The following is a 70921-nucleotide window of genomic DNA, read 5'->3' as shown; positions in this document are numbered from 1 at the left end:
TTTCTAGTTATTAGAGAGTTGAACAAGAAGGACACTTATTTTTGGTACTTTTTTTTTTGAAAGTTACTGGTCGTATTACATTGTAGTATCTGTTCATATACTTTCTCACAACCTGCTGAAACACAAAGAACCAATAACGCCTCCACTGAGGCTCGAACTCATAATCTTTCAAATGAAAGTCTAACCCGGGTACCATTAGACCACATAGTCCTGGTACTTAATGTCAATCAAAGATAAAATAAAAAATAAGAAGAGATATGATAGCGTAATTGGGCTAAGTTATATGCTACAAAGTAATGCGTTACTTATGAGCAGATAAACGTAGGAATAATTCATCAGGTATTATTAGTGTTATTTACTATATATGATTAGTGCTCCAAGTACAAGTACGAGTTATAATGAGTTGGGAAGGCTTTAACAAGGTATGAAAGTATACAAAGTTTTCAAAATCAAATCTCCAAATAAACTGGTCTAGGGAAAGAAGTATTTAAACACTTACCGAAGATTGTCTAACAAGATTGGCCTGGCGAACTTGCATGAGCGGAGACTGACCTGGCAAACATGCACGAGTGTGGGCAGCAATGTGACCTTCGAAACAATGACGACAATGGTGAGATTTGTGTAGCCATGAACCAACCTCTAGGGTCAGTTTCTTAGTCTAAAAAATAGACAGGGTCTAGTCAGTTTTTACGTTCTATATATATTTATTAGGTAGGTAATTTGTGTGAAGACATAGGAGGCTTAATGCGCGCGTTCCACTTAACCACGGTAACTCAGTGGCTTAGCAGACATGACCAATTATTATACGCTCACAAAAAATCTGTTCACTTTAAGCATAATCCACACATTATTGTTGTAAAATTTTAACATTAATCTCTTCTTCTAAATATTACTTACTAAATTAGTGAGTTAGACTTTCTCTTCTCTGCTATTTGTTGTGTCCCTCCCCTCTTGAAGTTCGTGTCCTGTCTCCTCCCTTCAATTCATTTGCCATGTTTTCTGATTCTCATTCACCAACCCCTTCATCACTGTTTATATATTCCATTCTATAGTAGTATAGTACCCAATACTTATAATGACTTGGCATTCAATTCATTTTCTACATCAAATTACATAACCTTTTTAGTCTAGCTAGGTGTTAGGTTATCAAACTTTATTTATTAGGTCAGACTTTTCAAATTCAATATATTAACCTAAAGAATATTTCAAGCCGGAGGACTAAATAACACAATCGAGATTAAAATTATACCTTGTAATAATCATACTATCTGATAAGGTATTTAATTAGCTTTCAGTTGAGTTACAAAAGAATAATTAGCTTTCAGTTGAGTGAGTTACAAAAGAACAAAATAGGCATTGAACCATTGTTAAATGATAAAAGTGTTAGAAATTTATATAGTAATTGAGATTAATGTTTCGGACTATCATGAAATCTTAAATAATATTTGGAGTTGTGGAGTTATAAAATTTTAATTTTAAGAATGATAATAAACTAACTATTTTATACAATACTGAACATGTTTAAATTGTGCAGATCAACTCTAGTATAAGTTGGAAAAAATAGCTTGAAATGACATAAAATGACATATTAAGTGGCTATTTTGTGATACAATTATCAGTGGGGTCCACTTCCAATTTGGGTAGGGTCAAAGTGGATTCGGGTTTTTCGTTGTGAGACGAAGAGATTGATATATTGTACGCTCAAAACGGATAATGGGTGAATGAGATATTGATTCTCAAAATAGACCCATTTGAGTTGGAAAATGAAGGGAAAAAGTGAGCTTTTGTCCCACATTGGTTTGGGAAGAGGATTTGCCCCACTATTTATACATGAGCTCTTGTTAAACTTATTGAATTGTATAGCATAGAGGCTCTCTCTCACGCGCAGGGAGGTGCGAATCAAATCCCAAAACTTTAGTTTTCATTTTCTGACAAAGCCACGAAATTTCGTGTTCAAAGTTTCGGCCACGCTAGGCCAAATGTGCAAATGAATTGCAAATTGCAATTGCAATTGCAAATTTCGGCCAGCTTGGCCGAAACTTTGCAAAGGCAGTGGCCGAAATATGCACAGAGTACACGAATCAGAAAGCTCCTATTGGGATTTAGTTCAGCTGTTATGGGATTAATTCTTTGAATTAATTCCAATTTTAATTTTTGAATTAACACTCATGTTAATGGTTGCCGTTACAGGAGTTATAGGGGTGCCCCTAAATGCCATAATAAAGGCTATTCACTCCTCAATCCCTATATAAGAAGGGGTAGAGTGCAGCAGAATTTTTCTAAGGAAAAGGAACAAGAACACACAAGAAAAAATAATTTTTTTTCCAAGCCTCAAATTACTACTGCTTCTACTCCTTTCTTGAAGCTGTGTTTTGCCCGTGCTCTTGTTCGCCGGGTTCGTTCGTTTGGGTGCTCAAACGTCGAACCGTTGTACGTTTTATCCTGGGAGACCTAGGCCACAACGCTCCTAGCACTTTTGGGAGGTGGCAAATAAGGTTTTAAGGAAAGAAAGACACCTTGTCTAACTCGTACATTTCTTTCTTCCTTCTCCTTTTTTCTTGTTTTGGATTATGCTTTTAAGCAAAAATCTGTTCTCCCTCTTTTGATATTTTAGTTGGATTGGACTTATAATCTGAGGATTATTAGTTTCAATTTTGATTGATATATATTGGTATATCTTTTTCGTAGATATACATGTATATATAACCTTTGGATCTGTTTTATATATATTTGTGTGTATATATATATTTCGAATAAATATCCAATAATATTTTATATACTTGTGTGTGTATATATATAAATATTATTTTTGAAATATTAAATCGATTATGGTTCATTATCACCCACAGTATATATACATCATTAACTTGTATAAATGTAACGTCCGATCACTTGAAAGAGAATTCGACTTTAAGTAATAGTGCATATATTCTACTCCCAACCCACTCTAACTCTCTAAGTGGTTTGGAGCGCTTGTTCTTACTCTAACATATAATTAGTCACCTGAAACCATATATTTTATTCTTTTGAATCAATACCCATATATCTAACATTCAAATCACTCATTCACTCATTTCATCACATAAAAAATAATTCTAGTAATATGTCGCATCTGTCTTTAGAAGTCCAAAACATAACACTAAGGGTGCGTTTGGTTAGTGGGTTTTGCCCATAGGAATGGATATGAAAGTGATTGTTGTTGTTTGGTTGATAGATTTTTAGAACACTACTATGGGTTTCAAATACCCCATCAATTGAAAAACTCATACCCAAATACAATAAGGGTTTCATTCCCTTATTCATTTTCAAGCACTACTATTAGTAACCATTCCCATTCCACCCTACTACCAAACATGTTAAATACTTTCACCAAAATCCATTACCATTACCAAGTATTTGATACCCATTCCGGTTCCGATTCCTATGTGCGAACCAAACACACCCTAAGTTTTTTGCATTTTGCTTAGGTGTTATGTTATTTTCATAAGTTAGGGTGTGTTTGGTTGGTGGATTTTGCCCATAGGAATGGGTATTGGTAGGGAATATCCCGACCGACATTATTTTACCCCGGCTGGTATGCCTTTGTCTTTTTCTTCTTGTCTTTGCAGGTAACAGGTCGGGCTTCTTGTGAGGAACCCGGTCGGGATCTGACCGGGAGTTGCCCGACCGATAGTGTCGACCATCGAGCGGTAGCCCTTTAGCATGAGAGCTGGCAAATGACACGTGGTGGTTCCTTGCAACGACAGACAGGGCACCCGGGAGGATGACACGTGGTGGCTACGTGGAGAGCATGCCGAACGGCCGGATTTGTGTCCCCGGCGCAGCGGCTATAAATACCCACAGTAGCTACAGTGTGAGGGACTTTTGGACGATCGATAGGTTGTTACTAGAGAATCCCGACCGCAGTCAGTCGGCACTCAGAGCAACCAAGTAGATTGTACTTAGGGCCTTTACCGTGATCAATAAAGATATTTACTTGCTTTAGTTGGTCTCGGGTTTATTTAACTATTGCTTACGTAGAATTAGCAGTATCATTTTGGCGCCGTCCGTGGGGACCCGTGCAAGAAAGCAACGTCTTGACAAGCACTCGGTTCCTTTCCAACGATGTATCCGTGGGCATACAACAACTTCGCTGACGACCAGGTGGATGCGGCGAGCTCATCCGATCACCACGCCACCCAACAGCAAGGTCAGACGGTGGACTTGAATCTTAATCTCTCACCACCACATCCATCCAACACATACCCGGCTGCCCAGCAGCCGGTGAACTACATTCAACCGGGATACCCAACACCCGGTCAGCCATATCCACAACAGCCGATGATGTATCCCGGCCAATATCCATACCCGGTCCCACCTCCGCCGTACGGGTATTGGCCTGGCCAACCGATGTACTACACTCCCCCGGTTGGATATCCACCATATACGCCTGCGTATACGGCTCCAGCCGCCGCCCCTCCAGTTTACCCGACAGCCCATGGGATCGGGGGGTGCTGATGCGATGGAGGCACCATGGCAGGCCCAGTAAGCGGCCGAGGTTTCCGCCCAAGCGGAGGATCCCAAAGAAGTTGCCCGAGCGGCAGCTTTTAATCGTCTTCGACCGGAGATGCGTCAGCGTTTGGGACCCCAAGACCCGAACCGCCAGAAAGAAGACGTACAGATGCAGGAGGTCAGCCAGGAGGCTTCATCCGGGCATAGCGGGTCGAGATCTCACCGACGACGACGCGCTCGGGACGCAGCTCAAGCCGCCCAGGCCGCCGAGCTCAACGAGACCCGAGGATTGCTCTACAACCTCCAGGCGGAGTTTGCGCAATTCAGAAACGCGCACCCTGTAGCAACCCCGGTCGACCAATCAACCTTGCACCTGACGCCTTTTACAGCAGCAGTGATGGCTCAGCCTTACCCGCTTGATTTAAAGGTCTCTGGAGAGAAAAGTTATGATGGCCGGACGGACCCTGAGGTCCATGTTAATGACTTCTACAGCAATATGATGCTGAAGGGCGTGTCAGACGCCGTAATGTGTAGGGCATTTTATTCCACGCTTACTGGCCGAGCGGCGGAATGGTTCCGGACCTTGCAGCCGGGTTCGATCGACAAGTTTGACACCTTGGCGATCAAGTTTGTGAGGAAGTTCGTCACTTCCAAGGTCGTAAGGAAGCCCTATATGTATCTGGAGAAGGCCAAGCAACTTGAAGGGGAGAGCTTGACCGACTTCCTCGTCAAGTGGAAGGCGGCGGTCGGGGAGGTCGAGCCCATGGATGATGCGACCGCCACCCATATGCTTCACATCTCTCTCCGGGCAGGTTATCTGTACCAGGACTTCATTTTACACCCCCCGGCTACGTATGAGGAGGCCCTTCGAAGGGTCACAGATTATGCCAACGCCGGTGAAGCAAATGCCGTAAAGCGCTCGCAGGAGGTCGGGTCTTCGTCCCGTAAACCGGCCGGCCGGGCGGAACACCGATCGGGTGATGACCATCCCCGATCCCGCACCAGGCCTGGTGAGTTTACGGCCCTGAACCGATCCGCAGCGGAGGCCATGCAGTACGCCCAGTCCTGCAATCTCATCAAACTCCCCCATCCCGATCGAGATGGCCCCGACAAGAGTAAGCATTGCGCTTACCACCGATGTGCCGGGCATGACACTGAAGAGTGTACCCACTTGTGCCAACTGTTGGAGGATTTGCTCAATCTGGGGAAGTTGGACAAGTGTGTGGGGAGGAGAGAAGACCCCAAGAGGAACACCGATCGGAGGGATCACCGGCGTTCCCATCACCGTTCCGATCGCTCTGATCGTGAGGGACGCTCCGATCGGTCAGGTCAGGACCGGAGAGACGATCGAAGAGATGATCGTCGCGATGACCGACGGGACCCTGACCCTCCGTCTAGCAGCCGACCAGTAGGAAAGCCGACCATCCACGTCATTTTCGGTGGATTGGAAGACGCTTCCCGACCGCGGAGTAATTGCCCGGTCGCCATAGTGGATTCCCGGGAGACCGGGAAGAGGCAAAAGATGGAGCTCATAACCTTCACCCTTGAAGATCAACCTAGCAGCGGTGACCATGGCATGGAGGCGCTCGTGGTCACGATTGATGTGAAAGGGACGGATGTCCAGAGGGTTATGGTGGACACTGGCAGCAGTGTAAACGTCCTTTATCTGGACGTATTCGAGAAACTTGGACTTGACAGGAAGGAGCTGACTCCGGTCGGTGTACCACTGTCGGGTTTTACCGGGGCTCTTGTGTACCCCGAGGGAAAAATAACGCTCCCGGTTGAGATCGGCACATCCCTGAAGTCGATCAGGACGGAGCTAGAGTTTGTTGTGGTCAACCTCCATTGCGTCCACAACATTATCTTGGGCCGACCTGCCATCATGAAGATCGGTGGGATAATTTCTATGCCCCACTTGTGCATGAAATTCCCCACCCCCAACGGGGTCGGCGTAGTCCGCGGCGACGTCCAATCCGCCCGGAAGTGTTACACTCGAGCGGTCAATAGACGTGACTCCGGTCAGTCTTCCCGGGTGAATACCATAGCGAAAGAGGAGGCTAAGGATCGGAAGGAGCAGCCTGAGCCTTCCGAAGAGATAGAAGAAGTTCCCCTATCCGAGGACCGACCGGATAGGAAGATTAAGATTGGCGGGGCCCTCACCCCCGAGCTCCGAGCGGAAATCTTGGCCATACTCCGGGAGTATGCCGATATCTTTGCATGGGGGCCTGAAGACATGCCCGGGATCGATCGATCGGTAATTTGTCACAAGCTAGCCGACGATCCCGCAGCAAAGCCGGTCGTGCAAAAAAACCAGCACCTTTCTTCCGATCGCCGCGAGTTTGTTAGAGAAGAAGTCAAGAAGATGGCGGCGATCGAGCACATCCGACCGGTGATCTATCCCGAGTGGGTGGCCAACATTGTCCTTGTTCCTAAGCCCCCAGCTTGGAGGATGTGCATTGACTTTACCGACCTCAATAAGGCCTGTCCGCTCGACCCGTATCCTCTACCGAGTATCCACCAGATGGTCGACTAGACGGCCGAGTGGGTATGCCTTTGTCTTTTTCTTCTTGTCTTTGCAGGTAACAGGTCAGGCTTCTTGTGAGGAACCCGGTCGGGATCTGACCAGGAGTTGTCCGACAAATAGTGTCGACCACCGAGCGGTAGCCCTTTAGCGTGAGAGCTGGCAAAGGACACGTGGCGGTTCCTTGCGACGACAGACAGGGCACCCGGGAGGATGACACGTGGTGGCTACGTGGAGAGCATGCCGAACGGCCGGATTTGTGTCCCCGGCGCAGCGGCTATAAATACCCACAGTAGCTACAATGTGAGGGACTTTTGGACGATCGATAGGTTGTTACTAGAGAATCCCGACCGCAGTCAGTCGGCACTCAGAGCAACCAAGTAGATTGTACTTAGGGCCTTTACCGTGATCAATAAAGATATTTACTTGCTTTAGTTGGTCTCGGGTTTATTTAACTATTGCTTACGTAGAATTAGCGGTATCAGGTATGAAAGTGATTGTTGTTGTTTGGTTGATAGGTTTTTAGGACACTACTATGGGTTTCGAATACCCCATCAATTGAAAAATCCATACCCAAATACAATAAGGGTTTCATTCCCTTATTCATTCTCAAGCACTACTATTAGTAACCATTCACATTCCACCCTACTACCAAACATGTTAAATACTTTCACCAAAATCCATTACCATTACCAAGTATTTGATACCCATTTCAATTCCGATTCCTATGTGCGAACCAAACACACCCTTTAGTTGTTACAATCTCGTTTTAAACTATGAGTTAAAGACTTTAGGTATATACTTAAAAAAGTTAAAAATTTAAACGAATATCACTTGGTAACAATTAAGAACTATTATTATTATTATTATTATTATTATTATTATTATTATTATTATTATTATTATTATTATTATTATTATTATTATTATTTGAGCACACGTGCGATCTTAAATGTATTTTAGGAGCCAAAAAAAATAAAGAATAGGTGCTCAACGCGTAATGAAGCTTGTTTTACGTGGACAACTTTCGGCGGTGCCAAGTGGTTCACTACAATGTTCATTTCGTGTACATTTGAATAATAAAAAATAAAAAATAAAAAATAAAAAATAAAAAAGTGTACAAGAATACTTGGACACAAAATTCATTTTTAAATAAAGGATAAGGAAGTATGGAACTAAATAAGTTTACTAACGTTACAGAAGGTGCTAGGCGTTAGTCGTGTGTCCGGAGATATTTAATGTCTAGAGCGTTTAGGTGCTTTCTAGGCAGTTGAATAATTCTAGTAGTATATCGTTTTAACTTTTTTTTTTACTTAGGGTTATGAATTGTTAAATAATTATAATCTCACAAATTAGTCAACTATATATGTTAGATGGTTAGTTGAGTACATGGCTGGAAGAATATAGAAGAGGAGCAATCGAGCGGGCAAAAAATACCACTTGACCGAATTGGGCGCTAGGCGGAGTTAGATGCCCAACTCGATGCCTAAGGCTGAAATTGCCTCGGCCTAAGAGCGGCTGCCTAGGTTAATTTTTACAACACTGAAGTTTAGTAAAGAGATTTTTTTTTTCGTTGAAACCTGATAGTGGATGGTCTGTTACTCTGTTACATATCGAGTTATGATCGAGTCGAATACAAGTAAAATAAATTTTACTCTCGACATAAAAAGAGAGCTTTATTTATATTGGTGATCTTAGAAATATCATGATGACATATTATTAATGGGCTAACATGGTATCTTTCATTGTTTTAAATTTTTTAGCTTTATTTATATTGGTGATCTTAGAAATATCATGATGACATATTATTAATGGGCTAACATGGTGTCTTTCATTATTTTAATTTTTTTAGTACTATTAACCCGGTTACATCAATTGTTATGCCATGAAATCGTGTTTACTTTGTAAGGTGGACACGGTTTTATGTCCGTAATTACTGAACTTCATATTCGTTTTCGTTCATATATACTTTCTCAACTTGACTTTTTAATTTTTTTTTTTTAGTACTATTGACCCTGTTCATTTTGCAAGGTGGACACACAGTTCTATGTTCATAGATATTCGTCGTCAATATCGCCTTCACTAAGACTCGAATCTATAACTTTCCATTTGAGAGAGTCATTTCATGTCGTTCCACCACAAGGTCTTTGGCCATATTTTAATTAGAAGTATGTAATATATCGGTATTATTCGATTACGAAGTTTTAGACAATACAGTGATATTTATCCGATATCAATTATCAAGTGCGTCTTCTAGAAATCTACGTAATGGAGTAGGTTTTACTTAATTCTTCATGCGGGTGTTTATTTTGGACTATTCGATCTTCTGCTTACTTGCTCAATTTTTGTTTCTAAATGCTTAATTTTCAACGTAGAAATTGTCTAATTGAGCTCAGCTCCAATCCAGAGTGGCGTCATTATATTGTGTCAATTTTAATTTAATTAATCCCAACCATAGCTATCAATACAAGCGTGTGCGCATTGTTATGGATTTGTGGCATTCAAATTTTGTCTTCATTCTTGGATGGTTAAGCCGCCCAAGGACACCCCATGCCAATCACAACTTTATCAATTTTTTATTTTTATTTTTTTGAATGCTACTGACTCTATTACATTGTAGTATCTGTTCAAACATATTTTCTCAACCTAATGAAGCACACAAAGTCAACAATGCATCTACTAAGGCTCGATCTCATAACCTCCCACATAGGAGAGGTCACTACATACCATCTGAGCACAAGGTGGTTGGCACTTTATCAATTTAATATCACTTGAACTTCTCTTTTTTAATTCCGAAAAAATCCACAGCCGCTATATGAAAATACCCTCAAACTCGTTTTGCGATCTTAGTTGACAATGTATCACAAGGATGTAAACTATTCTAGGTTGTGACTATAGCTGATCAGCTCAAACCAAGAAAACCAAAAACAACTTCAAGAAATCTAACTTGAAACCTTATAGTTACAAAGTCAACCGTCAGGTCAACTTTGCTGAAGGACATGAGATTGAAAAGTTAATTTATCTTGAAACAATTGCTAATTATATGAGTTAATCCCTTTATATAATGCATATTTAGATTAGTTTTTCAAAAGTATTGTAATAAAATTACCACGGTCTTTTGTGATGTTAGGGTAAAGATTTTTGTAGGATAAAATTTAAAAGCTTTTATTATACAAAGGATCAAAAAGACAAAATTCAAGAGAACATCTTCACTTTCATCTTTTCGGAGTTAAAAGGCCAATGTCTATGTAATGCCCCTGGCAGTTTGGTGAAGAAACAGAAGAACAATTAGGGAGATAAGAGAAATTTATGAAAGAAATTGAGATATTTGTTCGATAAAATCAAGCATGAAAAATTGAAAATACATGAGTATTCAACTAAAATTAAATAACCGTATAGTAATCAGACTTCAAGATCAAAACGACATTGCTTGACACAACGTCATCTGAAAACGTCTTTTTATCCTACAACATCGTTATCTCTTTAATTCTTCTCGGTTTGTTTCTCCTTTGTAGCCTTCTTTTCTTCTTCATTCCTTTGATCACTTCCAGCTTCTAGAATCATTATCTACGTTGATTGGTTAGCTATTATAACAACCATTTTATACCTAAACTATGACCTTTAAAAGATTTGAACCTATTTATCTTTATTATTGATATCATTGAAGTTTATTAGCTCACGTTTTACATAATTCTTATTTGGTTATTTTATTCTGATCTCCCTCTTGTATTAAAACGAATTATTATTATTTAGTACTTCGTATTCATCTTGATCTTTTACCGAGAAAAAGAAAATACAAACAAAAGCCGCCCAAGATTTTGAATACAAGTCTCCACTCTCCTGGCCAATTTTTAATTTTTTTTTTTTTATTTTTGACTTCGTATGCATGTTAAGTAAACGTATTCTTAAACAAATTGTCAGTCCCATCCCAAAAATAATTGTGAACTGATCATTTATAGATTTTAATTTACAAGAAAATCAGCAACAATGAGTTACACCTACTTTATAATCATACCCGACAAAAAATCACAAAGAAATAAACAAACTTATAACTAACTCAAACCAAGAAGATCAATAGATAACTCTAAATTAAATTTAGAATAAATATCCAAAATGGTCCCTCGACTATAGCTAAATTCACAAATTGGTCCTTGACTTTCAATTTCAACCAATTAAGTCCTTAACTTTGCAATTTTGACCGTTTGTTGACCTTGATCGACGATCTCCAGAAGAACCTTCAGCTCTCGTCTGAGCACGTGGAGGCCTCCAAGATGACGTTGCACCGGTTAAGAAACACGTCGTCTTCTTCGCTCTGGTACGAACTCAACTACATTGAATCCAAAGGGAGGATGAAGAAAGACGACCGGATTTGGTAGATCGCTTTCGGTAGTGAATTTGAATGTAATAGTACGGTTTGGAAATACAACCAGAACCTTAAAAAACCGACGATGGACCATGAAATTACATATATATCCTCAAAAATCACAGTCAACAAACGGTCAAATAAACAAAGGACCAAATTGTGTTAAAATTACAAAGTTAAGGACTTAATTGATTGAAATTGAAAGTCGAGGACCAAATTGTGAATTTAGCTATAGTCGAGAGACCATTTTGAGTATTTACTTTTAAATTAATACCTTCTAATTATCAAACTAAATGTCCAACCAACTTAATTAGAATTTCGCCCAAAATAGAACCCTAATATTGTCTTATTGCGAACCTAATCATTTAAACTAATAACTCATTGACGTAGTTAACTTGTACTTGATTATGATTTGACAAATGGAGCCCTAATATTGCTTCCATTTAAAAAAAAAAAAAAAACATTTCTAACAATGACCAACTCAACGAACTGAATTATGGCCATTACCACATACTGTATAGTGTATACCAACATATCACAAATTCACAACCATAGCCTATTCTGCTAGTATATTTTAAGCTGCTTTGTCAGAATATCAGATTACAGATACACCTACTCTCTCACTTAAACTAAGACATACAACAGAGTAATGGTTAGAGATAATACACAACGGTGAGTACTCTCGAGCCTCAGCCAAAGCGTTTCTTGAATAAGTGGTGTCTCTTGGATGGATCTTTCGGCTTGCTCTTCTGCACATGCCCTCCGGGCCCTTTTTTCCCAGCACTGCATTAAATCGGGAAACACATTGTCACAAGTCAACAAATCATAACAGAGAACTTTAGCAACAAGTTCTTCTCCCTGCTTAAAAAATAAATTCAGCACTTGTATTTGAACTCTCAGGAACCAATACCATAATGGTGAAACGTACTTGTATTCCATATAAAGCATTCCCTTTGCTCCTGACATTGCACTCATAGAACCCATAGAACGTCGAGCTTTCTGAAGGGCTATATCATCTGCATCTTCTTCCAGTTGCTCCAACCCAACTGCATCATCGCCTGCACTTAGTACCTATTGAAAGCAATTAAGGTGAGACTATCTTGTCACAATGCCCAAAAAGAAAATTAAAACAGATACATTAAAAGGTAAAAGAAATACCTTTCCTAGAAGTGCAAGCTGGTCATCAAGATGATGGTAACTCAACTCAGGTCCTGAATCAGGAGGTGGCAAGTTTGTGATCACCTGCAACAAGGGAAAAAGTGTTACACTAGATAAATAATTGAAAATTTCCTTCTACTCGTGTAATGCTCTGGTAGACACCATTACAAACTGGAAAGGCAGATCATAATCTGATAATCACATGCATCTTCATGATAAATAGTAACAACTAATAATGTAATATGCCAAGCCTTGAACACAACTGTGAGTCAAAATGGTTACCTTGAAGCTATACCCTTGATCAATCAGGAACTGTTGTCTTTTAGTTGAATAATACATTTCCTGAATTATAATGGGAAACTTGGGTTATAACATTAATTCTAATTCTGAACAAATTTTTTTTTTTTTAAATTTCAAAACAATGAACATATCAAAATAAAGCACCTGTGTATCTGTCGATACAAGAGAGTAAAAGAATGCATTATACTCCTCTTTACCTCCAGCCATCCTATCTTGAAGACGCCCCTGTCAAATGAGCAAGTGTCTCGAACATTAGAGATCAATTCAGATTAGGAAAGATAAGCCCTACCCTCCACAGGTTCACCCACAACCATAATTTGTTTCCATACAAATTGCTATATGCCTATATGTAAGGCCAATAAAATTAAAGGAATTAATGCCTAATTACTTTGCATAAAGCATTTAGCAAATGAGATAATCCTCTTAAAAAGTGCTTACTAGTAGAGGCTTATGAAATGCTTATCTGCAAACATTGCAGCCAATCACTAAACAAAGACACCACCATTTAGAAGGTATTTGGCAGATAACCTTTAAAGCTAAACAAAATGAGATGCATTTAAAGCAGGGGAATAAATTATGATCACTAAATACATGAAAAATTATACAAAACAATGTATGGTTGTTTAGTAATTGTTAGAATTGAGAATGGGCTGGATTTGACGAAAAAACAGGCAGGAGCTGTGCCCATGAACAAATTGGGCCATAATGCATTTTGTTCAAGCCAATACTAAAGATTGAATCCACTCAATTAGCTAGTTGAACTCATACCATTATAAACCCATCTCTCTCTAATCTTTCAACGTGGGACACTTGAAAAGTAACAATTTTTGTGGAACTACCACAAATAGGACTACATTTGCACATAAGATTGATTGAGTGAAACTAAAAGCCTATTTAGTCACAAACACTGTTTTCTTTTCAAAATTTGTTATGGTTGATTAACCATCTTCATAAAGTTGAGCTCAATTGATAATCCATCTTATATGCAAAGTTGCATAGTTTAAATGTATTGTTGTTAAAACACAACAAAATAACATTGGTTAAATGTACTGAATATATATTACATAGAACATAAATGCAAACCATGCAAAGATTTTATCACAATGACACTGATAATAATAGAAGTGCAACATAGAAGAACCAAACCTTGGCCCTAAGAATACGCCCAAGACGTTGAGCTTCCTGTCGTCTTGACCCGGCATGTGATGAAATTTGTATTATAACATTTGCTTCAGGAATATCAATAGAATTATCACCAACCTACAAATCCCAGAAGCAATTATATTACATGGTAAAGAAACACAGTGAAGACAAGAAAAGGGCTGAATCTACAACAAAATTGATACAAAGAAGATTATCCGGTCTCCATAATCAACAATTGGAAAGATCCATAATTTATCAAAATTATCTAATGAGTAATGATAAAAATGCAATATATACTAGTAAATGTACCTTAGAGAGGAAAATGGTGTTCACTGCCTTGCTAGTTTTAAATGCCTCAAGAATTTTTGTTCTTTCAACATGGCTGCATATTTAAAGAAAATTGCCGTTAAAGTGACGTCAAATCATATGGTATTAAGTCTTTGAAATGATAAATATCCATTACCTGGTAGCACCATAGATCATAGGTTTCCTTAGCTTCATCGCATATTCTGTGAGCGCAAACAGATTGTCAGCAAAAACAATTATCTTATCCCCACGCTGATGTTCATGGAAACGGATAAGAAACTCGCAAGCCCTGAATTTGTTTGGATTCATCACATAAAGTGCCTGTACCATAAATTAGAAAGATGAATGAAGAATGGATGATGAAAAGCTAAATATCCATGGGCATTCCAATAGGATTAAAAGTTTCTCTTTTATTAAATAATAAATAATACCCTCCATCTTATATATCCAGGTCATGCATGCTTGAATAAAGCCACAAATAATATTCTGCTATGCCAAGGATGGTCTTTTCCATATGACACACACAAAATACACTGAGATGTATAACTTGTCATTGGAATTCAAGCTTCACCTTAACCTGAAAATTCTTAACTGCTTGTTATAGAATTAAGTTTTCCCCCAAACTAGGTAGTAAAATAGGCATAAACCTAAAAAGGTTGTTTTCTATTTACGTACTTCTGTTGGTTCTTTTTTGTTTGTTTTTTTTTATTAAAAAAAAAATGTGCATGCATGATTTTTTATGTAAGGGTTAGGTTTAGTCTGACCATAATGTTGTCAGTTTGGACTAACGGAATCACCCAACTTCTTTTATGAATCACAGAAAAGTAGAAAACATAAAAAATTTTGAATTACCAAGCCCAAGTTCCATTAGGAACTGGAACCTTGCACAAATTCCTTCCCAAAATGAGTTTGGTCTACACTAACCCTCTCAAAATTAAATTATGCAAATAATGAGCTCCCTTAGGTTTTGTCTGACTGGCCATGATGCTCTGTTAGTTTGGGCTCACCCAACTTCTCTTATGAATTACAGAAAACATAAAAATTTTGAAATACCAAGCCCAAGTTCCATTAGGAACTTGAACCATGCACAATTTCTTACCAAAAATACGATTTTGGTGTACACTAAACCTCTCAAAATTAATTTCCACAGATAATGAGCTCCCCCACCCCCCGGGGAAATATAAATCCTCAATTCAGAAAAGGTAAATATTAACTCACTGAAATGGAGCAGGTATGGGAAGATCACAAACCTGTTTCTTCTTAGAATTCTCTTTCTTCAAATACTCGGCAAAGAATTCCTTTGTCATAGGACACCACACCTCAGCACACTGCACATTTGCAATAAACCCCCCTTTCACCAAGTCCAACCAGTTCGCTTCATACAACTTGGGGCCAATAAGAAAATTCAAATCAGTGATTCTTTCGTCCTCTCTCACAAGTGTTGCTGGAGGTCAGCAAATCATAAGACTATCTCAATTTCCAATACAATCAGTATAGGTAATATTTGACTATGAAAATAAATCTCCATCCTCCATACCAGTGAGCCCAAGTTTGCAGTGTGACTTAGTAAGGCTAATAACCTTTCGAAACATGTGAGCTGGAACCACATGCACCTAAATGATATCATAAACAAGAGAGTGACATGTTAAATTGCAAGAAATAAATTTCAAACTTGTTACAGTTAAAAAGAGGAATTCCCAAAACGTACTACAAACACACCACAAACAAAATTTCAACACAGAGCACACATGAGCATCATAGTTAATACACTAAGTACAATCAACAGGAAATATCTAAAAAAATCCTATGTAAGTGTTCATTCACCAGAAACATAATTTGAACAAGACATAGATCTCATGATTGCCACGTCACAGCAAATATAAGTTTAGAGGCTATACAGATAGGATTTACCTCATCCATAAGGAGTAATCCCCATTCTCTGTTCCTTATTTCTTCAATGATCTTTTCAGATTCTTCAGAACGTTTTCCATTAAAAGCAACCATGTTATAAGTGGTCACGACAACACCAGCATTACCATGGAACCTTTCTTTGCTGTCAGATGTGAAACGACATATTTGCTCTTCTCGAATAGTTGACCATAACTTGAATTGGAAAGCCCATTGATCCACAGACACAGCATTTGTTGCTAAACAAAGACAGCTTTTTTTTATTCTACAAGCTGCAGAAACACCAACTAAGGACTTCCCTGCACCACAGGGCAGCACAATGATACCTGATCTTGCTCTACCTGAAATGTAAATATTCAACTGATCAGAGAACACTCTTGCCAATTCTCATTTCATCTACAGTTGAGGCAAAGAAGAGGAAGTTGTGCACAAGAAATTCATTTTCATTAGAAAGAACAGAAAGATAGATGTGGGGACAGATGAAGCACATCCTGCATGACAAACTACATGCACAATACCTAAGATCCAACTCTTTCAATTAATTACTAATTCCAATCATCTAGACTGTTATACTCTATATACAATTTGGTAAACCCTGTCAAATTTAGGATGGAAATCTTCAGCAGTCCACCTGCTTTATGATCTACAACTATTCAAATTAAAACCCCCTTTAGATGTAGCCTCATAAGCTCCACTTTGGATGTCACCTCCCTCTATTATGGCAATTCAGTATATCCTCAATGTATAAAAAGTAACCATCCAACATTATTATCACTGATTTTATATGTTCCTGCTGGTTTTATTCCACTCCAATATTTCCATGAACCTGCTTGGTTGCATAGGCTATTATGAAACAAATATCTATGCAAAATCCCCAGCATTCTAGGTTTCAGCTTGGGGTCTGTAAAGATGCAGGAAGAATTCTGTTTAAGGATGCTACATGTAGAAACTTCTCAAGAAAACACATCCATTGATTATCAACCCCAATGTAATCCCACTCATAAACTCTATGGTATGTCATGAATCTTAGGTCATTCACAGACTCAGAAAGAATACATTGGTATTAATGTGTATAGCCATTAACCACCTGTGGTAATAGATATCCTGCAAGAGATTTCCCTCCATTATAGGGACACAAAGTAGTTCTCAGAATCAAAAAGAGCTAGAGATGAATAATTTTGCATAAAAGGTTCCATTTAGGGGTTAGATCCTTACCATTTCCAAACATCTTACTAAGACTCTTTTCTTGATAAGGTCGAGGTTGAGCATGAGGCTTCAACTCCATATCAAGATCAGGATTAACCTGGAATTATCAATGACATTTAATAAAAGACACTGATAATATGTACCTTTACCTTTACCAGATTCCTTTGGAAAAATCAAAGAGCAACTTACTGTATCATTTCTGAAGTCATATTCCTCCAACATTGGATAATTCAGGGCATTTGGCAAGCATCGTTGCTTCACATTTTCAACCTACCATTATAGAGGTTAGTGGATAGATGGTTTTCTCTATAAGGGCATAGAGAAGGAAACATTTTATGCATATAGTAGTACTTTCCCTGTGCTAGTAGTGAATATATATTCCAAGCATATAGTTGCATTCGTAGGTCATCAATAAGTATTTAGCATAGATACGGAAAAAAAAATAATTATTACAAATTTTTCTTAAATTCTTTACACATAATTATTAAGATCCTTGCAGTTAGTGGTATCTAATGCAACATTGAACTGACTTTCATCATGTAACAAATGTACAAAAACAGGATACATATTGGCATATTGCAACAAGAATCACAATAAACAGTTTTGAGATTACAAATTGAATTCTGTGCCACCCCCAAGCCAGGGGAGAGGGATCAATGAGTATAACCATAGTATCACATCAAGTTACCTGAGAAGGATCAATTTCAAATGAATGAGTTTCTTTTTCTTCTGCTGCAGCTGCCAGCTCTGCTTCATTTAACAATTCATCATGCCTACCTTCGATTTCACCCGCAGACTTGCTGACAGTAAATCCATCATTTCCATGAACCCCCTACAAGCATAAAACTTCATATTTTAGTTAATCATGAGATAACATTAAACGTAAAGGACATTCAATATAACAGATCAGCACATGAAAATGATATATCACACACATATGTCAATTTTGTGAAGAAAACTTCATATGTATGTGTAGTTTTATAACAGTGATCCCCCAACTATCCAATTACATTCTCAATAAAAGCAAAGGAAGTGCCATGACAGGTCATATAACAAGTAGAGAGAGCAAGAGATGCTAAAGCAGCCAATTCAATGAAATTATGCACTGACCTCAGATGAAATTCTTGCTCGACCTATAACTTCATCTTCAAGCAACTTTTTCAACACCTGCAGACAAAATCATACTCGTTAGAAACATAATCAATCAAACAAGAAAAAGAAAAAAACAAAACAAAACAATGAGCTAATAAGGAAGCAAAGCAATCTTACCTCAGGAAAAGGAGATTCAATGAAATACCTATTCTTCTTTAGAACAAGCTTCACTTTGCCATAGTTGGCAGTAGAAGCATATATGAAATCAATCATTTCTTTTGGCAGCTTGGTCTTTGACAATTTACTCAAAACAGATATTATAGTTTCAGTCTCTAAACCAACTGACACTGCCGCATACAATGAGTGAGGTGTCAAATTGTATTCATGCATTGACTCCGGCCTATATCAAAACATAGTTATAGACTTAGCAGTTAGCAAACACCATAAAAGGTCATAGGAATACAGCTATAAGTGCCCAACCAATGTTAGACACATTATTTTGTTATGAACGGTACCTGCACACGGGCTCAGCAATGGCTATGAGAAAATCATATGCCTGTTTGTATAATGGAGAGAATGTTTCGAGAAAAATCCGACCATCCGCACAGGCCCATAATGGGCGATTTGCATGATCAGGTTTGAGTTCAAGTTTTGTAAAATCCCTTTTCTTCCCTTCTGTCACGCCAATAATTCAAAACCAATTCCAAAATCACTTTCACTGTATCACTTCTATAGAAATTAAATATCAAATAAAAGTCCATACAAAAAGTACAAGCAACTGCTGATATAAACACTGATAAATACCATCCTGAGAGTCATCATTGATTTCATCGACGTAATATGGTTCATCTTCTTCGACAGACCTGTGTTCCTCCTTAATTCAAAACGGAGAAAAAGAAACTCCATTTTCAGTTTCAATTAACGCAATTACACAGCTGAATAACTAAACAAAACGGAAATATCAATGAACCTTTGAGGAAAACTTTATCTTTTTGCTTGGCCGGCCTTTATCGCCTGAAAACAACGATTTTCACCAAATAAATTTGCATACTGAGCATACTTACACAATTGTATTGAAAGACAATAATCAATTGCTTTTTGCTACTTTTAAGTTATTTTAATTGTCTAAGGACAGATTATTTCTTCGAGAGTATTTACCGTGGCCCATCTTCCTCTATGGTTGAGCTCTATGCACCAGCGGTTGTCAGTTGTTAGAGTTAATTTTAGAACATCAATAGCGGTCTGATAGGAATGTTCGTAGTACTGGAGAAACGGAAATGGCAAACCTGACAGTGGATATAGATTTATGCGACTGAAATCACCGGCTTTAATGGAGATATTGAGCAAAATGTCCAACTACGGGTGGACAAGAGGTCTCTCTGGTGAACGACGATGATCTATTGAGTATGCATCCAAACGCGCCCTAGTCGCGACTCTAGAGTTATATGCGTGGGTTTATGGCGGTGGTGCCGTTTGATAACTTATTGGTCGCAACGTGGCATAGTAGTAACTATTCGTTTTCATATAATGTTTTGTTTGTTTGTTTTTTTTTTTTTTTTGGAAATATTGCTAGTATTTGTCTCATGCGATGCACGGAAAATATGTTATAAAAATATACTCTATATAAGGTTTATTAGTATATAAAATTTTTGTTATTTAATAATTATTATGTGTGAGTTCCTATGATAAAATCTTAGCTACAAATCTTAAATTATATTAAAAATTTAGTACAAAGTATTTAATATTACAAATTTTAAGAACTTAGTAAACTACAATAGTAATTGAATTACAATTTTAGAGTCACCACGGATCAAGAAATTTTTTTTTTTTTGGAGAAAAAGGATTAATGCATTAAATCACGTAAAAGATGTGTTACAAGAAAAGGAGGTGGGACATCAAACCACTCTCCACAACCTGCAGTTGAACTCGCCCCTCTAGCTAATGTGTGAGCGACACAGTTCGCAGATCGTTTAACAAAAAAGAATCTAACATCATCAATCACTGATGCTAATTCTTTTACATCATCAATAAGCAGTCCAAACGTAGAAACAAAAGAAGTTGCTTGTAGGGAAAAATAAACAACTTGTGAATCCAGTTCCACATCCACTCCACCCATACCTGTGTCTTTCAGCCAACTCAGTGCCTCTCTTAAGCATATGGTCTCAGCCTCATTAACTGTAAACGTTCCCCCCAGATTCACACTCTTCGCGGCTAGAAAAGTACCTGCATGATCTCGCAACACCCACCCCAACCTCATAGAATTGGAGTCCGGCAGCACACTAGCATCAGTGTTGAGCTTGAACCGCCCTGCATCGGGTCGTACCCACCTTTCCCCTCCTTTTTTATTGGTCCTGCTTGGTCATGTGAATTTACGGCCATCCACCCACTCTAGAAACTGAGTGCCCGGTGCATCACCAACTCCACATTAAAAGCAACACTGTTCCAAACACTCTCATTACGGCTTTGCCACAAACTCCAACACACCATAACAAACTTTGGTACTAAAAGCCCATGCAAACAAGACAACATAGCAAAAAACCAATCTATGACATTACCATGTGGTACCCCCACGGCTGGCACACCTGCAAGAGTCCTGACACGAGCTGCAGCAGCACATTCCACAAACAAATGATAAGCACTCTCGGGCTGGTGAGCTGTCGTAGGCTCCCAAATTAAAACCTTACAAACGTAGTAGCGGGAGTAAGGATCGATCCCACGAGGAGTAACTAGTTTAAAATATGTGCTCAAATTAAAGGAAGGGGGGTTTGGAATATATCGAGAACAAAGATAAATTGAACGAATAAAGCAATGAAAATAATATATCGAAAACACTTATAATAAGAAACCTTGGTTAGTAAAGATCCACCACCGGAATTCAACACTGATCATTGATTAATAAAGTAATTAATATGCAATTGAATATTTGTTGTGAAATTATTTCATTTCCGTTTTTCCTTAGTTATAGGTAACTAAAGCACACGCGATTTAATTACCCCTAACTACTAAATAACCTAAGACAAGCGCTATAGATTTAATTTAATAGCAGCAATAGGAACTAGGAAAACCGACAAACTAAATAACACAAGCACAAGCGGTTGCATTTAACTTAGGAAAATATTCTACCCGAGTCCAATTATCACTAAGCCGTCAATAATTAACCCATTTGCTACTGAATATTAGAATAATTTGTAGCACAACATTATCTAATATAGCAAATAATTATATCAAGTAAATAACTAGTAGGCCTCCCTAGCAATTAAATGATACAACTATTCAAATAGCTTAGAAGAATATTTAATACCCAAATGCATAAAAATGATATAATAAAAATAAATAAATAATCTTACAGTATAATCAATTCCGGGGCTTCAATTCACTAAACCAAGCTAAAGAAATTAGCAATGAATGGACATTGATAACAGCTTTACAGAATAATCGAGAGGGGAAGAATGAACGTTTTACAATAAAACACGTATACTATTTATACACTTTCTAAATTAACCTAAATCAATTTTAACCATCCGCTCCCTACTTTTCCTCCGCACGTCCGAAGCTTTCCATGAGAATCGCTCCACCATTTCCTCTGACCAACGAATTGAAACAACGTTATATGATATATTATTATTATTTTTTGTTTGTCTAATTGCAATCATGGGACCCACAAACTTAATATATATTAAGTTTCATAATATATATATATATATATATATATATATATATATATATATATATATATATATAAAAGATTATAGTACGTAATAAATATATATATTAGTATTCTATATATTATATATTATATATTATATTAAACATTATATATAAAAAGAACTAATTATTACTTATTAGATAATATTAAATAACTAATGCAAAATTATTATAAAGATGTACCTAAAATATGAGGGTAAAATATGCCTATCACGGGCACACTCCTGCACATATGACACATCAAAGCGCAGTGAATATTCTTTGTTCCTAGGGCATCATTAGTAGGCAAAAAAGAATAAGCCAATTGCCAGCAAAAGTGCTTAACCTTCGGTGGCACCTGCAAATTCCATATCTGAGTCCACGGCCGCACATCATCCATCATACCCTTCAATCGTTTATAACACGATTTAACAGAATACTCGCCCCTCGTTTCCCAAAACCAGTACCACGAATCTCTTGGCCTCCGCTTTGTAATTGGAATGTTCAGAATCAAGCTAGCATCCCGGGCATTAAAAATGGCCCGTATTCGATCCACATCCCATCCTGCATTTTGAGCATCAAACAAAGAAGATACCGGTGAGTTAAAAATCCCTTCATCTACTGGCGTTGTGACAAAAGGCTCATCCTCAGATTGCAACCATGCATGCTTACCAATCACCGTGTCATGGCCATTTCCAATACTCCGCCTACACCCGTCTCGTACCACTCGCTGGACCTCAAGAAAACCCCGCCAAATAAAGGATGGGTTACTCCCCTCCACTGCTTCATCATAGGTGGAATTTGGAAAATACCGGGCTTTATAAACCCGTGCCACCATTGAGTTCGGCCTCATTATCAACCTCCATGCTTGTTTTCCCAGAAGTGCCAAATTAGTTTCATGCAAGGAACGGAAGCCCATCCCCCTACTGCTTTTGGAGCTGTTAAACCTTGCCATGATCTCCACTTACCATTCCCCACAGTTCCTGTCCACCAGTATTCATTCATCATAGTCTCTATATCCCTACAAGTCCCTCGTGGCAACAGGAAAACCATCATTGCATAACTTGGCATCGCCTGAATGACATTCTTAAGAAGCACCTCCCTTCCAGCCCTTGACAAGAACCGTGCATTCCAAGACCTCACCTTGGCTAGGATCTTGTCCTTCAGAAAACCCTGAATCTGTTTTTTCCTCCGTCCTACTATTGATGGGAACCCTAGGTACTTCCTTGCTGTATCCCCCTCAACCACCCCCAATATCTGAGTGACCATAGTCCACTGGGCAGGCTTTGTATTACTTGAAAAACACACCATGGACTTATCATAATTTATCATCTGTCCTGATGCTCTCGAATATATGTCCAACACATATTTCATACAAATAGTCTCGCTTTCATTTACCTGAAGAAACAAGAAACAATCATCTGCAAATAGCAGATGAGAGATCGGTGGTGCTCCCCGGGCAACACAGACGCCATGTAACTTGCCCATACCTATATAGCTATCTATCATAACACTCAACCCTTCCACCACCAGCAAGAACAGAAAAGGTGATAAAGGATCACCTTGACGTAACCCCCTACCTGGCAAGATAGGCCCCAATTGTCGCTGCTCATACAAAATATGATACCTTACAGTTCTGACAGACTCCATCAAAATATCCACCCACCTCCTCCCAAATCCCATCTTAAGCATCACAACCTCGAGAAAACCCCACTCCACCCGGTCATACACGCCTTGCTCATATCCACCTTTAGTGCCACCACCCCTTCCTTCCCCTGAGTTTTCCGTCGCAGATAGTGGTGCGCCTCGTATGCCAACATTATGTTATCTGTTATAAGGCGCCCCGGCACAAAAACACTCTGCGCATGCGAAATAATCCCCTCCATAAACTGATCAAAATTTTTAGACTTTTGAGATTTCTCACTCTAGATGTAGCAACATACAATTGACCTTTAAAGACCAAACAATTATTTATAAATATAAATGACTATTAATCATAATCACCATTTTAAAAAATAATTGTAACAATAATTGCTCACCAAACCATATGGTTATATTATAGTTAAGATTTCAATTATTTTTTTAGAGTTAAAAATGATTTTCAAGTGTTAACATTTACTTTCTTTATCTGGTTTGTCCTTCACTTTTGTGTTCTTTTCCCTTTGATATTTTATAAATAGTTTTCAGGAGTAGTTTTCCCTTTGGTATCTGGTCTGGCATCATTTTTAATGTTATATTATTATTTTTGTTGCAAAATTCACTATTTCCATGTAATTATATGGGTAATGTATCAGATTTTGTTGTATTGCACTAAACATTTTTCTTCACTTGTTTCCTGTTATATATCATATGTTTTTCACTCATATAAAAAGTGCTTGCTAAACTTGCTAAATCTTAACTATAATACCAACATGTAATTAATACCAACATTTAATCATTAATATCAACATTTAATTCACAAGATCATATGAAACTTGCTAAATCTTAACTATAATACCAACATATAATCATTAATATCAATATTTAATTCACAAGACCATATGTCCATATGAAACTTGCTAAATCTTAACTATAATACCAACATATAATTAATACCAATATTTAACTATTAATATCAACATTTGTTTTCAAAAAAAAAATTATTAATATCAACATTTAATTTTCACAAGACCATATTGTTTTATTATAATTAAGATAAGCAATGCATGCTAAATGAGACTAAACTAGATTCTCAGCAAGAAAGTTTTAGAACTATTAAGAATGTCTCTAGAAGTGCACATACCCTTTCGAAGATTATAAGACAATTGATGCTCTTTTGACAGTGCAAGATATGAATTTTGATACAAGAAACTATTTTCTTGACTTTTTTTTTTTTTTTTTTTTGAAAATCTATTTTCTTGACTTGATTTGTTAGATATCAAAGATTACTTGAATCAGTTTATTAATGTAAATATTTTTTTTTTGTTAAGTGTTTCGTAAATTGAACGGTCCATTTATTAGTTAAAAATTTCATTTTTTTTAGATCGGGGCATGAAGAATGTTGGCAAATTATTGTGTACACTATGATCTAAAATGATGTTGTTGAATCTTATGATAGAATAATGTACTTTATGTATTAAAATAATGAAACTTATGAGATAAGATAATACATAATATATTTTATGAGTTAGAATAATGTATATATTATGAATTATAAAAATGTATGTTGTAACATATTGTGTGAAGAAAAAAAAAACATAAAATATCGTTATTTTTAGATCGTGGTTCACACAAACAATCTGAATGATTATGAGATGTCAACGGGATGGGATGGGGGCGAGGGACATACCCCCATCAGTGTCCCCGACTTTCTTCCCATTCCTCGTTCTCGTCCCCATCCCAGTCAGGGAAGCGAAAAAACCCCATCCTCATCCCCACAGAGATTATTCGGGGACAGGGAATCCCGATCCCGTTTATAAGTTATAAAAACATTAAAAATTAAACATTAAAAAATATTTAAATAAATAACGTATATATATTCATCTCCAACTTAAAATAGTATTTAATATTTTATAATTAAATATGTTATATAAATATGCATTTCATAAGCATGACATACAATGACAATAATGTTTCTAAAATTATATATATATTATATATAAAGTAATATATATGTGTGTTGTGTGGTTATATATTCGCGCAAGAAATTCAAAATTACCCTCATTCCCATCTACGTAGGGGCGAAAAATCGAGTTTCCCTTGTATACAGGTATACAATTGACATACTATGCCACCCCTCTAATTTTCTTATGTAATGTTCTGATGGAAGTTCTTGTATAATTATGAAGATTTACAAAACCAGAGAAGCAAAGAGAAGAAAAGGTTCCAAAGTCCAACGTTCGTTAACGATATCTCAAAGATGGAGGCCAACGAAAAACGCGCGACTTCTTCATGCAGCGTTGCTGCAGCAGCGGTGGACGGCGGCCTGGTTATCTTAGCCAACGAAGCAATTCATTCATTTCTCGCTGCATCTACCCAGGACACTATCCTATCTCAAGACCTGAGAGACCTCGCCGCCTCACTCTCTCAGCGAGCCTGCGTGCCCTACAGAGCTCTGCGATCCATCTGGATTGGATCCAACCCGTCGGAACGACCTGAACTCGCCTCCATTCTGTGTGGATCCGGATTTGCGTTCTCAAGCCCCCAGCCGCGAAAGAAGAGCGAGGAATTGATGGCTCGACTACGGAAGCTGGCGGAGGCATCCGAGAGGAAAGCTTATGAGGAATTGGTGAAGGACATAACCCCCAAGAAGAAAGTCCAAGAGCCTTTCTCTTCTTACAAGGATCAATTAGGCTTCGGTGAGCTCCCACGTCCTCCTTCCCCAACCCCCCAAATATGTGTATATATCTATCTATCTATTTAATCTATATTCAAGTATAGCATCTGATACAATATGGAATTTTAGCTCTCGTCTATATAGTATTTTAATGGAAAATTGTGTATGCTTAACCATAATGCAAATTTTGATCATAAAGATGTGAAATTTCTCAATGCGGTTGGTAATTTTTCTGACTTGGGATAATGCTGTAAGATACATCTTCGTGGCTCTAGAACTTAACTACTGTAATCTTAATTGGAGACGGTGACATGTTGAAAAGTGCTAAAATGATTGTGGTGAGAATCCTTGTTGAGGTTCATTCAACTTTAAATAGGTAATGTTAAGCCATTCATCTATTGGACTATTGGTTGAGTGTGAAAAAAGACTAGAAGTAGGAAAATGCAGTCTTGGATTGATTTAGTCTGGAAGTTGGATAATAGAGAAAAAAAGTGATCTATTTGTGTTTTACAGTGCATCTATTTTATTCGTATGTTTGAAATTCATTTTGGGATGGTTCTAGGACTGAAGAAAGTAGTTCAGTCAACAATGTCATGAAAGAACTCAACATTTTCATTTTCCCACTTGCCATTTATATTTTAGATGGTGAGCAAACATCATGCAAAAGTATTTGAATTTTGGGAGTTCATTCTGGGTTCATATTTATTACCTCATGGAGGATATGATGATTATGATCAGATAAATGAGGGGAATTTGGCTCTAATCAATTCTATGGCATAACTCTTCTACACAAGTGTCCTGGGAGAAACACCATGCCACTCTAATTTTTGAACTCATGTATGTTCATAATCTGTCTCTAGATGACGGATGACCACCTTTGGTGACTGTCTACTGTTGGTACTTTCACAAGTTCTATTTCATTCATATAAGCTTTTGCTGTTGTAGACTTGTAGTATAGATCATAAGGTCATTACCCCTAACCATTGGATTTTCAAACTCCTTTTACCAAGATTCATTACTTTCTGTATATTTACTTCAGCAACACACCAAATTATAAATAAAGCAGCAAAAGGAGCATTAGGGTTCCCTGCAGTTTTTACTTTTGATCGCAGCTGCTTTCTCAGACCAATCCCTATCTTTTCACTTCCATGTCAGAAGTCAAAGATTGTATCCCATGGTTTAACTAGACCAATACATACTTTCCAGCTTCAGCACTGAATTTCCTTGGAGTTTTGTATGTCTAATAGTAGAAAACTGCTTGCAACCCCCTCTTGAATGACTCGGTTTGGTGCATCTGAGACAGGAAAGGAGTCAAAGAAAGTGACCAGGATGCTCTTACTTTATTTTTTATTATAGAGTATTTGCACTGACCTATTTCACTTGAACAGTTTGATCTTTGAGAAACCGTGGAACTAAGGATCTATCCCTGCCCTTGGGATCAGGTTTCAAGGAGGGAACAAAATCCTTTTTTTAATGACATTCAAAGTTGAGAACAATGTTTTAGTTATTTACTTATTTGTAGATTGACTAAATTATGTGAGCATCTGTGTCTTGCTATACGGCTTAATTTATGCCCCCTTTCAATTTGTAACTGCCTTGTATTTTTCAGCATCAGCTTAAGAGAATTTTGTTAATGTTAATCAATTTAATTTTCTAAGTGCTATCTGGTTAATTGGCAGGCATACACGTTGTGCTTATGATGTTTGCTGGCTTTTTGGTTGGATATGCTGCATTCAAGGCTTTATTTAGTCACAGTCCTGCTATGGTAACGTAAATGAATTTGGAGCACTTAATAACTGATCACCACTCGCCTGGAGTTTGCACATCATAGCCTGTTAATTAATTCTTGTTTGGTATAATACTATAATTGACACCACTCCTATTCTATTTTCAGAGTGCTGCTGGTGGCATCCTTGGACTGGTTATTGGCATGCTTGTAGAAACACTTCTTTTCATTGTTAGAACTACTAGTCTAGATCGAAGATCCACTTCTTTTGTTTCTAAGACAAAAAAGAGTCAGTAAACTTCACCATAAGAGGTTAGTTCTTTCTACTTTTTGGCTCTACCATTTGGAGCACTTCATATTGTATTTTTGCCATTTTTTTGTACTGTAAAATTTGTCTAGATGTTTGTTAATGATGATAGGCTCAACTTATTCGCCATTACCTATGAGGCCTTCACTTGAAAAGAGGTTATCATTTGCAAAGTTTATTTGGTATTTACAGGAGGGAACATCTTTAATCAGGAAGAAGGAAGTAAGGAACCCCTCTTCTTGTCTCATAAGAAAGGATTTCAATTGTTTGGTTTTAAAACTAGGCTGTGAATCTGTGATTAAAAATGGTTCAAGTACAAAGTTGTTTAATAAACCTTGCTTGCATTTGAACCACGTAGCTAATGAATCTTTGGTTGTGGCATACATGGGAAAGAGCATGTTTGGATCTAAAGTACTCTTTAAATTTCAACCATAAATTTTAATTCTTCATCTATTTCAGTTTCAAGTATGTTCTACTGTCGAAATTGGGTACCATTATCTTACAAAGGATTTGTACATTTCTAAAGAGATTGGATTTTGTTGCACTGTTATTTCATGTTTGTCTTTTCCAATAAATTACTCTGGCAGTTGAAGAAGGAATAGAGTAGCGTGAATATGAAAGCTCTAAAGATGATAATTTGCATTTGTTATGTCTCTGGGACTGCTTTTGTTGCACTGTTTTCTATATTGGTCAATGTTTGATGTGTGCATGCGGTCTTAGAACGTAGAATTGAATTAACTTTGTATGTCATATTATGCCAGAGCAATCTGTGCAAGAATTGTAAAAGGTTTGATCATTTTGATAGGGAGTGTTCTAGTGTGAAAATTTGTCACAACCCAAGACCTTCCTGGGTATGTAGCTTGAAGACTTCTTTGCTAATTAGTCATATTTTAGATAACTACTAACTAGGCATGTTGTTAGAGATTGCCCAAAAGATAGAAGATGGTGATTCTGGCCATCATGAGTCAATATTAAAACTCCAGAGAGTGACAAATGAAGAAATATATGTTGCTCCAGGAGTTATATTATCCATATTGCAAGCTGAAGAGGGCACAAGATTTGTCAAGGAATGGAGGAAGTATCTCAGATCAAGAGGCAAGAATTATGAGCGATGCTCCTTCAAGTTGTGTACAAAGTTTTTTGAACAACCATTGATTTTCTTTTATGTATTCCCATGTGGTGTGGAGTATAAATATACTCTACAACTTTTTTTTTTTTAGAACTTCTTATTTATTTATTGTTTCGAAAATGATGTCTACAAGAAAGACTTGTGATAAAAAGGGTCCTCTAAGAATTTCTGTAAAAATTAAGGTATCAATGTTCTTTAATTTTTCTAGTTTTAGTAAGCAACTTTGGCTTTGCATAAAAAACATAAATTGGAAGTTGGAACATGATTATCGGAAAGGTACAACTTTCAAGTTTGATTATTGTACCAAATGTTACAAGTTTAAATCTTGTCAACACCATTTCAGTCAAGCTATTGTTGTTTATAAGCTATTCCGTAAGTCCGTATTGCATACGAGAGTTTGTTGCGAGTTATTACACAATAATAGAATTTATTATGTGTATATCTTCAAATAGTGGTTGCGGATTATCATTGTTATTATATATATATATATATATATATATATATATATATATATATATGTGTGTGTGTGTGTGTGTGTGTGTGTGTGGGGGGGGGGTGGGGGTGGGGGTGGGGGGGGGAGCAAAATGTTGTCATGGAATAACTTTACCCTGCGTAAACATTTTTTGTCTAAATAATTTGATTATGAATTAAATCATTATACTCCGTATTAAATTGTCTGATACGGATTTTCGTATTTGCTTATTACAAATGTATTTTTTTAAACTTTAAATTCAACGAGTAAATTCACCATTGTTTGTTTTGATTTTTACTTTATTGTTTATACTTTGTTATTTGTTATGTTAACGGCGGATGATACCAACTTTTTGACTTGTAAATTATAATTATATAATTATTTATTATAATGATTTTTTTAATATTTATAAATTTAACTATGTTTGGAAAAATTTATAGTTTATTTTAAACTATAAATAAGTTAGGTTCGATAAAGTATAAAGAGATTAAAATAATAATTTATTTTAAAATGTTGCCTTAAATAACATTTCAGGATGAGTTAGTAACACTGACATTGCTATAGATTCTTAGTTAGGCTACATGGGGATGGGTTGGGTTATACGAGAGGATGCTGTGCAGTTTATAGCAGCTAAAGGAACTCGGGTTTGTGGTTTATTTGGAGTTGCAGAGGCTGAAACTTTTAACATCTGAGAAGCTCTGAGTTGGCTCAAGGATCGTAACATGGGTACTGTGGATGTTGAGACTGACTCTCAACTAACTTATTATGCTTTGTTGTCTGATCATTTCTTCTCATCTTTTGGTTCTGTGATTTCTGATGTAAAGGAAATTGCATCTCAATTTTATGATGTGGTTTTCTATTTTGCAGGCGATCTACGAATCGCGCTGCTCATGCGATAGTTAGGCAAGCCGTTTCTAGGCCAGATTGTGAGGAATGAATTGACCACCTTCCTTGGTTTCTTGTAAATATTTAAGTGTTGATATAATGAATTAAGTTTTACCTCTAAAAAAAAAAAGAATGAGTCAGTAACTATCATTTTTTAAAGTTTAAATTAACTTATAAGTTATGTATGCGAAATAAATGAAGGCATCACTGGTCCAATCTGGCTTGTGTACTCTAGCGCATTGCAGTTTTTATTGAAGGCTGGATGTTTTAGTCTGCGTCTCTGCGGTCCGCCCGCCCCGCCAGTTGCTATAAACTTTTGACGAAAAGTCGAAAAAACAATCGCAGATTTCCATTTCACTGGTTACGCTCTTGCATCAGCTTATTGCTTCCCCTTTCTCCCCGCCGGGAAGCTCCAGTGGAGTGATTCGAGAGATGAGCGGCCACGATTCCAAATACTTCTCTACCACGAAGAAGGGTGAGATCCCCGAGCTCAAGGAGGAACTCAATTCTCAGTACAAGGTCACCTCTCTCACTGCTCTCTAACATTCATTCATCCACAATACATATGCGGACATGTATATTGCGCTTGAGTGAACTTGAATTTTTGACGTGATGTTGCTGTGCGTTTGATCTCCATGAACTGCGATGTTGATTGAATACTTTTTTTTTTTTCTATTTTCCGTGGTGATTTAGATTAGCTGCGGCCAGATCTACCGGTGCTTTAAATTGAATCGGTCAAATGCATAGTTTGAAGATTTGGATTAATTTATCGATCTGAATAATTGAAGTGGCTCCCTTCCATTTTTTTTTTTTTTTTCAGATTACAGTTTTATTTTGTGAGGACGTTTAAATTTAGTGGCATAGGAATTGAGGAAATTATGGAAAAATTGGAAATGTGTTGCATTTGTCTACTCCGTTTTAATTTGTATACTTAGTTGGGTTTATAGTGATGTGAATTTGATGAAAATTTAATGAAGGAACAAATCAGCAAATTGAAAAGTTTTCGAATTTGGTTTCTGAAATTCAACTTATTAGAGATAAGCTAGTAGCCTAGTACTCAAATTCATTTCATCTTTCATGAGCTTACTGGTTGTCATTTATTCCACATCGTAAGAGGTTGGACAAATCCAAATTGCATTAGATGTCATGGCAATCAATCTACTAATGTGAAACCAGTTCATGATATTCAAGTGCTTTTTCCTTACATTTTTAATGGGTTTCAGGACAAAAGAAAAGATGCTGTCAAAAAGGTGATTGCTGCTATGACCGTTGGCAAGGATGTTTCATCTCTATTCACAGATGTTGTGAATTGTATGCAAACAGAAAATTTGGAGCTCAAGAAGCTAGTTTACTTATATCTTATCAATTATGCTAAAAGCCAGCCTGACCTTGCAATACTTGCTGTAAATACATTTGTGAAGGTAGGAAACCTTGATTCTCAGTTCACCCAATGCTATCACTTCCATTGGAATATTCAAAAATGGGAAAAATTTACTATTATGATGATATGACAAATGAAAAGTACTAGTGAAAATTGAAAAGAAGTGGAAGTTTAAACATTCACGGGAAATTTAGGCGTTAACATATTCAGGATATTTTTATTCTATTTTTTGAAAGGGAGAGGAAGAGGGTTAAGGAGTGAAAACTGAAATCTAAGCTTTCACTGGAAATTTATGCCTTGTGTGTGTAATATATTTGGAAGGGGGGAGGAGAGGGAATTAAGTGGTAGTGCACAAGTTATGAGTTGCAAGGATTAAGGATGTGAAGAAAGGCATGTGATAGCTATGTTTAATTGGTTCCAGTAGCTATATGAGAGAGACAGCGAATGATTTATTCAGGTTTATTATTAAATGCGGGAGCACACTATCATTGTTTAGTGATACAAATGTAATATATGGGGTATAATTTATTAAAGCAAGAAAGATGAAGAGAAGCAGCTTCTACTTAGAACTTTATGGACATGGGTTTTAGGTTTGATTGCATCAATATTCTTAGAACATTCTCACAATCTCACAGCTCAGCATTATCAAATTCAACACAGATTATTAACTTTAATCTTCCATTGAGCTCTCTTTTATTTCTAAATACACAGTTTTTGCCATAGATTTATGAGTGATGGATCAATCTGGATACTCTCCATTCTAATAATTGATGCAGATGTAGACTTATTATTGGTTATTTTTCAAGTAATGCTTTTAAAATCACCATAGTGTGTTGTTACACAGTTTGTTTAATGGCATAGCAAACCTTACTCATAAATCTATTCAACACAGAATATTAATTTTAATCTTCCATTAAGCTCTCTTTATTTTTAAATACAATGTTTCTTCCATAGGTTTATGAGTATTGGATCAATCTTCATACTCTCCATTATGCTAATTGAAGTTGATGCACACTTGCTATTCGCTATTTTTTAAGTAACGTTTTCAAAATTACCTTAGTGTTGCCACACAGTTTGTTTAATGGCATAGCAAGGAATTACCATATCGTGAGCATTTCTGCAGGATTCTCAGGACCCAAATCCTCTGATTCGTGCTTTGGCTGTACGGACTATGGGATGCATTCGTGTTGACAAAATCACTGAATATTTATGTGATCCCCTTCAGCGGTGTCTCAAGGTCCTTTTTAGTTTTCATTTCTAGTTTAGAAGTTAAATCTTCCATGTTTGATAAAAAATTTTATTTTTATTTTTTTGCATATTATGGCTCTAGGAAGATGACTACTTAAATGGATTGAGGTTTAGCTAAACAATGCCATTTCCTTTCATTTTCTTTTCATCAGGATGACGACCCTTATGTTCGAAAGACAGCAGCTATATGTGTTGCTAAACTTTATGACATAAATGCTGAGCTTGTTGAGGATAGAGGTTTTCTGGAAGCTCTCAAGGACCTCATATCTGACAACAATCCTATGGTTGTTGCAAATGCTGTTGCAGCGCTTGCAGAAATTCAAGAGAGCAGTAGCAGACCCATCTTTGAGATCACCAGCCACACACTATCAAAGCTTCTGACTGCTCTAAATGAATGCACTGAGTAAGTTTTTTACAATTGTGGTGGTATCCGTATTTTTACAGCTGAAAAAGGACTGTGTTATCGTTTCACATATAATGATTTTGGCTACTGAGCTTGTTCTACTACTAGTTATTGACATAGATCTTTTAGCAATTTAACTAGATAAAACAAACAACTTATAAAAAAGAAACAAAAAAAAAAAAAAAGCAAAAAACAAAAAAGAAGATATTAAGTCTAGTACTTGTTTTCTCTCTCTCTATTACTGAGAAATAAGGATCATGCATGTAGGTGGGGTCAAGTCTTTATATTGGATGCACTTTCCAAGTACAAAACAACTGATGCTCGTGAAGCTGAAAACATTGTGGAAAGAGTCACTCCACGACTACAACATGCAAATTGTGCAGTTGTGCTTTCAGCTGTTAAGGTGATATTCTTTAGTATTTGCGTGATTAATTTACTATTGTTTTTCTTATTATTGCCGGTATCTTAATTCTGCCCTTTTGTGTATATTGTTTGTTCAGTATGAATGAAAATAGAAAGCCTAGATTCCCCTGCTTATTCAAGTTTCAACAGTGATTATGAAATAATTTGTGTCTGTCTTTTGACTTTCCTCCCATTTTGTAAAGGATATCTTGCTCACTTCATCTTTTTATGGCAAGGCAGATGATTCTTCAACAGATGGAACTCATCACCAGCGCTGATATTGTTCGAAATCTTTGTAAAAAAATGGCTCCTCCTCTTGTGACATTGCTTTCTGCAGAACCTGAGATTCAGTATGTTGCATTAAGGAATATAAACCTCATTGTACAAAAGCGGCCTACAATTCTTGCCCATGAAATTAAGGTTATGTGGTTTACTATTAGCAGCTGTATCTCACTACTTAGCATAAACACATAGTGCTTTCTGTAATAGTCACTGGAATAAAGGTGTTCTTGCAACATCATTTTTACTTTTCCTGTAGGTGTTCTTTTGCAAGTACAATGATCCTATTTATGTGAAGATGGAAAAGTTAGAAATCATGATAAAGCTTGCATCAGACCGAAATGTAGACCAGGTCAAGATACTTCCTTTAAAATTAGTCTGCTTTCTTCTAAGAGTTTTGTTTTTGTTGTGTTTTTTTCTCAATAAATGCTCCTTTGCAGGTTCTCTTGGAGTTCAAGGAATATGCTACTGAAGTAGATGTTGACTTTGTCAGGAAAGCTGTCCGTGCTATTGGACGCTGTGCCATCAAATTAGAGAGAGCTGCTGAACGTTGTATTAGTGTCTTGCTTGAGTTGATCAAAATTAAAGTGAACTATGTTGTTCAGGAAGCTATTATAGTAATCAAAGACATCTTCAGAAGATATCCTAATACGTATGTTTCTAAATCATGTTTTCTAGATTATATACCATTGAGTAATTATTAATGCTATCTCTTTCCTTTTTCCTTCAGATATGAGTCCATCATTGCTACACTTTGTGAGAGTTTGGACACTTTGGATGAGCCAGAGGCAAAGGTACTGTTTGGCTCTTTTAAGATTTTCACCTTTTAGGATTGGATTTTTACTTCAAAAACTATGTACTTTTTCAGGTTTCTAACTTCTTTATTATACTTCAAAAACTATGTACTTTTTCAGCTTTCTAACTTCTTTATTAGTGACAGGCATCAATGATCTGGATTATTGGTGAATATGCTGAGAGAATCGACAATGCAGATGAACTCCTTGAGAGCTTTTTAGAGAGTTTCCCTGAGGAAACTCCACAAGTCCAGTTGCAGTTATTGACAGCAACAGTCAAACTCTTCCTTAAGAAGCCAACTGAAGGCCCGCAACAGATGATTCAGGTATTTCTTATTGCCTTGTGCTGTATGGTAAGGGGCCTTTACATGGTCTTTTGAATTATGGTTTTACTGATTTTGACTTTGGCCTTACCACTGGCATTGTTTTGTGTTTCAAAATTCTACCTTTGGACTATCTTCCTTGAGCATCACTATCAGTTATTAACTGTTTGTGGACCACTGTGTATCTTACTTTCTACTGAATTTGGCTTTGGTTTGTTTATGGAAAGCACAGGACGGCTATAGAAAGTAACCACTTCTTAACTTTGTTGTTGGCACATGTTTGCCTAAGTGTCATGTGAGCAATGTTGCATATTAGATATTTAAGAACTACTGTTGTTTCAGGCACATGTGCAAATGCACTCCTTATTCCCTCACAAAGTTTAAAATATTTTGTTTTATTTACGGTTTCATGAAATATGGTTAATATTGTTTAGTTTATTATACTGACAGATTTGCTTACTTACACTCTTACTTTTATTGCTACCCTGTAATCCAATGGCACTTCAGAATGTACATTTTGGTTTATAAATTGCCAACTTGGAAGTGCAAGTCTGGTTTCTTTGTAGGGGAGAAAGATGCATTACTATTTCAATATAATAAAATTTATTAAGTATTTTATATGATTCCAATTATAGGTTGTCCTGAACAATGCCACTGTGGAGACAGACAATCCAGATTTGCGAGATCGTGCATACATATATTGGCGTCTTCTTTCTACTGACCCTGAGGTATGCATGGTTTTCTATCCGTTTCTACAGCTATGATTTACAAACCCCTCTTCTATGGTACTATATTATTGAAACATTATATGCTAACTTTGAGCTCAGATCCTCCTCTATTTCAGAAACAGCATTATCTATCAAATTTCTGTGTTATTAAATTAGAAGTTTTGGTTATTCCGTCTCTCATCATCCCTGATGTTTAAACCTTTTGTTGGAGATTTTTAATGGGAACTTCCATTTTCAATTTTTACTAATGAGGCCACGCCAAGTGGTTATGGTTTAATCTTTTAGTCACAGTAACATAATTCATTAATCTGAATGGACTTTAGTCCCATATGATATCTACTTAAAGATGGCTTGTTTCATATCTTGCAGGCTGCAAAGGATGTTGTGTTAGCTGAAAAGCCAGTGATCAGTGATGATTCAAACCAACTTGACCCTTCTCTCCTTGATGACCTTCTTGCGAATATTGCTACTTTATCTTCTGTCTATCATAAGCCTCCAGATGTATTTGTTACTCGTGTGAAGACCATCCAGAAAACAGAGGAGGATGAGTATCCTGAGGGGACTGAAGCAGGGTATTCTGAATCCTCTGCTCATCCAGTTGATAGTCGTGCTTTATCTGCAGCTTCTTCAAGTAATGCTCCTCATCCTGCCACAAGGCAGTTGACTACTACCAAAGCTGCAGCTCCATTAGCCTTGCCTGACTTGCTTGACCTGGGATTGGAAAGTAACAACAGTGCTATTGTGTCTATTGATGAGCCTATAATGCCAACTGGGTATGCATGTTTAGTATTATTAGATTAGAGATTGAAGTCATGAACTAAGTAAGATTGGGCACAGTCAGAGGCTTAACATCTTGATATTTTTAGTCATCTCTTAAAACACTTTAATAAATGAATTCAGAAGCCTTTTACATTTCAGGAGTATTATATTTCCGGAAAATTGCAAATTTGGATGATAATGCTCATGAGTGCTGACTTTGATTGCAGACCCCCTTTGCCTGTTGTATTACCAGCATCTACTGGTCAAGGTTTACAAATCAGTGCGCAGCTGACGCGTAGAGATGGCCAGATCTTTTACAGCATGTTGTTTGAGAACAACTCCCAGATTCCACTAGATGGATTCATGATTCAATTCAATAAGAATACATTTGGGCTTGCTGCTGCTGGACCACTCCAGGTAAATGATATTCAATAGAATGCTTTATTTTCCAATTCTAACATCGAAATTTCAACATTCTTGATGGGATACCTTTCCTTATGTCTGGTTTGAGATGTTGATGAGTTTAATTTTGATAGGTATCGCAATTGCAACCAGGGGCATCTGCAAGTACTCTGTTGCCCATGGTTTTGTTCCAAAACATTTCTCCAGGTCCTCCTAGCACCCTTTTGCAGGTTGCTGTGAAAAATAATCAACAGCCAGTGTGGTACTTCAGTGATAAGATCGCGTTGCATGTATTTTATTCCGAGGATGGCAAGATAGAGCGTTCCACTTTTCTTGAGGTAAAGTAAAGTTTGTCAAATCTCAGTGTATGCATTACATGACAAGATATGAATTCATGGTATAAGATAATTATGCCTCGTACTTTGGTCCCTCTTACAAGAGGGAATTCTAAAACAGCACATAACAGTATAATTGATAACAAGTTCCAACTTTTGGAGCACAGTTTTTAAGCAAGTTTGATTTTTAAATTATTACTCTGTTATTTATGTGTACTAATTTCAGTAATTTGTATTCTGAAGCATATATTTTCTATACTAATTATCTAATTAGTAAATATGCTCAATTTATTTGGTTTCAACAATTATTCAAATGTCATTTGAACTTCTGTACTGTTTGTTCTGTTATGTAATAAGTACGGAGGGTTATAAATCTTTTGCTGTCTATTGTGCGTGCAGACATGGAAGTCGTTGCCTGATTCAAATGAGATATCGAAGGACTTCCCTGAGCTGGTCATAAACAGTGTGCAGACCACCCTTGACCGATTAGCAACATACAACATGTTTTTCATTGCCAAGCGGAAGAGTGCTAACCAAGACGTGCTGTATCTTTCAGCGAAGATTCCTCGAGGGATTTCTTTCTTGATTGAGCTCACAGCCACCATTGGAAGTCCTGGTCTCAAGTGTGCAATCAAGACTTCTAACCCTGAAATGGCTCCTCTTTTCTTCGAATCTTTCGAGCCTCTATTCAAGAGCTGATAATGTGTCTTCTCCGCATCCTTTTTTCTTTATCATTTGTTTGGCTTTTCTTCTTCTGAGTGGGTCCTCAATTTTCCTTTTGTATGATGCTTAGCTTAGTGAACTTCCTACTCGCAACCCCTTTCAACTCTTTCAGTCCAATTTTATTCATTTCAAACATTTTTAGGAATTGAATTTTTGTAGGCCTCATGCAAAATGTTATTGTATTAAAAGTTTACCCTTGAAGTCCCTAATTTATTTTGTCAAAAATTCATCAAATTTGATTGGAGGAGTTCAACTACCATCTTATATTGCACACACTTTGCTATTTGAATTAACCCTTGATGTTACTTCTTTGATTAGCGGTACCCAAATGTGCGTTCACTGGTTCAAATTGAGAAGGTTAATAAGTAGTTTTTACAAGGAGTCGAACTCGAACTTGAAATCTTGTGATATTAAATCAAATGTTATATCAACTTGGTTAGAGTTGTCTAACATTGATAATATTTTTTTGTAATTTCAGTGAAATAAAATTAATTGGTAAAGTTAGAATTGGTGTCTAATATTAAACATAAATTATTTTATTTAGACTTTTATGGTTAAACACAATGTTCTGAGTTTATTATGCAATTAGTTATTCAAAACTCAATTCATTCAAGTATGTTAGAAGAATTAAGGTGTTGAGGATTTATTTTCAAAAAAAAAAAAAAAAGGTGTTGAGGATTTTGTAAGAAATAAAAACTAGAAAATTAATGGTGAGTTAGGGTGTGTTTGGGGGCAATTGCAGGCTTTAGGTTCGGGTAGTTAATCTTGTTGGCATTTCAAGACCTTAGAGATGTGTATTTATTTTTCATATAGAAAAAAAAATGGTATTTTTTCAACAGGGCCAAGAGAGATATTCAGATATCCATTATCCATATTGACGAGCATCTCGTGTAAACCCGTTTTCCTTAAAAAGCCTACTCCGTCGGAGATAGTTGCTCGGAGCTTTAACTCATTCGGACTCGATCACGTTCAGGTTTCTCTTCTTCTTCAAATCTCTTATTCATTTCTGCTCTAAGCTTCTTCACAGACTTCGCGCCATCATCAAGCACAGGAATTGTCTCTAATTTACGGATTTCTCTATTGTTTCTGACTCGTAAATTGTTTACATCTTTTTCTCAGAGGCGATGGCTTATACCAGAGTTGAGAGGTGTGTGCTTCATGTCTCTAACAATTTTGGTTTTGAATTTTTTGTCCTTGGAGAAATATATATGATTCCGAGTTTTCAAAATTGCGTATGTATGTATCGCAGGCCTGCTTCACCGCCCAAGTCGGCATCCCCAGTTAAAGGTCGTAGGTCTAGGTCGAGATCGAGATCGAGATCATTATCAGCCCCGAGGAGAAGCCGCTCAAGGTATTATTGCTAATAACTTTTACAATGTTAATTGTGTTTAAGCTGTTTGTGTATTAGTGCGTTGAATGTTTCTATAAACGAATTTTGCATAGAATACTTCTCAGGAGATACCATATAGGTAGAGCTTTACTGTATGGAGGAACTCCAGTACCTATATCTGGTTTATTTAATTTTAAAGGCCATTGCGTTTAGGGTTTATTTTTAAAGCTATTACTCTTTCCCCTATCTCACCCTTATGATTCCCACTATTCATGGCAGCTTAGCTGACTAATTCCTGGCCCAGCCACATGAATGAGAACCAACAAGAGCCTTACTCTTGTCAGAGTATCATCCCCCAATTCCCTCGAACATGAAGCCCTCCAACTTCTCTTGGATGCCCTGCCCCTCATCATATTGTTAACCATTTTCAGCTGCATGATCAGGACCCTTCCTCTCTCCTCCAGCTCACTGCACCACCACCGATGCCACTGGATACTCCTTAGGCTAGTTACTACACTTTGTGTGGGAGGTCAAACGCATTAGGGCGTTAAAACTGTTTTTTTTTTTTTTTTTTTTTTTGGTTTGTTTGTTAACAAAACCTAAATACAAAGAAAACTACGAATTCATGGGAGTTAAATTTTATGTCAAACACATTTCCCAAATGTATTTGTCACTAAAACATTCTTTGGCTCAAATGCATTGGCCTAACTAATTTTGCGTATTTGTGTCTATGGTTCAAAATCTGACATTTTTGCCCCGGCGCTAACTATTTTCAATCAAAAATCCCCCAATACCTAACATGATGATTTTAGATGGAGTAGTGGAATTAAAATCTGCAGGGGTCAATAGTTATATGCACTATATACTTCTGTTCAATCAAAAATCCCCCAATACCTAACATGATGATTTTAGATGGAGTAGTGGAATTAAAATCTGCAGGGGTCAATAGTTATATGCACTATATACTTCTGTTCAATCAAAAATCCCCCAATACCTAACATGATGATTTTAGATGGAGTAGTGGAATTAAAATCTGCAGGGGTCAATAGTTATATGCACTATATACTTCTGTGAGCTGATTGCATCCTTGCAGATGCTATATGCATGTGTGGCATTTAAAACTTGGGAGTAGTTACTTTCCTTAGCCATTTCATGTGAAACCTAAAACTTTATTACTCCAGGAGCCGTGATACTGAAGCTGCTTCCAATCCTGGAAACAACCTGTATGTGACTGGCCTATCAACAAGGGTTACAAGTAGTGATCTTGAGAAGTTCTTTAGCAGTGAAGGGAAGGTATGCCCCCTTAATATTTGAGCCACAATTGGGTAAATTACCTTTGTTCTTGTTATGAAAGTAAAGAGAAGATTTCTGAATATGTTGTATATAGGAAAAGAGAATACATAACCCTATAAATACATGTTAGAAGACTTATAATAAGGAAACAAGTTTCCATATGACTACCTACTCAAATCCCTATAAATCTCCAAGCTGCCTAATATATGTAGGTTCCATATTACTTGTACATTCCATAGCACTCCCCCTCAAGTTGGAGCTAGATATTAATCATGCCCAACTTGTTACACAAATAACTAACTCAAATCCCATTTAGGACACTCCCCTCAAGCGAAAGCTTTGGATGCCACCAAAGTGGACCGAACAAGCGGGTGATTGGACGCCACCAATACCATGAGCAAACACCGGGTGAACTCAAAGTGAACCAAACAAGCTTGGATTGGACCCTCCCCTGAATTGGAAGCTTGGATGCCACCAATACCACAGGCAAACACCAGGTGAACACAAAGTGGACCGAACAAGCTTGGGATTGGACCCTCCCCTGAACCGGAAGCTTGGATGCCACCAATACCACGGACAAACACGGGTGAACACAAAGTGGACTGAACAAGCTATGGCTCACAAAGTGAAGAAGACAATCTCCAAAAAGGAGGACACAATTTCTTTACCAACGTTAGGGAAGCATGCCCCAAACGACAATGAGCATCAAAAAGGGGTGACAACACCAAAACAAGCAACGGACTCCAACTTAGCAAACTCATCAGCAGAGATCAAGACCGACTTGGCAGATGTATCAAACTTATTTTCAGCCATATCCAGACAGAAAAAAAAAAGGATCACAAAGTACACAAAATTCAAGCCTGAATGTGTACGAGACAAAGTGACCGTGAAGCAAAAAATCAGTGACAACGCAATAGTCCAAACCAAGTCTAGATCCGAGGCAAACAGACTCAGACGACCCAGGAGCAGTTGACCAAAACGTTTTCCGGTCGCTGGAGGACCCTCACGTGCCGGCATGTGAGGCTCATGCGCTGGTCAAAACGTCGTCGAAATTTCTAGGCGAGGTCTCCGTACCCCGGTGCTCGCGCTCCTCCCTAGGTCAGCGGTGATGACAACGGACTGAAAAAAAAATTATCGTAAAGGCTCATATACCATGTTACGAAAGTAAAGAGAAGATTTATATATGCTAGAAGACTTCTAATAAGGAAACAAGTTTCCATATGATTACCTACTCAAATCCCTATAAATCTCCAGGCTGCCTAATATATATAGGTTCCATATTACTTGTACATTCCATAATAGTTCTAAAAGAAAAAGAGACTGCCTAGCCTTAATGAGTTGCAATAGAATGAAACCAATTGAAAGTGTTACACTGTTTTCCCTTTAATGGACCTGTCTAAGAACCCGAACCATTATAATATGGTGCTTTAGAATAATTATTTTAGAGTTTAAAACTCTTGCATTGGATAGTGTTGAACTATAGATGTAAAATTAGAAGGGGAAAATAGCATTTTTCCTGTCAAAATGTTTTTGGCCTACACGTTACCAGGCTGATGGAGGATAAATATAAACTAATAAATGTATATACTAATTCTAACTTTAGCTTTCAATTGAAGCGGAACATATCTTTTGATAAGTAGGACTGAATTTTCTCCCTAAACTTGAACCTTAAAGTGATCATATATTTGCTTATAACATTGGGTCTAAATTGATGTTCCTTATGAAGCAACACAAGATTTCTGCAATCCAAAAAACTGTTTCAGTTGTGAATCAGCTGTATGATTTCAGGTTGTTGAGTGCCATCTCGTTACAGATCCTCGAACAAAAGAGTCTCGTGGGTTTGGTTTTGTTACGATGGAGACAAATGAAGCTGCAGATCGATGTGTTAAGTATCTAAACCGCTCTGTGCTGGAAGGTCGGCTTGTTACTGTTGAGAAGGTAGATTTTCCTTTCAATCTTCAACAGTGTCTGATATTTTACATCATGGCCGTGCCTGAATTATTTGTGCTCAGCAACTTATTAAATTTTAGCTCTGCTTATCTTCAGAATTGTTGCCTGATAAATTTTGGCAGCAGGTCTGGTTTGTGTAACTCCATCGAATTCGAACTCTAAGCTCTAAAGTCTAAATCGTTGAACCTATCCTTTCGCAACTTGCGCTCTGCATCAACACACCGAATTCATCGAATGAATTTGCTATTTCCCAGAGGGTCGCTTGCCCTTAATCTCTACATCAGTAACAGTCACTGACATAGTAAACAATTGATGCTGCTTCAGTTTTTTTGGTTATGTTTTGTTCTCTGTGTGTCCTGTTGAAGGTTTGTGTCTTACCCCTACCCTGAAACAAGAATAATGAGTAGATCTAGTATGAAAATTTGAAAAGATTTTATTCCATTTCTTTTTGTTGGTTTTTTATCTTTCTGTTAGGAACAGAAATGGCAATGGTGTTATGCAGTGTCGGAAAGTCGTGAGGGAGTTAGTAGTTTGCTGTAGTTAGTGCAATTTGAGAAGTCTGTATGTCTGCAAGATATTCCACCCCTCATTTTAGCTGCAGTTTTCTCTACATATTTGAAACTTTCAAGACTCTCTTAGTGTTGTGCGATATTTTGCAGATGAGAATCTGACTAGTTATTTATTTATCTTGATACTACCACCTGATTTGTTTGTATATACAGGCTAAGAGAAAACGAGGTCGGACACCAACTCCTGGAAGATATCAAGGTGTGAGAAATACACGAGGTATGATTGTATGAATGTGTTTAAGATAAATATAAAAGGGAAAAGGACCAAATATTCCCTCGATCTATTTAAGAAAGTTCAATTACACCTTTAAACTGAAAAGAAAAAACTTCATATAAACCCTTGAATTCTGAAAAAAAATTGCAATTAATCCTTTTTTTTTTTTTTTTTTAAACTATAAATGACCAGTGACAGTAGGTTATTGATGAGTTGGTAGTTTATGTGTCTAATTTTTACTGATGTTTTTTTTTCTTAAAAAATAATTAATTTATTGACATTTCTACTTGAGACACATTTTAATATGATTATCAAAACACTAAAAGAAAAAAAAAAATTGACTCACACTTGAGAGGACATCTTGAGGATAATTATAAAAATTATAAATGTGTATCATCACTAATCTTTGAAATATAACACATACTTCAATAGATGAATATGTGCAAGCATTTCAGAATACTTGTCACATTTTAGTTTTTATCAGCACTATTGTTTTTGTCAAATACAGGGCCATTTCATATTAGTTACCCCACAGTTCTCTTGTTGTTTGCATTGATTATTAAGGAATGGAGATCAATTTTATTATCTTAAATGCCACATTAAATTTCCCTCCTTGGCCCTAATTTTTATTGGGAGCAAACTCCACTTTTAGTCCTTGAATATTGTGGCATTACCACATTTAGTCCTGCTATTTTAATTTTGCCACATTACATCATTAACTTTCATTTATTTGTCACAATTAGTCATCTTTTTAAAAAATTTGTTATTTTACCATTTAATAAATATGGCTAACAAGTAATTTCATCATTCAATTTAAAAAGTTTACATGAATGAGAGAAATTACATGTTAGGGCAAGACTGCAAGAGGCTTGAATGATGTTAGTCATCTTTATTAAATGGTGAAACGACAAAATTTTAAGAAGAGGACTAATGTGGTAATGCCACAATACGACTAAAAGTGGAACTTGCTCTTTTTATTGGATTCCATAATTCTTTGATTTACTTAAACATGGGCTGTTGTAAGTATGTGTAACACTCCACGTATAGCACTAATATTGCTTACTTATGCAGGATCTGATCGAAGACGATCTCGTAGCTACTCACCCCGCCGACGGCACGACAGGGATTCATATCATGGGGACCGACGAGGAAGGTCACGGTCACCATATAATAGGCGGGATGATGACTATGGTTCCTATAGAAGGCACCGGGACTGATGCACATCCCCTGGATTTGGGCTGCACAAGAGGCCGTGGGTTCAGCTTGTGTTTTTACAATTTCCTGGATGCATTTCTGTGGACTTATCGGGCTTTCAAATATATTAGATATTCCTAGTACTATTATGTTGCTCTTTTCTGACAGTCTACAATTGTAATGGATTGAACAATTCTCTTAGGTGTGGATTGGTTAAGTGCTCTTGCATGCAAAACTCTGTTAGTCTTCACTTCTGAGAGTCAACATTTTCAGTTTTTGGTGCAGATTTCAGTGTTATTGGCTAATTTTAAAACTAACTAGGTCTATAAGACTCTACTTATCGTTTACCTTTGCTCCGTGGATGGCCACCTCTTTGATTTACAGGAAAGTCAGTAGGTTGTTCATAATTAATTAGTTTAAATCAAGACATCTTTTAATAGGAATTGAATTTGGAATATTATAATTACTAAGTTAATATTTGACCAACTTAATTAGGCTGTCTCTTATAGAAGGTCACTTGACTAGACATACTCGCATACTCTTGTAGATAAGAGGAGGCTCTGTTAGTTGGACTTGTGCTTGTAGATGGTCACACAGCTAGACATAATCTTGTAGATGAGAAGAGGCTTTCGATGGTTAGGCAATTGGGGCAAGGCTTTGTAGTTAGAGTTGCCCCTATAGATGGTCACTTGGTTAGAAGTATTCTCGTAGATGCAAAGAAGTATTCTCGTAGATGCAATAAAATTTTGGTGGTTAGGTGATTGAGAATAAAAGCTTTTAGGTCGAGAAGCATGTATATTAATAATACCGTAGGGTCTAAGAGGCTTTTGGTATACTAAATTTTGGATTTGGAAATACAAGAAGATTGGTGGTTGAAGACTTAAAATTATAAAGAAGTTAGTTGATTAGCTCTTGTGAAATGATGATGTTTAATACAATCTTTTTTACTTTTGTAGGAATTAGTATTTATAGTGAAGTGTGTACTTTACACGTAATCTTACATGCATATGTGACAATCCATTATTGGCGCAAAGGAACAACCGAGATGATGGTGCAAGTTGAATTGCTTGCAAGTAGATGTGATGTCTATAAGCTATCTTAATCTCTAAAATACTTACCATGCTGTCCCTAAAGAAGTAGTGTTGATTGGCTTGTCTTAATCGATAGAGATTTCACTTGTTACCTTTATCCTTAAAATAGTACAATTTGATTGACTTGCCACAACCGATAACTTATAGAGCTAAAATATCAATTTACCAACATACCTCAAATATTATAACTCATTATTGGCACAAAGGACTGAAAGGAGCAACCAAGGTGATTGGGCAAGTTGAATTGCTTGCAAGCAGGAGTGATGTGTATAAGGTCTTAATCTCTAAAATATTTAACATGTTATCCGTAAAGAAGTAGGGTTGATTAACTTGTCGTAACTTACAGAGGTTTCACATGTTAGCCTTATTCTTAAAGTAGTACAGTTTGATTAACTTGCTACAACCGATAGAGACCTATAGAGTTCAAATCTCAAATTACTGACACATCTCAAAATCTCGTTCGTTAACTAGGAAGACCATGATATGGGCTAACCCATCTATTTTATGAAGTCTCAAACTACCGATCAACTGTATTGAATATGTCCACTAATACAGTTTGATTGACTTGCTACAACTGATAGAGACTTATATAATTTAAATCTCAATTCACTGACACGTCTAGAATCTCGATTAATTAACTGGAAGGCCGTGATATAGACTGGCCCATCTATTTTATAAAGTCCCAGCCTACCGAGCAACCGTATTGAATAGATCCACTAAATTAGGTTAACCCTAAGCATACCTTTTTGCATAGGACATCTAATTGAGCTATTTGAGACCAACCCAACAAAATCTTAAAACCCTAAAATTTAGCCTCTAATTATACTTAGTTGGCCTATGATCGAGTGAGTTGTTATTGGTATAGACTTTAGAAGTCTTATCCTTTCTGTTTAATTCACAAAACCATATATTTTTCTCAATATAATTCTCTCGTCAAACTCATTCATTAGCTGTCAAAATTCACTTCTGTAGTTCTGTATTGATTCTTTCGAAAAATATTTACGGAAACTTCCGCCCGTGTCTGGTCGTGGCTCGTCGCTGTTTGGAGAAGAAGAGTTGATGGACTTACCTGAGATTTGATTTTTTTTAAACATATATAAAACGAGTCGAAAAGCTCTGTGCGAGGTAAGAATTTACAGAAAATGAGCATGAATGGCATTTGCATATGTAAAGATTGTCTTGCATTAGAATTAATCAGTCGTGATGCATTAATTTTTATGCAGATTTGTTCATATCTGTTTGCTTCCAGGCGCACACACACCACACACCTGAAAAAAGTAGAGATTTTCGAAGTTCATGGAAGCATGTTCACATTTGAAAGATGAAACAACACTTGATGAAGATGAAATAGACCATACTTCAAATTGGGGAAATGAGTTTTCTTTGAGGCATACAGTAGAAGATTGGGTTTTTGATGGCTGTAAGAAGAAGCTCAGTTGCTTTTTTGATCAAATACTAGGATTGTTTCTAAAGGATGTATCTAAGAATAGATGCTTTAGGCCTCTCCCGGTAATGAATGGCAATGGGCAGGAGGTGAATTTGTTTAAACTTTACTCCTTAGTTAGAAGAATTGGTGGATATGATGCAGTTTCAAGGGAAAACTTTTGGGGGTTTGTAGCGGAGCAATGTGGGTTCGGTTTTGGGGAAATAGCGTTTTTGAAGTTGACTTACATCAAGTATTTGAATGAATTTGATCAATGGATTCGGCAGCATTGGAGAGAGAGTAGATTGGAGAAAGTAGAAAGTGGACTTATTAGGAGACTGGAACTGTTGTCAAGGGAGTTGGAGATGAAGTTTAGAAAGAAAAGTATGAAGTCATGCTTTCTAAAAAATGATGACAATGGGGACATGTACCCAGATAAGGGTCACGCTGAATTGGATTTATTGCCTGTCAAAAATGTTGATAACATTTGCAGTAATGCTAAAGAGAGAGTTATCACGGTTGATCAAAATAATTGTGATATGAACAAAGATGGAGGGGAAGTTCTTGTTGATGTTGGCATTGCTAGTGTCTCTGATTATGTGGAATCATCCAAGAAATTGGCTGTAAAAAATGTTGATAAAAATAAAGTTCATAACAATACTAAACTAATAGTTCCCAGTGCTAAAGGCAAGAATTGTTGTGTGGTCTTTGACAGAGAACAATCAAGCATTGATGGTAAAAATGATACGGACTATGCAGCATCTGCCAAAAAGATTGTTCAGAAAGTCCTCAATGCAGTTCCGGAATTTTCCCAAAGACAATTTGATGATGACAAAAAATGTTTTACCAAAGACAATGCTGTTGTTACCTCAGCCAAAAACCTTATTGAGAGAGTCATCAATAAAATGCATTACTTACCTGAAGAAGCTGAGGAACCAGCAAAGGATATTGAGGAAATACATACATGGAAGAGAAAACGGGCACCTTCATGTTTCTCAGGAATGCTTGATTGGGTGACCAATGCTGCAAAATATTCTGATAATCCTGAAATTGGGAAAATTCCTGCTTGTTCCAAGTGGAGGGATCATAGTAGCAATGAATTTTGGGTCCAGGTTTTATTGATTCGAGAAGTGCTACTGAACAAAAAACATTTCAGGTCAAGTTCTGAAGAATCTACCCCCCAGGTATGATCCATTGATCTTTTCTATCTCTGTATATTGAATATTTTACAGCTTCTTAGTTGGATGAATATGTTCCATTACTAGCAAAGGTCTAGTATTTTATTATATTTGTAGTGATTGACTGCAGCATAGATTAATTGCTTTAATTGTTGCATGCGATAGTTTTGTGCTTTTGAATAGGTATGTGAATACATAGTATTACTATCAATCTATCATAAAATGTGTGTCCAGACTGGGATCTGCTGATTTTTTTTCTTTCTTTTTTTAATAAATCTTGTCAACTATCAATAATTTATATGTATATGCTCTTAACCTATTAAAAATTGAATTCTCACTATAAAGATAATAGCTTGATTTTTCCTCAGTGAATAGTGTACATGTTTGATATGTCAAACACTAACGTCGTTTGCTTCGTGGAATACATTGGGAATAGAATGTCATTCCGTGGAATAGATCTATTTCGCTGTTTGGTTCGGTTTTCGCAACAAAGAATATAATTCCATTGAATGGGTTATTTCCTTTGCAATGGGAATAGCCATTTCCAAAGCCCCCCTTGGTATTAGCTATTCCTACTTCATTAGGAATAGATATTTTTTATTATTTCAAAAATACCCTTATAAACCCTTCATATAAATACATATATTTCCATGCTTCCTTCAAGCTCCTACGATTAATCTATCGACTTCCTATCATTGCTAAGGTACGATAATATGTTTCTATGTTTTCTTCTTTCTTTTTTGTTTTTTTGTTTTTTGTTTTTTGTTTTTTAAATTTTTTGTATTTTGTTACTTTATGGTTGGTGAGTATGTATATATTTGTATGTGTTTTATTTTGAATATATGAGTATTTTTGTTATTTAAATGATATTCCTTTTTCTATTCCCTGGTCCAACCAAGCACGAGAATATGATTCATCCTATAATCACATGATTCCTATTCTATTCCTTTCTTATTCCATTCATGTTGGAATTCTATTCTATTCCCTTTACTTTTATTCTTGAACCAAACTCCACGTATAACAAAAATATTAGATACCGTTGTCATTATACTTAAAAGGTCATTTTTCGACACTTATAACAATCGCGTTATAGTTTGTAACCATGAATAAGGATGTTACACATAATTACGTTACGCGAAGAACAAGTTATTTGTTTAGAGCAAGGGTAGTACAAAGTGACAGGCTGCCGTATAAAATTATTTTAATAAATCAATCTTTATTCCATCTTACAGATCTTTTTCCATTATGAGTAAAGGGAACAGATGAGGGCAATACTGTTGAGGGTTTGATCTGAAATATTCTCCACTTTTGAAGTGAAGCTCCTATACATTGTCATATGTGTATCTGGAGGAGTTAGGCTCTGTCGTCATTAGCAATGCATGTCTTGATGATCCATTTTGTTGATTTACCTGAAGGGATCCTTATAAGTGTTTAGGTAATAATCTTTTGACAAATAGTTGCTTCAAGCCTTCAACTCTCTCAACTCAGCATAGCTAAGCCTTGATCCCAAACCAATTAGGGTCGGCTGCAGAGATTATGTTTGTACGTGTAGTGCTTTTTAGTATTAGTTCAGGCATAATCCCTTGCACTAGCACTAGCATGTCTTTTAATACTAGGTTTACCCCAGTAAGTTCTGCTTCAACTTTCTCATTGTAGATCATTAAAGAAGAAGACATAGTCTTGATTCAGCATACTAGTGGAATGCTATTTCAGTTCTCTGAGAGGTTCCTGTTTGAGTGTTTGATAGTTGTTTTTTGAGGTTTTAGTGAGTTCAAGTTCTTTTTCTTTGTGACACTTGGGATGCGCTCTCCTCTGTGTATGGATGGCCGTCAGCCCTTTTTCCTTTCTTTTTCTTCTTTTATGTATATAGAATGCACCCCATTGTGGTGCTCTAGTTCCAATATTTACCAAGTAATTTTAATAATTGTATGCAGGTTGTACAATCCTATGTACATGCTGATGACCCTTATTGTAGTCTAAGGTGCGATCTCATTGAATTAGAGGTCAGGGCTTCAAATAATAATAATATTGAGAATAACAACAGTATTCACCTAACAGTATACATTTGATACCCTGATCACCGATGACCATTACAGGATGTTTAGTTAATAGAATATGAGATTACTCTAGGTAATAGGATTACCTTTTGAAAGGTAATGTGAGATTACAAGAATGTAAGATTACCTTGTTTGTTTGGTTAATTTTGTGAGAATGTAATACGAAGTAATAACTTTTTTGATTGAGGCTTATATTTTAGGTTGTATTGCATAATTTACTTAAATGCTTTCAATATCTGTATTTGAAATTTACATAAATAAATATACACACACCAATGTATATGTAGATGTATGTATCATGTATGTATAAAATACATACATACACATGTATATATGTGTGTTTTTTAAATGGCAAAGATGGAAAATCATACCATATAACCAAGGTAATCTTACAATAGAATTTGTAGAATTGTAGCCCCTATTGAAGAGGGGTGCTTGGAGCTTGAGATGCCACCTTGCCGCCGTCCCCAACCATACCTTTTTCTTTAATGTTCACAAAAATAAAATAATTTAATTTAATTTATAAAAACAACAAAAAGTTGAGGCATTCCACTTCGACCAATTTAATAGTTTGACAAACGGTGTTAGTTTTTGTACCTAATTTTATCAAATGCTAAAATACAGTGACTAATTGATAAATATTCAGATAGAGCGATTAAACTGGTGCAAACAATATAGTATAGGGATTTCCTAGGTTCTTTGACTTTTAAGTCCAAAGTACTTAGTTGTGCAGTGACTGTTGCCATTTGCCAGTGTGTTTGGGGGCTCTCTCTTCTCTCTAATGAGCTCAAGCTCATCAAAGGTGCTAGAATGAGAAACGGCCAAACAGGTACCTTCTACATGGGGAATAATGTTCTGAAATTGATATGTCCTTTTTCATATGATTTTATTGGTATTGCAAAAGCAAACGGGTGTTTACTTGAAAAAGGCATGTTCATTGTGTTGTTTAGAACCAGTCAATTATTCTCAAATCTCAACTCTAGAATGTATAGTTTGAGTTGAAGTTAATCATCTCATGCATGCACATCATCTTTTTATTTTCTATCTACTTTTAATTAATTACATTTTTTTGTTAAATCCACAGAAGAAGCTCAAAATGCATCCTTCAATGTATGATGATGACAAGCCCAATCATCTATCGGCAGAAAAAACGAGATGTAGCAAAAGAATTTTGTCTTTGACAAAACATGATTCTTGTCCGTGCTGCCACTCATGCTCTGCTACTGATAACAAGGCTGTTAGTCCTCAAAAGGGAGAAACAGAAACGTGCCAAAAGGAACGAGTTCCCGTGAGAATTGAGCTACCAGCAACAGAAACTGCCAGTGTTATTTCTGATGAAGAGTCAACGGGCCGAGAAGTTTCCGTGGGCCCTCTCTACCAAGCTGAAGTCCCAGAATGGACTGGTGTGATTTGCGAGAGTGATTCCAAGTGGCTGGGCACACGGATGTGGCCTCCAGAAGAAACGAAAACTATCATTGAATCAGATGGTATCGGAAAGGGAAGACGAGGTCGATGTGGTTGCAAAATTCCTTCATCTGTTCAATGCATAAGGTTTCACACTGCAGAGAACAGGTACAAATTGAAGCTTGAGCTCGGCCGCTTATTCCACGATTGGAGATTTAACCGCATGGGGGAGGAAGTTTCTCTTTCATGGACTTCAAAAGAGGAGGACAAATTCAAAAGCTTGATTGGATTACATGCTGCAACTCCAAACAAATTCTGGAATAATGCTGCCAAATTTTTCCCCTCAAAGACAAAGGCAATGTTGGTTAGCTATTACTTCAACGTTTTCCTTATCAAGCGCCGGAGTTATCAAAACCGGGTAACTCTAAACGATATTGACAGTGATGATGACGAAAAAGAGTTCGGGTCAGTAGGTGGGAGCTTAGGTCATGAAGCAATTCATGTTCCAGGCTCCACGCCACTACTATGCACCGAAAACAAGGTGTGCATCAATCTGGAATAGTATATTACAAGCTAAAACTTTCTTCTTGTTATACAAAAGTGTTTTCCTTTTTGGCTAGAATAGTATGTTACAAGATCACTCCCCATTTTTGACAGAAGAAAATGACGGTGGCTTCTACTTGTTGGGAGTTTTGACGCGATGCAACAAGGCTGTAGATGTAGCGGCCTGCTTTAATGTTTGTCCTTAGATAGGCAAAGGTTGAACCCTGTAATGTAGTTTCTTGATATAGGAAGTTCATTTTGTGAACTGGTTGGCTTGTGAATATCTCTTTTAGTTTCTGATAGGAGCAGATTATGTTATGAAGTTTTGAAGTTGGTTGAATGAAATCAATTTTACAGGCAAAGAATTTATACAGGTTTAAAGGAAGATGGCCTTTTAATCTTTTTCACCCACGGATATGGATTGATACAACTTACAAGTGTTGACGAGTGTTAAAACCTTTTATACAAGTAAAAAGTAAAAGTTCACCCCGAAAGGGGTGGTCAAGTGTGTAGAGTATGATTCTCGTAGCAAAAGATTATGAGTATGATTCTTGTCAACATCTACTTAGTTGAGTTCCTCGCACAGGTTTTTCCTAATGTTGCAAAAATCGTGGCTAAGCGCTCGGCCGCGTCGAGGAATGCCAGAATTGGCCTCCTCCGCGGCCGGGCGCCTAGACCGCCTAGCCGGCCAAATCAGCTCAACTCCTTTTTTTTTTTTTTTTAAATAATAATAATTTAAAGGGTTATTCTCCAAAACGATGTCGTTTTGGCGAAGAACACCCAAAAAAAAAAAAACGCAGAAGCGAGACACCGCCACCAGACCATCGCCTAGTCGCTTCTGCCTCACGACGCTTACGCATGCCACCCCGGTTGCCTCCGCCACTCCGCCTCCACCAAGTGTCGCTGCCAGCCGCCTCGCCGCCGCCGCCAGCCGCCTACATGTAAGTTATTTATTTGTTATTTGTTATTTTGTTTCAATTTTTACTTTTTAGTTTTTAGGTTTTGCTTTTTTTTTTTTTTTTTTTTTTTTTTTTTTTTTGAATCTTTTATTAGAATTTTAAGTTAAATTTATTTAAAAAAAAAAAAAAACAGGCACCTAACATCTTTTTCAACATTGATTCTTCCTAGTGCAATTTATCTTTCTTGTCTAGTGTGCAGGTTATTACACAAGAGTGAGGTGCACCCAAGATAGTCAATAAATCTCTCTCGTTGAGAGTCGAACTTATAATCTTGTGACTATTATAAGATTATTAAGTTATAATAATAGCTTGATGAACTTCCTTGACTTTTGGTATGTCCACACTTGTACATGTTCCCAAATTATTCCACAAATGCTACACTTATGGGCCTTATGGCTCTCACTTTTTTTTTTTTTTTTTTTTTGAAAATTTATGGCTCTCACTTATTGCTTATTGTTTCCCTCAATTGTTGGAAGACTCAATAGCGTTCACTTCCAAAGGAACAAACACAAATAAACAATGCACACAATCTAATGAAAGCCTCATTTATAAGCAAGCACACTATCTTTTGGTTTTGCAAAAATGACTTCTTCATGATGGCTCCACCACACCTAGTGAAACTTGTTTATTTTTTATTTTTTATTTTATTTTTTAGCTCTTGTCCCAACACCATTCTTGTGTCAAAAGTATCAAATAAAAAAAAAATTGTTTTTTGAGTTCAAAATGAGATTTAAGAGAATAACAATTTGGTGTTGTTAAAAGAATAATTATTGTGGTTGTCATAATTTATATTGTGCCAAATGCCAATCAAAACATCAGACTTCCCAAGTTACAAAAATAAATACTCCGTTAATAATCGTGTATATTTTTTTTTACAATTACAAAATTATGATAAGAGAAATCAGCCGCATTATCTTAAAGGGAGCATTAAATTAATTGAAAAAAATGTTAACTAGAATTGAACTCATGTACATAATTCCGTTTTATAAGCTGTAATTGGGAGTCCTGGCCAGTGGATAATACATCACAGCATATTGCCTCTATCTTATTTTATATAAATTATAAACTAATGTTTTGCCTGTGCAATTCATGGAATAAATTATATTATCATGAATTTAAATAAAAAATTTAAAAATGAAAAGATATTAAAATATACTCCGTACAATATAATAATATAGTTAGATTTTTCATATATTTGGTAGGGTATGTATGTTCATAACATACAAAATTAAAATTAAAATTTTTTATGATTGATATATTGTTTAATAATATAAATATTTAGATACACTTATAAACGAAAAGTACATAATTAAATTGATTATTCCTAATTATATTTCATATGTATTACGGAGTATATTTCCAATAAAATGAAGTAATAATTAAGGGAATTATATTCAGAAATTAAAAGAGGTAAATTTTAAATTTTATATGAATTGATTTAGATCATAATTGAATGTATTTTCTAATATGATTGTATGAGCACATAATATTTGTTAATATGTATTTAGAAATTTTTTATAGTTGATGGGAAATATACCATGGGACCCTGGTCGTATATGTGCTCAGCTCGTATACTGTTCGGCGCGACACACCATGCATACTGACAATACCCGACCTCATTTGGGTTGGATAACTTAAGACCAAAAGTCCATTATTCATTGTCATTGGAGCACTACATTGGGACCAGAAGTTCCATAGTCACATCAAGCCTGATATTGTATTTTCGATCAAATTGCTAGTAACATTTAGCGATCCTCCTACAATGAAATATTGGAATAGTGTTTAACACATCCTCTGGTATCTTCGAGTTACAAAGGTTTTGGCATTTATGCTAGAAACCAAGATATTGTTTTTGATGGGCTACTTGGGTACTGACTATTTTATTTGATCATCATGATGCCAATTTCCAAATTTGGTATGCTTGTTTTACCCCTGTTGGTTTTACGGCTTAAGGCAGCCGATCGGCGAGCCAACACTATCGTAAAATACTAGGTTAAAAGGAATAAAGTGTTTAAGAGAAAAAAAAAAGGGGAAGAGTAACGCTAATTACTTGAATTTCGGATCCGTTACAAGATGACCCCGTGAGGGTATTTATACAAGGAATTAGATCATTTGTATGGCAAGAAGAAGGAAAAATAACTAAAATTATGCTTTAAAATCTACCAAAACCGGCGCACTAATTGCCTGAAACGAGAAAGGAAGTTACGTGATGCTCAAGGAAAGAATCTCCAAGATATCCGCCCTTAATCGCCTCTGGGGCGCGCACTCGGTCGGGGACGCTCCGACTGCCCAGTCTAGTTGCCCGTCGGACCAGCCAAGTACCCGGTCAAGGACACTCCGACTATAGAGCCTGGTCGCCCATTCGAGCCCTTTAAGGACCCGACTGGGGATGTGCCGACTGTAGAGTTTGGTCACCCATTCAAGCCGGCTAAGTACCCAATCAGGGACACACCGACTGCGTAGCCTGGTCGCCCGGGTGCCCGTCACCATTGTCGTTCGTTAAGGGGACTTTCTTCTTAAATCGCTAAGTGTCTTCAGTAGTCAGGACCGACTACCTCTGCTCCTCCAGGCTGAGTGCCTGATTAGGGATATCTATCAACCCCCATTGTCCTATATGAGGACAATAAAGCGTGTGTTACACAAATTATAAATGGGTGTGTTTAGGTATATTTGACAAAACATATATAGCGCCAAAATTCAACTCACGTGAGCTCTAGAAGAGTCACAAGATTATTATACAAAATGTTCGCTCTAGTGACCGTCTAGAGTATTGTACCGAATTTCCTTCCTACACTAATTTTTGAGAAATGCTTTTATTATATTAGAATGTGTAGGTCTTGAAAATTGTTATCTTTAGGATGAGTGACATTTACTTAAATCAATCTTAAAGATTGGGTATTGAAGACCAAACACTGTACTTTTTTTTTTTTTCATTTAATTTGATTGAGTTTTGATAATTTTTTAATTAAAGGTTTTTTAAAGAGGCAGCTAGTGTAACACATGAATGCGTACATATCACGTACTCTTTTTCTCACTGGGTTTTTCCTATCGGATTTTTTAGTGTTTTTTAACGAGACATGATTATAATATAGTAATGTCAGGAGTGTAGTAAATAAATACATGTGGACATTACTAAAAGTATTATACTATGATGATAATACATCTTCATCCTTTATAGTATTGTAGTTATACTAGAACTCTGTATATCTTGTATATATTGGAATTGAATGATGATTTATAAAGATTGATGATTTTCTTATATATGGTTTTCTCTTTACTTTAATTTACTATATTCTTATTACCTTCCTGCAATCATGATGATACAACAGTTCACGCGATGATACATTCGGTTTCACAACATAATTTATATTGTTAGATTTATAATTAAGATTATTATATTTAGAAATTAAAAAATTAGTATTTTATTTTGTATTATTAATATGGCGCATAAGTATATGTATGTATTTAAGTAGATTTATAAATATTTATGAATGTATATTTATTTAATTTTATAATTCTATTTACTTAATTATATTTCATATTATCTTAAGGAATTGCATTTAGAAATTAAAAGAATTTAATTTTTAAATTTTTTATGGATTGATATAGTTACTAACTATATGTACGTATGTACGTATTTAGGTATATTTCTAAATATTTATAAATTCTTTAAGTAAGAGTATGAGTTTAGGCGAATTTAAAAATGAAATTTTCTTAATGATTAGCCATGGTATCAATGTATAATAGTAGTAGTAGTTAATAATAATTAATAACTACTATTACTATAATAGTAGTGGTCTAGTGGGCAGTATTTGGAATAAGTAGTTAATAATAATAATCATCATTATTCTACAATATAAATAAAAATAAATAAATATATAAATAAATAAATAAATAAATAAATAAATAAATAAATATATATATATATATATATATATATATATATATATATATATATATATATATATATATATATATATATATATATATATATATAGGGGTCGTTATATCGTGCACCGCGGTGCATAATCGATTATGCACCGCGCAGTGTTAATGGAGAGACACTATAGTGTATTTAAATCGACACTGCCTCACGTATTATTTTTATATTATCAAATGAAACTGCAGTTATATCAAAATGATACTTTAGTTGTGGTGAAATGAAACTGCAGTATATATAAAATGAAACTGAATAACATTTCACATATTTGAGTGTATATTGTACAATGAAACTGTAATTATATCGAAATGGTCATGTAATTGTGTTTTAATGAAACTATAGCGTATATAAAATAAAATTAAATAACTTTTTCATATATTTGAGTGTATAAATATTGAATGAAACTATAGTTATATCGAAATGAAACTGTAGTTGTGTTGAACTGAAACTGCAGTGTATACCAAATGAAACTGAATAACAGAATTATTTTTTTTGCGGATTCCGTTTCTTTTCCATTAAATAAAACGACGTTGTTTTGATGCGCGGTGCATAATCGATTATGCACCGCGGTGCACGATATAATATGACATTCATAGCGTACAAAATACGGTAAATATACTCTCTACAAATCTACAAGTCCAATAAGATCCAATAAAGTTAGGCCCTCTTAACGGGAACAAACAAATGTTGGTGTAATTGTTGGTTGAAATTAATGGTTCATATTATTTTGATTTTAGTATTTTTTATGATTTGTCTTATTTACCATCTATTATATTATTTTTCTTCCCTTAAATAACCCTGCATTCCACTAGCATTCCGTTATTATAAACTTTAGTAATGGAATATTCTGTTAACTATTTATTATTCTTAACTTATATTACTCATTAATTTCTATAAGAAATGTCTTAGGTTCGAACCACATCCCAATCAGAGTTGGCATAATTGTTAAACATATACTACAAATATGTTAAAATGTATTTTTTTTTTGAGGAAATGTAAAAATGTATTAATTTTTTTTTAAAAAAAATGTATTAAAAATACAATATAAAATTTAATATAAACTTTGGTCAAATAATTAAACCGACTAAATACATAATATTCAAAGTTGAGCATCAAAGATTATAAATCAGGAACCATGAAAATTATTTTCTTGCATTTAAAAAAAAAAACAAATTTAGGTTAAGTATTTTTTTTTCATATAATTAATCTTCTTTTGATTATTTAGAACAAGACTCAATATTTCAATTATGCTTTTGTATTATTGGAATGATTTAGGTCATTATGGTATTAATATTGAGTTAATTCTATTTTTTGTCCTAGATTTATATGTAACAACCCACTTTGTATAAAAATGATCGAAATGCCTTTGTATTTAATGACATTTTAATAATTTTGTTGACGAAGGACCAAAAATGGTCATGCCACAATAATACTAGGACCAAATGTGGATGTTCTGATAAAAAATGACTAAACGTGGATTGTCACCTATAAATCTATGATAAAAAATAGAATTAACTCACATTTTTTGTATGTATTTCTATAATAATACAATTGTACATTACTTTACAAATATTGTACTATTATTTTTTCGAACAAAATTGTTCTTACATCATTGTCAGACTTGCGCGACCTAACTACAAAGTTGTTGATTAGAAATACAACTACACCTGGACTCTAAAATGATAGGACCATTTTTCAAAGAATTGACAATGTTGACATCCCAGTAGCTCCAATTGAATAAGTTTACACATCATTCTCAGAATTTTATCAATGCATGAAAACTTCTAAAGAAATTTGTAAGTTAATTTTTACTATATTATTATAACAGTATCTATTGTAACCATAAATTTCGAATTATTTATTATCATCTTCTATTAACAACAATTGTAGCAATTGTCAGTGACAAACTCCCAAAATAATTTGTCTCAACAACGAATGGTGATAAAAAAAAAATAATAGCTACAACAAACTAAATTAGTAGCTACAACACTTTATTTGTCTCAACAACGAATGTGGATGAAAAGTAAGTACCTCACTTTATTACTCTTATTAAATTAACTAAATTAGTAGTTACAACAAAAAATAATACATATGCATTTAATTAATTTATAATTAGATGTCTATAATGCCTTTATTCAAAAAAAAAAATTATTTATTATAGAAAAAATTAAAAAAAGAGATATAATTTCATTAGTTATATTATCTTTACTTTCTACAATTCAAAGATTCATTAGTTTCAAATTCATTAATTAATTATATTCACTACATTATCCATTATCTTCTTTTTACACTATCTTGTAATTAAATATCAAAGTTATAATGCAAAATATGTTATATATTTATTTACCAAGTATTTTATACAAATATAATAAATATTAATATTTTGTTTAATACTTTCACATGACAATATACGACATACATCTCGCAACACATGAAACGTGTAGGGAAAAAAACTACCACTGCCAAATATCAACATGCGCTTGCAAGATAAAGAGTTCATAGTACAACTAAGATCTCAGTCATACACAGCAAGACAAATCTAAAACTTCTTACACCATAATCTCATTTCGTGATGATGCCCTCTATGCTATCACTAGTAACTCAATTGCACATGACACACTACTAATATTTTTTTTAACAGAAACAACCCATAATCTGGTTTTGTCTAAATCTCATTGATGGACATAATCTGGTTGTCTGTCGACAACAAAAATAACTATGATTGTCTAAATATCATTGATGGACATAATCTGGTTGTCTGTCGACAACAAAAATAACTATGATTGTCTAAATCTCATTAATGGACATAATATGGTTGTCTGTCGACAACAAAAATAACTATGATTGTCTAAATCTCATTGACGGATATAATCTGGTTGTATGTCGACAACAAAAATAATTATGATTGTCTAAATCTCATTGATGGACATAATTTGGTTGTCTGTCGACAACAAAAATAACTATGATTGTCTAAATCTCATTGATGGACATAATTTGATTGTCTGTCGACAACAAAAATAACTATGATTGTCTAAATCTAAACATCTTTTTGTCAATGGAAGAAACAATCATTGATTGTTGATAAAATTTTTGAGACTTAAATCTTAAATAAAATTATTATGAATGACAGGAAAAATGATAGTACAATTTGAGAGAAAGAAATGAGAAAAAGAGGAAGATAATTCATTTTATTTATTATTTTCCAATTAACATCACTCCAATTAGGGTAGAATTTACATTGATGACTACGCACGGGCTTAACTTAGTAATTTAGTAGGTAGTATTTGGGAGAATAGATCAATGTTTAAAATTCGGCAGCGACAGTGTGAGGATTATATTTAAAGTGGGAAAATCCTTTGTGCGCACCAGCATTTGGTCCTGTCTGCTAGTCACCGTAATTTACTTCCTCCCACATGCTTTGTCGAGTCGGAGCAAGGGAGCCTTAGGGTTGGGGATTTAGGAAGGTCTATTCAATCATGACTTTTGTAGACTTTTAAAGATTTTTAAAATGATAGATTTTAATAAACTTTTATGGACTTTCATAGAGTCGTCCAAAACTTTTTTATCAATTACAAACTTTCAATGATTTTGATTTTTATCATTTATAATTTTCTTACAAAACATGTTATTATATATCATAAAATTCTTCTTATTATATAGTTCTTCACCGATATCAACATTCTCAACATTATTATTTTTATTCATAGTATGGTGAGACTTATATGCTAACTACTTATATAGTATTAATAAGCATAAAAAAAAACTATTTCATAAGAAATTCATAACAATATTGAACACTGAAATTTATAGTAACATTGTTCAAATAAAATATTTAAAAATATAATTACTAGTTGCATAAAGTTTAAAATATATATATATATATATATATATATATATATATATATATATATATATATATATATATATATATCAAGCACCTTGTACTCATATGACATCTCTGTAACTCCCCTAGAGGGAAGGTCACATGATCGAACTGGTGGTGGGGTATTGACTCTTTAAGCTGCAATAGATAGAGAAAGTATATAACAAATATTATCTTGTACTTGTGGTCAAGCGATTTGAGCCTGACGGTATTGACTCGATGAGCTTTAGTAGGTTGAGAAAGTATATATGAAAAGTTTACAAAAGTCATGATGAAATACACCCCTTTACCTTTTTTGGTTTTAGAAGTTTACATTAATGAAAATTGAAAATTCTAACAGAATAAACATTCATCAATGATATTTATTCTTAAAAACAGTCTATTTTTCGGTTGCCCAACTTTTTTTGGGGTGACTTTCTTCACTTTGGAAAGTTATAATGGATGAAATATAAAAGAACAAAAATAAAGTAAAAAAAAAAATCATCTGCAAAAAATGGCAGATAGTCCACCTTTAACTCCACTGTGTCTGAACCGCCTTTGCCTTTGTGAAGAAACTCTCTCTACCTTTTTCTCTCTCTTCTTAATTTTCTCACACACCCATATATATTATACATAAACGCACCTCTTTGTGTGTATTTTTTCTGTCGCCTAACCTCTCAATACAAGAATTTGAAGGAGAAAGAACAAGGAAATAGAAAGTAATCATGTCTTCACCAAGCAAGCGCAGAGAGATGGACTTGATGAAACTGTAATACAACCCAAATCCAGAACTTTAATTTTCTTTTGATTTTGATGGGTTTTTTTTTTTTTTTTTTTTTTTTTTTTTTTTTTTTTTTTTTTCCGTTAAAGAAAAAATAAGTTTTATTGGATTTTTATTCTGCGGGGTTTTTCGTTGTGGGAACTTTAGGATGATGAGTGACTACAAGGTGGAGATGATCAATGATGGAATGCAGGAATTCTATGTAGAATTTCATGGACCCAAAGAGAGTAAAGTTCCGCAAATACCCTTCTCTTGTTTCACTTGTGTGTGTGTGTGTGTCTGGATTTCAGCTAGGTTAGATTATTTTAAATGATATTATGTGTTCTGTTTGATTCTTTTTTTTTTTTTTTTTTTTTTTTTTCTAATCATTTTGTTTACTTGTAACTCCCCTGATTCAGCTGCCAAGACAGTAGCTTCTATTGTTATATTGATGGACTGAAGTTCAATCTTTGTGATTGAAGTTTTGCTTTTTGTTGAATTTGATTTTTTGGCTATTGGGTTTTAGCTATAGAGAACTGATCAAATGACTTTGCCTGTGAATGATAAATAAGAATTTGTGTTATCAATTATCATATGTTTTTATGTTGTTTCACAGTGAAGATCTTGTCCACCTAGTTGTTATGTTCTGAAGAAATATAGATTGTAAATTTTAACCAAAAATGTGACCTTTTCTTATTTCATTTTTTGTTTGTAATCTTTGTGCCCTGTGACAGGTCCTTATCAGGGAGGTGTATGGAGAGTTAGGGTGGAACTGCCAGATGCCTATCCTTACAAGTCTCCTTCTATAGGTTTTGTCAATAAGATTTATCATCCAAATGTTGATGAAATGTGAGTTGGTGGGCATTATTTCTTGCCTAATTTCCCTTCTTTACATGTTATTGCAATGAATTGGGCGGAAGATCGATGGACTTAACAATCTACACTTCCATGGCTTTGAGTTTGCAGGTCTGGCTCAGTTTGCTTAGATGTTATAAATCAGACTTGGAGCCCGATGTTTGGTAATTCACGATTTTAAAGGCTCTCTTGTATAAGAACTTTCAGTTGTTGCTTGATGACAATCTATATATATGCGTTGCAGATCTGGTAAATGTGTTCGAAGTGTTTCTTCCTCAGCTTCTTTTGTATCCTAATCCATCGGATCCACTGAATGGAGAAGCTGCTGCTCTTATGATGCGTGATCGGACTGCTTATGAACAAAGAGTGAAAGGTAAAAATTCATCTCATATGCCATATCCTAAAGTGAATATTCCTCCCGTGTTTCTATCATTTGTTGCCTTGCATTTATATGGGAGTGCTGAAAACTCCCTATTGGGTTCTACAATGAATCAGTTTCTAAGTTCTGGGTGAATCAGTAGGACGTAGCACCTCCATTCCAATCAATTGGAAGCTTTTAAGGAGCTTTTGGACTATGCGATTTTTTCTGGGAGTATAAATAGTTTTTGACTCGAGCAGTACTGGCACTCTACTACATTCCATTGCCTGATTAAGTCTAGTGGTTTTCTTCTTGTTTATTGCCTCTGGACACAAGATTTTTCTGCGTAATGGATTCATCTGTGATTTTAAAGTTTTGAAACATTTTCTTTATTGCGTATTGTTTGCCATTTTGATTAATTCTCTAAGTTTAGATGGGGAAATTCGTTTCTTTGCATATTCGGAATAGGATAGCTTCACTTTCAATTGTTTCAATCACAGTTGAATTGTCAGGAATAAATGACCATTCTTCCAGGGATTAAAAGTTGTCCATTTTATCAAGAGCGATGCAGATTACTGATATTTGGACATGATAGGTAACCTTAGTCAGGATTTGCGGGTTATTTTGGAATTACAAAGTTGAAAGAAACCCTTAAAGAAATGAGAGCTTAAAATGCCAATGAGATCGAGAGCTCTATATCAATGTACTTTGTGAAATGTTGTCTGGCAATGACACTTGCTATTATTTTTATCCTCTTATCCTCAACTGTGTGTTTCACTACCTCCTTGTTTCTTAGCCTCTTAGGAGCATTATTCTTGCAAAGTGCGTTAGATATTGGTATTAAATTCTAACTATTATTGAATGAACTCTTAATCTTGACCTTCAACTGACTTAATCACTGTCTTCCTGTCATGTATTTCGTAAATTTCTTACATAAAACCATTCTGTTTTCCGCAATATATACATCTAATAGTAGCTGTTGGTTTTGGCGAAACATCTCGTTTCTCATATTCTCGTCCCATTTACTTTCAGAGTTCTGTGAAAAATATGCCAAGGCTACAGATGCAGGGGTTGCCCCGGAAGAGAAGTCTAGCGATGATGAGGTGAGCGAAGACGAATATGCTTCCAGTGACGAGGAAATTGCAGGCAAAGCTGATCCCTAAGTGAATTGATATGACGGGCTCGTTAAATGTCTGTTTGTACATGAAATCAAAGCTCTCTTCTAGAATAAACTCCAATTTCTGCTGAACATTCGACGTTTGCTTTCAAGATCTGAAATGTTTACATTTGTATGTTATTTTATGATCTCCATTGTCTTATTCCTTGAAGCTGTTTTTAGACCACATCATATCTGTTTGGTGCTGTCCATATCCACCTGCTCTTGCATATGTGAAATTGCATACCATAGTTCTGTCAAGAAGACATTATTCTCTATCCTTATTCAGTCTCAGAAAGGTCTTATCATCTTGTCACTCTGTTCAAAATGTTATCCATTCTCATTTTGGTATGCATATGTGGTTTGGGACCATGTGTAGGGTAAAGTGGTAGACAAATGCCAAGTTTAGCAACTCTTATAATTGTAGGTTCGAACTCTTGACCTCATACCTAGAAGGTCTGAGATCAAATTATTTATCTCGAATTCTTGCCTAGGTGTTTTGATTTAAAAAGAAAAAAGAGTCAAATAAGTCTTTCAATTTTACACAAAAGTGTAATTAGGTCCATTAATTTTTAAAAAGTGCAATTAAATACTTCTAATTTGTTAAAATTGGTCAAATAGAATCTAATTTACCGGTAACCTTACCAATAGGTTACTGGTATACAAGCAGTCATTGATCATTGTTGATCACTCTTAGCTACCGATGACTACCGTGATTAGAGTTGACCATTGCCGTTAAACTTGAAAAAAAAAAAATTACCGACCGTTCATTGAACAACTACAAGATCACCATCTCTCACCGAGAAGGCGATTAGCCGACCATAGTGGTTGCCTAGAGAAGGCGAGTGGTTTCCTTCTTTAGGCGACCCATCGTTCACTGCCTTCTCCAGGCGACCCCAATGGTTGCCTTCTCTGTGAGACGGTCTCTGAAGGCAGCCACATGGGTTGCCTTCTCATCTGGTCGCCTTCTCTGTGAGAGAAGACGACCACCAGTGGGTCGCATCTTGCAGAGAAGGCGACCGAGGTGGCCGCCTTCTCTGTGAGAGAAGGCGACCCAGGTGGTTGCCTTCTCTGTGAGATAGCAACCACCGAGCATTCTTATGGATCCTTCTTTGATTTCGTCGGAGTTAATTTTTGTAGTTCGTTGGAATGTCGTTGGAGTACCCAAAATATTGTCGGAATTTTTGAAAACCCTAGTGACATGTTATCAATGTTGTAAAAATTTTGTCTAAGCGCCGATTAATCGGCGCCGCTGGCCGACCGCCTAGCCACCATAATCAATAGTCTAGCGTGGTCGACCGACTAGGCCGCTTAGGCGCTGACCGCCTAGGCCTTCTAGGTGCCGACTAAACCACCCAGTCAACCGATTAGCTTTTTTTTTTTTTTTTTTTTTTTTTTTTTTTTTTTTTTTTTTTTTTTTTAATTTAAGTGGGTTATTCCACTCAAAACGACATCCTTTTGACATCGTTTTGAATGAAATAACCCTATATTGTTCAAACTTGAGATGTTTTTAGGTTAATATTTAATATTTTAGTATTAACTATTAAAATATTAAATAGTTTATATTAGTCTTTTAAAAAAAATTTAAAAATTTAAACATATTTATAAAAAATAAAAAATAAAAAATAAAAAATAAAATAAAAAATAAAAAATACACGGGTGCCTAGCGATTTTTTAAACAATGCTTGTTATAACAGGTCATTAATAGATTTTTGGGTTTCATTACATCAAGGGAAAATGGCACTTTTTCCCCCTGAGTTATATACTTATAGCACTTTTTCCCCCTCAATTATTTAGGTAAGCACATTAGCCCCTTCAATTATTCTAAAAGTGGTGGTTTTTCCCCCTAATATATTAAATTGACATTTATACCCTTAAAATAAATATTTTATTTATTTTACTTCTCCAACAAATTATTGCGTATATGTAGGGATGACCACGATTCGGTTCGAACTGAATCGGACAGTATAGCAATCGAATTAAAACTTTCCGGTTATGATTCAGATCTAGAACCCAATATTTGGATTTCAATTTATTAAAATTATGAATCAAAAAAATTGGATCCTGAACCGTGAACCGGCGGTTCCGGACCCGATTCGCGATTTTGAACCGTTTTTATTTTAAAATTTTATTTTTATTTTAAAAATAGTCTAAATTCAACAATAAATGTATTTTATTTTTTCAGTTCAGAACATGAACCATCCGTTCCGGGATTTTAATAAACTCTAAATATCGAGTTTCGATTCTAAATTGTAATTGGAATATTTCAGTTTGGTTGCTATAGTGTTTATTTGGTTTGAACCAAATTATGGTCATAATTTATTGGAGAAGAAAAATAAATAAAATATTTATTTTAAGGGTAAATATGTCCATTTAACATTTTAGGGGGAAAAACAGCCACTTGAATAATTGAGGGGGGAAAAGTGCTATAAGTATATAACTCAGGGAGAAAAAGTGCCATTTTCCCTTACATCAAATATGTTGATGAATTTAATTGTATTTTTAAAAGTTCATGAACTTAATTATAAATTTGGTATTTTTGTATAAAATTGAATGACTTATTTGATCTTTTTTTCCAAAATAAAATCATTTAAGATGGTTGACATGATGACATGACTCAAGGTGGTTGTGGTGCCAAAGCAGTGAAGCACTAGAGTAGCCATTGCGACTGGAAGAATTTTGAGTCATTAATAATTTAATTTGGGATTTGTAAAGCCGAGTATAAAACCCAAGAATCAAGGTCTCCACGATCAAGATTTGATCTTATCCTATAACGACCTATTTAGAATGATAATAGATGTGTCATCACACTAGTTGAAATTAAGTGTAAGTCTTCAATTATTTAATTTCATATTTGTACAAATGTTAAGGATTAAGTTAATTAATAACACAATAATATAAAAATGAAGTATTGTAAAAATTCAGTCTAGGCAGCCATCTAAGCATTTGATGTGTCTAGGCTGAATGGATTTTCTTTTTTTTTTAAATGCTACTAACTCTATTACATTGTAATATGTGTTCAAACATACTTTCTCAACCTAATGAAGCACACAGAGTCAACGCCTCCATTGAGTAATAATATCTCACTAGAGATAGTAAAAAGTATGTCTGGATGCTCAAAAACTCCATGCCATATCGATGGAGGGACACTGAGCACATACAAATAAATCAGGTCCCTGCGGTGTCGATCAAAAGCACCAATGCGTATAAACAAACATGTGTCTATAACAAAAGAATATATATGTTGGGTAAGTATTTTAGATATACAATTTTTTTTATTATATATTTAGATGTGGCATGTTCTTATATGATTTTTTTTTTCATGTGGGCTCTGATAACACACAAATCAAAAAAGTTGCTCGATCAAGTATCTGCTCTTGGCCTAGGTGAAAGTATAACAAGTACATAACAAAATACCATGAAATAAAATCTAGCTAGTCTGACCCCGAAACATCACAGTAACAACACAAGGCTCTCCTGCAAAGATGACCTTCACTAGCAGGTTTTGAGCATCGTCCAAGGCATAAAATGTGACAATGACGCCAAAATAGATCATCAGCAACGGATCTAAGATAGTCGATGAAACTATAAACTTCATTTCCTAGTACACATTGACCTAGATATAAAGCAAGATTAAATGTTAATTATAGAAAATAAAGTAAAATTTAATATTATACAATCTTACTAATATTATACTTACAGTCTAATTATACACGATCTTGCTACGATGCCATCGCAGCTCAATGCCATGCCTGAAAATGACCATCCTCGTAACCTCCTCTGCCCGCTGACTAGGCGAAAACTATCAAAATGTGACAGCAATATCTCACAATGGATAGTAAAAAGCATGCCTGGATGATCAAAAACTACATGCCATAACAAAGGAGTGGCACTAAGCTGCTCTCGCGCATACAAATAATTCAGGTCCCTGCGATGTCGATCAAAACCACCCCTGCGTATAAACAAACATGTGTATATAACAAAAAAGTATATATTGGGTAAGTATTTTAGATATACAATTTTTTTTATATATATATTTAGATGTGGCATGCTCTAATATGATTTTTTTTCTTCATGTGTGCTCTGATAACACTAAAATAAAAAAAAGTTGCTCGATCAAGTATCTGCTCTTGGCCTAGGTGAAAGTATAACAAGTACATAGAAAAATGTCATGAAATAAAATCTAGCTAGTCTTCGACCCAGAAACGTCACAGTAACAACACAAGGCTCTCCTACAAAGGTGACCTTTATAATCAAGCTTTGAACATCGTCCAAGGCATAAAATGTGACAATGCAGACAAAATAGATCATCAACAATGGATATAAGATAGTCGATAAAACTATAAACTCCATCTCTTGGTCCACATTGACCTAGATACAAAGCAAGATTAAATGTTAATTATAGAAAATAAAGTAAATTTTAATATTATACAATCTTATTAATATTATACTTATTGTCACATTATACACGATCTTGCTACAACGTCATCATAGCTCCATGCCATGCCTGGAAATGATCATCCTCATAACCTCCTCCTGCCCGCTGATTAGGCTAAAGCTATCAAAATGTGACAGCAATATCTCACAATAAAAAAAGCATTACCGGATGCTCAAAAACTCCATGCCATATGGATGGAGGGGCACTGAGCTGCTCTCGCACATAAAAATAAATCAGGTTCTGCAGTGTCGATCAAAAGCACGACTGCGTATAAACCAACATGTGTTTATAACAAAACAATATATGTTGGGTAAGTATTTTAGATATACAATTTTTTTATTATATATTTTGATGTGGCATGCTCTGATATGATTTTTTTTTTCATGTGGGCTCTGATAACACTAAAATCAAAAAAGTTGCTTGATAAGTATATGCTCTTGGCCTAGGGGAAAGTATAACAAGTGCATAGCAAAATGCCATGAAATAAAATCTAGCTAGTTTTCCTGACCCCGAAACGTCACAATAACAACACAAGGATCTCCTGCAAATGTGACCTCAGTAGCAGGCTTTGAGCATCGTCCAAGGCATAAAATGTGACAATGCCGCCAAAATAGATCCTCAGCAATAGATCAAGATTAAATGTTAATTATAGACAATAAAGTAAAATTTAATATTATACAATCTTATTAATATTATATTTACCCTCTCATTATACACAATCTTGCTACGACGTCATTGCAGCTCCATGCCATGCTTGAAAATGACTATCCTCGTAACCTCCTCCTGCCCGCTGACTAGGCGAAAGCTATCAAAATGTAACAACAATATCTCACAATGGATAGTGAAAAACATGCCCGGATGCTCAAAAACTATATGTCATATCAATGGAGGGGCACTGAGCTGCTCTCGCACATACAAATAAATCAAGTCCCAGCGGTGTCCCTAAGAGATCAGATCAACGGTAGTCGGCGGGGGGCCGTGGAAGACCTCCGGGGTCGACTCACCAACAATCGCCCTCTCAGCGAGACGGCGCCACCCGTCCTAGCGCAGATCCCGATTTCTCAGGAGGATACCGCCGCACTCGAGCAGGCGGCGAACGCGCTCAACCGCGTCGCCGCGGGGCTGCGATGGGGTGCCCCAACACCTCCACCTCCACCCCCTCCGAGGGTACGCATTGGCCCCAGCACTCACGCGCCCCGGGCGCCCGCAACGCTGGCCGAGGGGGAAGTTAACTCACCACGACCCTCCGAGAGATGCGACGGGGTGGAGGCCAGCACGAGCAGCAGGAGGAAAGGCGGACTCGACCGACCCGGACTGACGCCAGAGGAAGAAGAGAGATAAATAAGGTGTGAGGTTTTGGGTTTTTGCTGATATATATATATATATATATATATATATATATATATATATATATATATATATATATATACATACATCTCACACAGTACATAGTAACACAGCAGAGCTGAAACCGCCTTTGGCCTAAAGCTTGCATGGCATTCAATTGATCAGACTCCCAAAAAGGGTAGAAAAATTCCAAAAGAAACGGCTTCACGGATTCCAA

General features: G+C 35.9%; 6 protein-coding genes across 16 annotated transcripts; 5 read left to right on the top strand and 1 right to left on the bottom strand.

The window, feature by feature from the left end:
• Positions 1–11838: 11838 nt before the first annotated feature.
• LOC109148216 (DNA repair helicase XPB1) lies at positions 11839–19918 on the bottom strand. 4 transcript variants are annotated; one of them, XM_019296079.1, is made up of 21 exons: positions 19775–19917; positions 19647–19698; positions 19459–19502; positions 19293–19362; positions 19004–19163; positions 18666–18888; positions 18507–18563; positions 18085–18228; positions 17586–17666; positions 17406–17493; positions 16194–16531; positions 15820–15895; positions 15533–15726; positions 14440–14603; positions 14286–14358; positions 13980–14093; positions 12978–13058; positions 12816–12875; positions 12534–12617; positions 12304–12446; positions 11839–12158 (listed from the first exon to the last, which is right to left on the bottom strand). In XM_019296079.1, exons 2-21 carry the CDS (start codon positions 19654–19656, stop codon positions 12065–12067), a joined length of 2298 nt encoding a protein of 765 aa, XP_019151624.1. In that variant the 5' UTR covers positions 19657–19698; positions 19775–19917; the 3' UTR covers positions 11839–12064. The 4 variants fall into 4 exon arrangements, with proteins under 4 accessions (XP_019151624.1, XP_019151627.1, XP_019151625.1 ...); XM_019296082.1 differs by having other exon boundaries at positions 19004–19160; XM_019296080.1 differs by having other exon boundaries at positions 19647–19689.
• A 5981-nt stretch (positions 19919–25899) lies between these two features.
• On the top strand, positions 25900–29834 carry LOC109148133. Of its 3 annotated transcripts, none has more exons than XR_002048763.1 (6): positions 25900–25920; positions 26000–26509; positions 28167–28252; positions 28382–28525; positions 28633–28742; positions 29538–29834. XR_002048763.1 is itself a non-coding variant. In XM_019295935.1 (6 exons), exons 2-4 carry the CDS (start codon positions 26071–26073, stop codon positions 28508–28510), a joined length of 654 nt encoding a protein of 217 aa, XP_019151480.1. In that variant the 5' UTR covers positions 25900–25920; positions 26000–26070; the 3' UTR covers positions 28511–28525; positions 28713–28742; positions 29538–29834. The 3 variants fall into 3 exon arrangements, 2 of the variants coding, with proteins under 2 accessions (XP_019151480.1, XP_019151481.1); XM_019295935.1 differs by having other exon boundaries at positions 28713–28742; XM_019295936.1 differs by lacking the exon at positions 28633–28742.
• Positions 29835–31242: 1408 nt separating this feature from the next.
• On the top strand, positions 31243–39039 carry LOC109148132 (beta-adaptin-like protein C). Its single transcript, XM_019295933.1, has 15 exons — positions 31243–31525; positions 32230–32427; positions 33511–33624; positions 33788–34038; positions 34306–34441; positions 34681–34860; positions 34979–35071; positions 35160–35371; positions 35450–35513; positions 35660–35839; positions 36472–36564; positions 36934–37337; positions 37551–37740; positions 37860–38063; positions 38460–39039. The coding sequence occupies exons 1-15, from the start codon at positions 31439–31441 to the stop codon at positions 38757–38759; spliced, it is 2706 nt and encodes a 901-aa protein (XP_019151478.1). The 5' UTR covers positions 31243–31438; the 3' UTR covers positions 38760–39039.
• Positions 39040–39608: 569 nt separating this feature from the next.
• On the top strand, positions 39609–45617 carry LOC109148199 (serine/arginine-rich splicing factor SR45a-like). Of its 3 annotated transcripts, XR_002048768.1 has the most exons (8): positions 39609–39756; positions 39903–39930; positions 40033–40134; positions 41295–41406; positions 43195–43344; positions 43482–43721; positions 44079–44142; positions 45211–45228. XR_002048768.1 is itself a non-coding variant. In XM_019296055.1 (7 exons), the coding sequence occupies exons 2-7, from the start codon at positions 39908–39910 to the stop codon at positions 45354–45356; spliced, it is 597 nt and encodes a 198-aa protein (XP_019151600.1). In that variant the 5' UTR covers positions 39613–39750; positions 39903–39907; the 3' UTR covers positions 45357–45617. The 3 variants fall into 3 exon arrangements, 2 of the variants coding, with proteins under 2 accessions (XP_019151600.1, XP_019151599.1); XM_019296055.1 differs by lacking the exon at positions 43482–43721 and having other exon boundaries at positions 39613–39750; positions 45211–45617; XM_019296054.1 differs by lacking the exon at positions 43482–43721 and having other exon boundaries at positions 39614–39756; positions 45211–45617.
• A 1557-nt stretch (positions 45618–47174) lies between these two features.
• On the top strand, positions 47175–53391 carry LOC109148260 (AT-rich interactive domain-containing protein 2-like). 4 transcript variants are annotated; one of them, XM_019296138.1, is made up of 4 exons: positions 47175–47549; positions 47674–49031; positions 52167–53027; positions 53144–53391. In XM_019296138.1, exons 2-4 carry the CDS (start codon positions 47721–47723, stop codon positions 53180–53182), a joined length of 2211 nt encoding a protein of 736 aa, XP_019151683.1. In that variant the 5' UTR covers positions 47175–47549; positions 47674–47720; the 3' UTR covers positions 53183–53391. The 4 variants fall into 4 exon arrangements, with proteins under 4 accessions (XP_019151683.1, XP_019151685.1, XP_019151682.1 ...); XM_019296140.1 differs by having other exon boundaries at positions 47648–49031; positions 52170–53027; XM_019296137.1 differs by having other exon boundaries at positions 47648–49031.
• Positions 53392–62314: 8923 nt separating this feature from the next.
• Positions 62315–65151, top strand: LOC109147667 (ubiquitin-conjugating enzyme E2 4). The gene is made up of 6 exons (XM_019295285.1): positions 62315–62559; positions 62719–62798; positions 63285–63399; positions 63517–63569; positions 63650–63778; positions 64796–65151. Exons 1-6 carry the CDS (start codon positions 62516–62518, stop codon positions 64924–64926), a joined length of 552 nt encoding a protein of 183 aa, XP_019150830.1. The 5' UTR covers positions 62315–62515; the 3' UTR covers positions 64927–65151.
• The last annotated feature ends 5770 nt before the right edge of the window (positions 65152–70921 follow it).

This window comes from Ipomoea nil, unplaced genomic scaffold (genome assembly GCF_001879475.1).
Source record: "Ipomoea nil cultivar Tokyo-kokei standard unplaced genomic scaffold, Asagao_1.1 scaffold2036, whole genome shotgun sequence".
Classification (NCBI taxonomy): Eukaryota; Viridiplantae; Streptophyta; class Magnoliopsida; order Solanales; family Convolvulaceae; genus Ipomoea; species Ipomoea nil.
This window is presented reverse-complemented; position numbering and strand designations above follow the sequence as displayed.

Coding starts and splice junctions, on each gene's coding strand:
- LOC109148216 (XM_019296079.1), bottom strand. Junction 18,889..19,003: donor ATTGCTGAGCCCGTGTGCAG/GTACCGTTCATA, acceptor GTTTTGATATAG/GCCGGAGTCAATGCATGAAT. Junction 12,618..12,815: donor ATCAAGGGTATAGCTTCAAG/GTAACCATTTTG, acceptor CCCTTGTTGCAG/GTGATCACAAACTTGCCACC.
- LOC109148133 (XM_019295936.1), top strand. CDS start 26,071: ATGGAGGCCAACGAAAAACGCGCGACTTCTTCATGCAGCGTTGCTGCA. Junction 26,510..28,166: donor CAAGGATCAATTAGGCTTCG/GTGAGCTCCCAC, acceptor GTTAATTGGCAG/GCATACACGTTGTGCTTATG. Junction 28,253..28,381: donor TTAGTCACAGTCCTGCTATG/GTAACGTAAATG, acceptor TTCTATTTTCAG/AGTGCTGCTGGTGGCATCCT.
- LOC109148132 (XM_019295933.1), top strand. CDS start 31,439: ATGAGCGGCCACGATTCCAAATACTTCTCTACCACGAAGAAGGGTGAG. Junction 31,526..32,229: donor AACTCAATTCTCAGTACAAG/GTCACCTCTCTC, acceptor AATGGGTTTCAG/GACAAAAGAAAAGATGCTGT. Junction 35,514..35,659: donor TGGATGAGCCAGAGGCAAAG/GTACTGTTTGGC, acceptor TATTAGTGACAG/GCATCAATGATCTGGATTAT.
- LOC109148199 (XM_019296055.1), top strand. CDS start 39,908: ATGGCTTATACCAGAGTTGAGAG. Junction 40,135..41,294: donor CCGAGGAGAAGCCGCTCAAG/GTATTATTGCTA, acceptor TTATTACTCCAG/GAGCCGTGATACTGAAGCTG. Junction 41,407..43,194: donor TCTTTAGCAGTGAAGGGAAG/GTATGCCCCCTT, acceptor GTATGATTTCAG/GTTGTTGAGTGCCATCTCGT.
- LOC109148260 (XM_019296138.1), top strand. CDS start 47,721: ATGGAAGCATGTTCACATTTGAAAGATGAAACAACACTTGATGAAGAT. Junction 49,032..52,166: donor CTGAAGAATCTACCCCCCAG/GTATGATCCATT, acceptor TTAAATCCACAG/AAGAAGCTCAAAATGCATCC. Junction 53,028..53,143: donor TACTATGCACCGAAAACAAG/GTGTGCATCAAT, acceptor CATTTTTGACAG/AAGAAAATGACGGTGGCTTC.
- LOC109147667 (XM_019295285.1), top strand. CDS start 62,516: ATGTCTTCACCAAGCAAGCGCAGAGAGATGGACTTGATGAAACT. Junction 63,570..63,649: donor GACTTGGAGCCCGATGTTTG/GTAATTCACGAT, acceptor TATGCGTTGCAG/ATCTGGTAAATGTGTTCGAA. Junction 63,779..64,795: donor TTATGAACAAAGAGTGAAAG/GTAAAAATTCAT, acceptor ATTTACTTTCAG/AGTTCTGTGAAAAATATGCC.